A 54,980-nucleotide genomic window follows, 5' to 3' on the forward strand; every position below is an offset into this window, starting at 1 on the left:
CACTTCCGCATTGACGGGAGTGATCGTTTCCACACCCGCGCATTCCAGGCGCATTCCAAACACAACAGATCGACGATTATTTTCAATAAACTGGTTTCTTCAACACGGCCCGCCTGGAATGCGCGGGTGGGAAACGAGCGCCCCCGCCAATGCGGAAGTGAACTAACCCCACCCGCCACTGACGGTGCAGGCGAACAAAACAAGCGCCCCTCGCCACCGGCGCCACTGGATGACAGATTTCTCAGAAAGCCTTCCAACATCGGCAAGATGGCGGCGTCCGCACGAAAGACGTTCATAAATGTCAGTATTTTGTCAATTAATAAAGTTTAAAATGTAAGAAAAACATTCCTCTTCGGCAGATAATTGTCGCATTTGCCTACGTCATCGGCAGCGGCGACTAATGATGATGTACGCGATTGTCGGAGGGGTGTCCCAATTCGGAGGGGTTGACTTTCTCCCCTACCCCTTAGCACTCCGTTTCATAGGCGGAGGGCTAAGGGGTAGGGCCAAGGGGAAGGGCTAAGGGGTGAAATGGGATTCAGCCTAAGTCTCACTTCTTTCTGTTACTTTTCATTTCTTTAAAAAGAATGAAACAAATAAAATCAATCAATCAATCAATCAAAAATATATGCATGTGGCCTTTCTTTATGTTGCTTCAGAGGAGAAACAGTCATTCCCAAAATTGAAACAGTACAAAACTGTTGACAGTCTCGAAAGGTGGAATATAACGTAGTTTGAGAGAAAATAATTTACTCTGCATTTCACACATTCCTGTCTTCAAGACAGTTTGTGGAACAAGCTGATGAATAAAACTTCAGCCACTTTAACACCAGGCTGCCATTGTCAGCTATTTCATCATTCAGCTTATTAAAGCGACACTAAGGAACTTTTCAACCTTAACAAAACATTTTAATATCTTTGGTGATGATACATCGACCTAGTTGAATGACCCCTCTGTCACGGCCTGAGGGCGTCAGTATTGCTTTCACTTGGACTAAGCAGCTGTGAGGAGGGTGGTAGGAACCCTGCACACTGAAACACTCCAAACGTGCGGACTGCTTTACGGCATGCGTCACATCATGACAACATTGTTTAGCCACTATTTGATTCATTACCTCGTCGCTATCCGTCCTTCACACAGCCACGGGAAAGAAATGTAGGCGAGTTCAGTCCGACAGCATGCCCACCGGGAGCAGCATTTTACGACGCCACGCGCTAGTCCTCATGGGAACTGTAGTATTTGTTCAGGCAAAACACTACCGCTTTTGTCCACTGGCGCCGCCAAAATCAACAAAAACTGAAAGTTCCTTAGTGTTGCTTTAATGTGTTTTTTCTTTGAGGGGAAGTAGGAAAAGTTATTCTTTAATAATTCAATTTTGTTTTTTACGGTGAACATTCGATAGTTCAGCTCAGAATAAAAATGTAATGTTTGACTGTCCAACTCCATGCAGAAAGTGTAATTCGAAGCTGTGAATGGAAATAAGTGTGTGTTGATGGTCTCAGTGAAGAAACCCTGCTGTGATCAGAATCACTGGTTCACAGCAGCAGTTTGATGGTCTTCCGCGGCCTCGACGTGTGAAGGCTGGACCGGAAAGAGGACGTGACCATAAAAATTCCTTATTTTCGACGCCTGCTCGTCTGGAGAAGTGCTCCTTCTGATGCGACGGAATGAACTTCCTGTTGTGTTTCTTCGGTGTGCACACACAAAGCTGCTGCAAGCCGGCAAGGAGGGCGGAAGTCAAACCGCCAGCCTTCACAATAAGAGCATGACGCTCAACCAACAACGTTTGAGGAGGTCAGCCACGGCCAGGTACTTGACGATTTTGTATCCTGGTGCGATGATTTCTTTTTACAGATCAACGTTACTAAAACCAAGGAAGTCTGTATTGACTTCAGACGTATGACTCAGGTTCCTCATCGCAGTGTCGTTCACAATCAGGGAGTTGAACTGGTGAGCAGCTACAAATATTTGGGCACTATAATAGATAACTCGCTCAAATTTGATGAGAACTGTGACATGCTCTGTAAAAAGGGTCAGCAGCGCCTATTTTGTCTGAGGAAGCTCGCTAAATTCCAGGTAGACAGAGGCCTGATGAAAATGTTTTACTGTGCTTATATCGAGTCCGTTATTTCCTTTTGTATCCTTTGTTGGTACGGTAATCTTACTGTTAAGGACAAAAACTCCTTAGGGAGAATTGTGCGCGTTGCTTCCAAAGTAGCCGGGGTGAAGTTCAGCAGCCTGGAGGAAATTTATAATATTCAGCTGCTTAAGAAAGCCAAGAACATTTGCAGAGACGAAACCCACCCTCTGCATCAGGAGTATAAGCTCCTTCCCTCTGGCCTCCGCTTCACTGTCCCTCTAGCTACTAAAAACAGATATAAATTTTCCTTTGTGCCTCTCTCCATCCGCGCTTTAAATGCCGAGAAGAAGAGGAAGTAACAGCATGTCCACCAGTCTCCATGCTTTACTATGCAACTACTGCACATTTGCTGACAGTGGTTTGTCATTTCTTGTTTGCCGTCTGGAATGTTTCGCACAGCTTGGTTTTATGGGTCCACCTTGCTGATCTGCTTTTTATTTGTACTGGAGCTGATGATGCACCGAGGTTTGTTATGCTTTTATGTTGTCTTGCATATTTATGTTATGTATGAACGTGAACTTACTGCACACTGAATCGCCCTCCAAGGGACAAATGAATAAACTGAACTGAACTGAACTGAACTTGAGTAGAACCGTGACTGTTCACATCAAACATTAGTGGTAAAACTCAAACAAAACAAGGAGCCTCTTCAACTTAAAATGGGAAAACTGCCATTGTTCTGTGGGTTTTTGTTTCCATGCCATCAGTAAAAGGAGTCACTGCAAATTCGACAAAATTTTTTTTAAAAATGCTCTGACTCTACGTGTAAACAGAGAAAACACTACTTTTCTGAAACGTTGTTAGTGCTCATGAGCACTGCTCTGCAGAATCACTGTTTTGCACACACACAACTAGATACACAATAACGACAATGGAGGTCTCCACAGTGGCCGTGTTCGCTATTTTTAATGTTTCAGTGTTCTCCATTGTTAATGTTTAGAGTGTACTGTTCTACGTAGGGTGTGTGTGTGTGTGTGTGTGTGTGTGTGTGTGTGTGTGTGTGTGTGTGTGTGTGTGTGTGCGTGTGTGTGTGTGGTTTTCTGCCTGTTGTTTTCAGCAGACATTGTTTTGAAACGTTGCCTTGTCAATGCAACACTTTCCTGTAACAGAATGCAAACAGGATGTTTTCACTTGAACACCTCATTGAATGGTTCCTGAAGCGACATCTTGTGTTAGTGTGAAGGATAATAGCTAAAGTGAGAACTTGTATTTAATTTTTTCCATACATAAGAAAACATTTCAGTTGTACCTGTAAGAACCTAAAATAAGGTTTGAATAAAAGGACAGTAATGTAAAAATCCCTGGTTGTTGCTTTTATTTTGAAGGTTCAACCACCGGATGTAGCTTTAGTAGAAACAGCAGCTTGACTCGCTGGACGGGACGAATCAGATCTGACACATCTCAACTCTCATCACACACACACGCAGACACACCGAGCCGCGGCCTCTCCTCGGGCTTGTCCGCGCAGATCAGCATCTTACATCGGTTTAAAACAGCGCGAGCAGCCGCCGGTTCGAGCGGGACTGGAGCCGAGGAGCGCGTGCCGCCGCCCCGACCGCCGTGTGACGGTTCACCGCCTCCGGTACCGAGCGTTACCGCGCCGCCCCGCGCCGTGCGTGACCCCGGGGACAGCTGCCGAGATTAGCAGGAAGAGACGCGGAGCGGCGTCGCCATGGCCGGAGGACCGAGCCCCCCCGGGCTGCTCGTGCTGCTGTGTGTGCTCTGGCACCGCGGAGGAGCCTTCAACCTGGACGCGGACCAGCCGCTGGTCTACTCCGGGCCCCCGGGCAGCTACTTCGGCTTCTCCGTGGACTTCTTCAAGGCGCCCGACAACCGAAAGTAAGAGTTCCGGAGACTCGGTTGGGGGGGGAATGTGGTTCATGCGGGGTCAGAGCAGCGTCCTACGGTTCCAGGTAAGTCCTCAGCACCCGGGACCCTCCCGAAATATACAGGGAGGGTTCCGGGTTCCGGGCTGTGGAACTTCACAGCAGGGCGTGGATCATGTTCTCACTGACTCTTTAAAGGGTCTGGCAGTTCGCTGGATGGAGTGGATCAGGTTCTGACTCTGAAAGGTTCTAGCAGTTCACACATAGCTGCCGGTCGGAACACGGTGATGAGGCCCAGTTTCCTTCTCTGTGTTAACCAGATTGATTCGGTTCCATGTGGTCTTAAATGTTAAAAATTAGTTCTCAGTAAATCACATTAGTAGGGAATATACAGTGAGCCAGACTGGAGGAGAGAGAGACCCAGACTACATGAATGAGCACATCAGTCCAACCAAGAGTATCAGAGTCCAAGAAGCCAGCAGATGATGTAGCTCTCACATGTGGACATTCAGAAAACCGGGTAGGTTGAGTGCGTTGAAGAATATCTCCCAGCGTTCTGAACCTGGAGCGGCTTCAGTTAGGACACAGTGCAGTCAGCATGAGAGGAAATGTTAACCTGACCCTGACTGTAAGAGGAGCCTCATGTCTCTGATTCCTCTTATAGGTGCTCACCTTGTCAGTGGATTAAAGACTCTTTAAGATCTGGTGCATTGATACTTTAAAGGTGCGATAAACCCTAACATCACATACTGTAACCCCCCCCCCCCCCAGAGGATGTCACACAGGTTGCCAGTTTGGACGACTTTCAGTGAGTTTAGACAGTTCAGGCACGTCGCTCTAGTCGCGCATTTCGCTTGTTCAGCCAACGCGGGAAGTCACATGTGACCCTTGAATTTGACGGTCTATCCACTGAAGTATTTGCGGCCTGGAACTCTCATTTTGAAAGAAAACAAGTTGACCAGGACATTGTAGATGGAGACGACAGATTGTTTACAGGAATGTGTCTTCTATGTAAGATGAAAAATTACTGATTTGAATTGGCTTATAGTAAATGTTTTACTTAGTGCACCTTTAACAGTGTGATTGTGTTTGAATCTGAATGTTGCAGGATTTAAATCTTCACTTTAAACTTGTCAACCTTTGGTTAATCTTCTATCTCTCGCCTTTATTCATGTGACTAATCCATTGCTGTGTGTATTTCAGGTAGCGATAGGCTGATATGTTTTTTTCGGGGCCGATACCGGTCATCGATAGTCAAGGAGGTGAATAATTGATATTTACAGCCGATATTCATTTGCAGTCAAAATGAAAATGTTGGTATCAAAATTTTGAATAGTCCAATGCCTCTCGGGCTTCTGTAGCTACTTCCTGTTTGTGTTTTGGCTTACAGCAGAGTTTTCAGAGTTTTCATTATTGTTGGTCTTTTTCTGAATGAGGGAAATATATGTCTGTCAATATTGAAATAATTGGCTTTTGTGTTTTTTATTTAGTCAGTGAAATGTTGCTCAGTTTAATTTGTTTCAGAAAGTTCCACCACTATTGTGCTAACTGTTAGCACGTCAATGGGTTTTCCCATACAACTTAGCATAAAGCTAGCAGGACTTTTTTCATAGTGCTGGTCGTGATTTCCTATGTTTCACGGCGTCTCGTCCTTATGGAAAGCAGAAATCAGCCTCTACAGGATTAATCTGCCGGTCAGGAGATACATCTCTTCTCTCCAGAGCTTGTTGTACTGGCAGAGCTTCTTCGCTCCTCTCCTCTCCTCACATATTTCTATGGATCTATGCAGACACTGTGCTGATTGGCTGTTATCCCTGCCGGCTCCGAGTGTGACCAATCAGATGGCGCTGTGGGCGGGACGATGCTGGATGCAGAGCAAAATAGCAAAATAGTCCCGTTTCATATTGATCTCTTATCGAAATAATAAAGGCTGATACAGATGTGCGTCAGGATGCCAAATATCGGCGCCGATGATCGGTCGATCCCCAGTTTTAAGGCAGGGATCGGCGTCGCTCTCCAGCACTCATCCTGGGTGTTTGTGTTGAGTTTTTCGACTGCAGAGAGCTGTTTGGTTTCTGGCTGGAGTAGAGTAGACAGTTGCTTTATTAATCCCAAAGTGGGAAATTCCGATGTTGTTTAGGTTCCTTCATGAGTCAACTCCTTTTTTAGAAATGCAGCATTCCAGCAGTGTGGGTTAGAACATGAGTTTAGAGATAGTGTTCCAGCTGTAGCGGCCGAACGCCACATCTCAGAAACAAACTGCTGTTTCCATGCTTCAGCAGCACCTTCCTGGAGGAGACGGAGGGGACTCAGCTCTCGAATGCATCTTTCACGTGCTTTTAAAGTCGTCTCAAGCAAAGTTTTGAAATTCTCCTTTAAAATGTTAAGTTTTAGTTTTAAAGATGAAAGCGTAACAGTGATAAACAGACTGAAGGGTCATGAATTGAACTGAGCTGTGAATGAACCTCGGCTGCAGCGACAGGTTTCAGACGCCGCTCCAAGCAGCTTTTCTAAAAGTAACGCCACTGTTCTCTCCGTACGTTTTGTGTGAGTCGGGCTTTTCCTCACATCATGCACTAGATTTAGTGGAGGAATGTTTCTGTTTGCGAGTGTTCTGCTTTGAAACGGGAATGAATTGGTAATGCGAAGGCTTTCTTCAGTTCAGTGTCTTTAAAGTCTCCTAACCTCCAGTTTTCGTCCTCTGTGTTTATGTTGCACCGTCTTTCTGAGTGGCGTCCTCCAGCCTGGACTTCCTGTTTATTTGCGGAGCGTGGCCTGTCGGTGTCCCTGCCAGCGCAGAGCTCCTGCTGCAGTGTCATGCCAAATATTTCACCCAGCCCACAGAATTACAAAACGCAGCTATTTGTCAAGCTTCAGAACAAAACCTGCGGTCTGGTGGCGGTCTGTGACGTATGGGGAATAAAAAGAGATGGAGAGAAACAAAACCTCGCAGAAGAAGAAGAAAACATGCTTCAGTAAATAATACTCTCCCAGCAAAAGTTTTTCTTCATTAATTCGGCGTCAGTGCAGGACAGACTCGTGTTTCCAGAGCCTCCCGGCTCCAGACACACCTCCGCCTCGGGAGTGTGTCATTATGAAGCTCCAGCAGCGGTCAGACTGCGTCTGCGCTCCACCCTCCACTGTAATGTCTCTCCTGCTGGATGGAGGGTCAGCTGGTGTCCATATCTCTAGGTCAGCACTGCAGGAAGGAAGCTCCCGTCCCGATCGCAGCTGGCATCGGGCGGAGGACAGCATCCACCCTGCACAGAGAGTCACAGAGAACCCACCTCAGCAACCACAGCCTTCAGTCTCAGCGGTTCTGTTGGACTGTCTCGCCGGTGTCTCTGTCTGTCCTCACGTGACGTGGTCTCTTCTCCCTCCTCAGTTCGGACGTGCTGATCGGAGCTCCTCGAGCCAACACCAGCGCCGGCGCCGTGTTGGAGAGAGGCGCCGTCTACAGCTGCCCCTGGAGGAGCTCTGCCGCCTGCCGCCAGCTGCAGTTCGACCAGGAAGGTACCGGCCCAGGCTGCAGACTGACGCCGCTCACTCCGGCCCTCACAGTCGACCTTCACACCCTGTGTTCCAGGCCTCAAACTGGGTTCCTCCTTGTCTTTGCTGTGTGTAAAAAGCCCCGCTGCTCTATAATGTGGCGTTCGCTCTCAGCTAGCTGCAGAATGTCAGCTCAAAGCACAGACTGCAGCAGATCTCACGCTGCTCGCTCTCAGCTGTTTTCATCCTGGAGATTCAAACAGCGATGACAATCAGCTGCTATTCAAAGAGAATAATTCAGTGAAAGCTTGAGGGAGCCTTAAAATGTCTCCATTTTGGAGAATCTTCCTGCTTCTGCAGCGTGTTGGCGCTCTTACCAAAAGCTTTTGCTCAGCATCGTAGGATCAGACGAGATGGAAATCAGAGTGTCTGGTGTGAGAACGGTGAACTGCCTGGATTGGAGCTCAGTGTGATTCTCAGTGAGGCTGAAGGTGCTGAAAGACACTGGACGCCTGGGGTAATCACAGAGCAAGGCAGCTTTCTCGGGTTGCTGTAACGGCGTGTTGTTGATGGGATAATGAAGGCCGAGTTCAAGCTCTCGCTCTCAGGTACAGACTCATTCAGGAATGTGAGGCAAAGCAGGAGGTGTGTGGACTCGTCCAGGAACTCCCGTTCTCCCCAGAATACCGTCTCTTCTCTAAATGTTGCTCCTTCTCTAAATGTTGGACGGAAGCGAGGGTTCCCAACCCTTCAGGAGGTGCTGCTGTATTCAGAGCAGATTACGCTCATCCCATGTCAAGACGTTTCTCGGCTTCAGGACAGCAGAAAAGCTACAAAGCTCAGAACGGAACCGATCCAGATCCAGTCAGCAGAGAGGGGAGGAAACCTGAGAGCAGCAGACGAGCGGGGTGAACATGTCGGGAAAGTCAGTGGAGAAGAAGAGCCGTTTACACCCGTTTACACAGCGTTTCCACTGGAAACGGCGTTTTCGTTTGGTCTTCCAGAAAAGTTTCACGTTTATACAGAAACGGCAAAAACGCTGAAAACAGTCTAGTTTTAATGTCGGTGCTGTAGTTTGGAACATCACACTGAGAACATTAACACTGGAGAACACGGAGAACAATACACTGTATACATGAGTTGGATTATGTGGTGCAGCTGCGGTGTGTTGCAGTAGCTCTTAGCATTAGCTGTTAGCATTAGGTGTTAACTTTAGTCGTTAGCATTAGTGGTTAGCAATAGCTGTTAGCATTAGCCAATAGCATTAGCCCTCAGTGTAATGAACTGCATCCAGTGTATTTCCACTGGATGCAGTTTAACAGCAGAAAGACGACGGACAGCCAGGCTGTTTTCTCAGAACGCTCAGAACACACGAAGGACTGGAGGAAAGAAGACGGGATCTGGAGCCTCCAAAATAAAACTCCTCTTCCGGTCGTCTTCTCCTCTTCCAGTTGTTGCCGGTTGCCAGAGGTTTTTGTTTTCCTCTATTTTTCAACCATGGACAGTGAACTCTTTATTGGAGAAGTTAGGAAACACTGCATTTTGTGGGATTATGTTGTGATGTGGATGTATTTTGTGGAGAGCTTCCTCTTGGCTCGGGAAACATTGCTAGAGTTGCAGCTGATGGGTCTGGTGGGGAAACGCAAAGCTCTGCTGCTGAGAATGCCGTGCAGACGCTCCGCGTCCGGGGTACAATGAGGGTAAAACTACCAAGTCCAGGACAGTCTGGACCAGGAGCAGCCGGAGTTAGTCCGTCCTGTTGACGTAAAAGAGCGACTTGTGTTTCTGGACCCACGCCTGCTGCCCTTGCTTCCCCTCCGAGCGTTGCTCGTTCCTCTCTGGGTTGAGGAGGGCGAGGCTCCGCTGGAAAACAGATGATATCATGTCTGCAGAATCGCAGCTCGTCACCTCGCCGGCTCCCTGTGTTCAGCCTGCTCACCCGCTGCTTCATTCACACCTCCTGAAATCTGTAGATTTTGAAACGTGTCGTTCATTTCATCACAGCACAGACATTTATTGAACACCATCAGAAACCCTCCAGCCACAGAATGGGGGAAAACTCTCAAACCAGAACTGGAGAAACCCGAAATCAAAATGTTTCTTACTTCATCAGTTCATTTTAACGACCGGCAGCAAGATGTTTTATGTGAAAACAGCGTTTTTGTGTTTTCGTGTGAGAACAGCTCAGTGTTTCTACGGTACAGATGAGGATTAAACAAAGTCTTAAATTGGTACTTTAATCTCAGAATTGTGAATTAAAGTCAGATCTTAAGGTTTCTGATCCTCTCCCGCACCACGGCAACATTTTGAAACGACGTCTGTTCACTCCGTTACTGAGCTGTTTTCAGAAAGGTTCATTCTCGGTGCCCAAACGCACAGCGGAAATTCTCTGGAAAACGTTGTCGTGTAAACGACACCAAAGTCTTTGTGAAGCTGAAAAACTGGAGCAGAACCAGTGAAGGACTCTCAGACGCCACAGTCCGGACTGTCTGTTCACGTCAGAGCCCCTGGGTGGCTGTTCAGACCTGCTGGAGCTGCTGGTTCAACTCCTGCTTATCGGCGTCTGGCTGGGTGTGAGCGCCGGTTGGTGCTGAAGGCGGTGCTGTGCTCCAACAGGCGCGACCCCTGACCCCCCCAGCCCAGGCTGCTGTTTCTCCCCCTTTATGATCAGCTGTGTTGGAGTGTGGACTGAGACTTGAGTTGGAAACACCGCCGTCGGGTGAAAAACGGTTCTCTAACGTCACAGAGACCAGCAGATTTGGGAGATTAGAAATAATCCCCGGGTGAAGCAAGTGAAATGGTTCCTGTTGGAACACCCTGTTCAGACCCAGCTGTGGTTTCTATGGCAACAGCAGGTCTGACTCCGAGAGGAGCTGTCACGTTCAGTGGGTTCTCTTCAGAAAATTTCGTATTTACACTTGGACATTTTGAAGGCGGCGTAGTTGGCGTGTGGAAGTAGGGATAGACCGATATGGATTTTTTAGGGCCGATACCGATTTTTTTTTCCATCCTTCTTAGCCGATGGCCGATTATGGATTGCCGATTTTCTTGAGCCAATATTTGGGGCCGATACTGCTTCTCCTCCCTCAATTTACATCAAAAAAATGACGCAACGATAACTGGAGCTGGTCCGAAAAGCTGTTTTTGCCCTCTGAATATTCGGGCCCAAGTAATAACGATTATCTGAATATTTGGTGTGTGACCAGGGGGTGGGAGATCGCAAAATTATTCGCTGAATGTCATCATAGCGACCAAATATTCGGATATTCGGTTCCAGCCCTAATGATAACAAATATTACAGCCTCAAGCTTAAAAAGAGAAATATTTATTGAACAGTTAAAAAAAAAAAAAAAAAAAATGACAGCTTTGTTAAACTTTACGCAACATACTTTAGAATGAACAAAAAGTGTTTGATGCTTTTAATCATTCTAATAATGCTTATAAAATAAATTAAAACGTATTTAGACATCATTAAAACAACTGAAGTATTGCATGTACGTCTAGAGCTGCCCGTGGATGCCTGTCTGTAAATCATGCCAGGGAAAAATAAATCCGTGATTCCACGCGTGTATCGGCTCATGCCGATACAAGTAAAAAAAACTGAAATATGGGCCCGATATATCGGCCGGCCGATGTATCGGTCTATCCTTAGTGTGGAGCCACAGGGGCTGCTGGGGCGTGCGACTGGCCGAGGATCCGAGCGTTTTGATCATCTGGCGAAGCGGAGGGCGGTTCAGTGAAAAGTAGGAAGCAGCAAACAGACCACACTCTAAAATAGGACCAGACATTTCCAAGAACTTACCCACGCGCAGCGGTTTTCACCGTTAACTGACAGTCGAAACGTAGAAAGTTTTCTGTTCTCATTGGAAATCGTTACCATGTAAACAGAGTCTGCATGTTCTCCCTGAGTCTGCAAAGCTCAGGTCCCAGACACATGCTAGGTTTTCTTATGTTAATCTGACTGCACATTCAAAGTTTTCCATTTTGATGTGAACAATGTTGTGTGAACGGGGCCTAGATTTGATCCTGCAGATGAGTTTCAGCAGCATGAGGAGTTCAGTAGGTTCTGCTCCACATGACTCTGTTCCAAAAACCACTGGATGGGATCAGCTGGCAGACGGGTCTAAACTGATTTGTACATTTGTTCAATTACTTTGTTTTTCCTTTCTGATGTTTTTTTTTTTTTTATGTTGTCCTGAGCGAGCCTCAGGCGTACGGATCAGTCCGGCCCGAGCAGCTCAGCTGCCTCCATGCAGCGCAGCGTCCATAAAAGGGTGAATTAGTCTTCAGCTGCCTCAGCGAGGTACTCTGCACAGGATGTTTACTCCTCAGCTGCAGCGCCATGCGCCTGGCTGGAGGGCCTTTGAGCAAGGCACTGACAGTACTGAGAGCCGGCAAACCGTACAAGCTGTGACAGAAACCCAGCGAGCTCAGATGTTATTCCCCCCCCGGCTGCCAGTGAGTGGCCTAGATCTGCTGCCGTGTGTGTGTGTGTGTGTGTGTGTGTGTGTGTGTGTGTGTGTGTGTGTGTGTGTGTGTGTGTGTGTGTGTGTGTGTGTGTGTGTGTGTGTGTGTGTGTGTGTGTGTGTGTGTGTGTGTGTGTGTGTGTGTGTGTGTGTGTGTGTGTGTGTGTGTGTGTGTGTGTGTGTCCCCACAATAGGGGCCTTTGTTGTTAATTTGCCCTGCGTGATTATTGGTCAGAGCTTTACTGGACCAGAGGAAAGAATTAACTGGAATTTTTCTGTGTGTGTGTGTCCAGTGTGTGTTCTGTTGTGTGACCCTGACTCAGTGTTCCTGCCGTCTCATCCTGACGCACCGCATGCTCTTGTTCCTGAATGCCAGCCTTTTCGGGAGGGGGTGGGGGGGGCAGTGTGACTGGTCCAGTTAAAGGGATGTGTGTATATTGTGTGTATATTGAGTATTTGAAGGGGCAGTCCGCCTGCTGTCGACCTTTGAACTACGTGAACATTTATGAGGCTCATAAAGCCACTCCGGCGTGCCGGCGGGCCGTGAAGCCTGCAGCGCTGCGCCAAGAAAAGGTTTTTTAGAATAACAGTCCAGAGGGTCGTTGGGAGAGAAGTAACTCAGTAACATCATGTTCCCCACATTCCTGCTGGTCTTAGACCAACCCTAATCCCCCTCACAGCCCAGCGACTGTTGTTTGTGTGTGAGGTGGCGCTGGTGAGCGGCGGTTAGCAGGATCACACCTCTGATATGAGCACAGAGCGGCGGCGGCCGCCGCCGCCGTGGACTCTGTGGACTCTTACTCATGCTGCTGGGAGTGTTACTGCGATGAACCAACTCCTCGGTTAGGGACTGAAGCCTCCCATTGACAAACAACTAACAAAGACAGGTTGTTGCCACAGTGACAGCGCTGTTGAGATGGTAACTAGCTGGCAGTGGCCACTTGGCGTCCCGGTTGGCCGATTCACCAACATAATAACACACTGATGAAGCAGCTCCTTCTCTGCCAGAGTGGGAATCCGTCCCTCCACCATCGCCCCACATCTCTTCTCTGCTCTGAAAACCACTTCATGGAGTTTCTAATCCGCTGGCGGCGTTAGTCAGCAGGCTGGATCCTCCCCCGTGACGGGACCATCCCGCAGATGTCCTCACTGTCTGCCCAGAGCCGCCGGGCAGGGCTCAACATGTCCAGTCAGCCGCGCGGTGGTGTAGTCATCTGGGAGGGGGCAGGTGGGGGTGGGGCCGGGAGGAGGGTAGGCTGTGTGATGCAAACAATCTGAAATGCTGTGATGTACTGTTGGTCAACAGTAGAGACACTCTGGAGTTTCTGTTTCCATCCAGACTGCTCCACATGCCGATGTTTCCAGTTAACTGGTGTCCGTCTAGTGTGACCAATAGATGACTGAAAGCTGTAGTTGTTATACGAGCGTCGGTTATCTACCGTTACAGTGAATGTACACCACCGGTCAAAATTTTTAGAACACCCCAATTTTTCCAGTGTTTTTGCTGAAAATTATGCCGTTTAATGTCTCATTGCACTCAGACGTCAAAGCATAGTACAAATAAGCAATTGGAGTCAAAAAAGAAATTATGGAATCAATTTATAGACCAAAATGTATTCTAAACTGTTGACTCATCAGAGTAGCCACCTTTGGCAGATATAACAGCTGAACACACACGTGGCATTCTTTCTACAATAGAAATCAAATATTCAGAAGGTTCTTCCCATGTCTGTTGCAGAAGTTCCCATAAATGTGTGGCACTTGTGGGTTGCTTTGCTTTCACTCTTCTGTCCATTTCATCCCAAACCAGCTCAGTGGGGTTTAAGTCTGGAGACTGTGCTGGACACTCCATGTTTTCAAGTTTACCAGCTTGTTCTTTTTTCGCAAGATAGTTCTAGCATAGCTTGGACTTATGTTTTGGGTCGTTATCTTGCTGTAAGATGAACCCCTGACCAACTAGACGCATACCAGAGGGGACTGCATGGCGCTGCAGGATGCTGTGGGAGCCGTTTTGGTTCAGGGTGCCTCTCACTCTGAGCAAGTCACCAACCCTGGATCCAGCAAAACAACCCCAGACCATCACACTTCCTCCTCCATGTTTGACAGTTGAAGCCACACGCTGTGGAAGCATCCTTTAACCAACTCTACGCCATACAAAGATCCTGCGTGATGAACTGAAGATTTCAAATTTTGATTTATCAGTCCATAATACCTTTTTCCAGTCTTCAGTAGTCCAATGGCAGTGTTTCTTGGCCCAGGCAAGCCTCTTTGTCTTATTCTGACGTCTTAGCAATGGTTTTCTTGCTGCAACTCGTCCAGTCAAACCCGCACCTCCAAGTCTTCTCTTCACAGTTGAAACAGAGACTTGCTTACTACGACCACTATTAAGCTGTGCTTCAAGCTGTTGTCCTGTGAGCCGCCTATCACGCGAACTGTTGACTCTCAGAAACTTGTCCTCTGATTCAGTTGTGGCTTTGGGTCTGCCAGACCTCTTCCTGTCAAAGTTTGCCCCAGTTTCTGACTTCCTTTTGATGGTGAAGGAAACTGTCCTCACTGACACCTTGACTTTCTTTGCAATTTCTCTGTAGGAAAGACCTACATTTTTCAGTGTTATGATTGGTCTGTCTCTCTTCCACTGTTAATTGCCTTTTTCTTGCCATTTCTGTAGCAACACACTACTTTCTGCAGTATAACACTGTTCAACTGATGCTCACGAGGGTATGGTGCCGCATTGTGTTCAAACACTGCTTTTATGCTGACAGAGGGGCTTGTTAGTAATCAAGCAAACTTGGAACACCTGTGGGAATTAGTAGCACCACCTTTTTAAGGCTTGGTCACCCTCCATTGCTGCAGGACAGCTATCAATTGTTAACCCATTTTGTGTTATTGTTCTGAAATGTACTCTGTTTTTCAGTTTTGGGTAACCATACTTTTTATTTTACCCTCTGGTAGTTCACCACTTTCCGGTGTATCATTTCAAGCTACTGATTGGACTTGAGTGACTTAAATTGCAATAAATAATTGGAAAAATTGGGGTGTTATAAAACTTTTGACCGGTAGTGTATAAGTTTAAAGTCTTTTGTGAGTCTTACTTTAACAACTGCTGTTATCAGCTTGTGTTTACACAGAATGGGCTATATGCACAGGTCCATTACTTCCTGAAGTTCAGACAGCACCTTTATTTCCTGTGTTTCATGATAGAATGAGCTGATTAATCCAGGTGTGTCTGACCTCATTAAATGGCCAGACACACCTGGATTAATCAGTTCATCCTATCATGAAACACAGGAAATAAAGGTGCTGTCTGAACTTCAGGAAGTAATGGAGCTGTGCATATAGCCCATTCCGCCGTCATTAATTAACACGGGAACCAATTAATCCATAACACCAGCCGGGCGATCACTCCTATTCTGCTGTGGAGCTCTTTATACAATTCGCTGTTGCGCGATGTGCTTCTACCTCTCCTCTCCAGTGTTTGTTCTCTCTGGGTTTTTATTAAAAAAGTGTTTTTCAACCACCGTCGTGTTCTTCTGCTTGTTTTTGACTGTCCTGCTTCCCGTTTACGGCGCACGTCATCACGTCACTACGTACGGGGGAACGCATGCGCGGAACAAATAATCCCCCGTTTAATCCGCTCCGCTGTCAGGCGGCGTTTATATGAGACACGGAGCGGATTGTCGATCGGTGTACACCACCTCGTACAGTCGGCTCTGAAATACAATCCGCTCCGAGTGAAGCGGATCCACTCGGGCGTTTACATGACACGTTTACAATCCGCTCCGCCTACAAGCGGGTTATACGGGCCACATGTAAACGTGCCTAGTGTTTGCGGGTTCAAATCCAGGCTAACAAACGACCTGCAGGACTCACCTGTCAGTCACATGATCGACACAAGCGGTGGTCGGTCAGTCTGACACGCCTCGATGTCAGGATCAGGAAGTGAACGCTGAGGAGCTCACAGCCAGACAGACAGACTTCCTGTCTGTCCGTCTGCCGTCACACTGAGACACCGAGGCCTGTCCTCTCACCACACACTCATTCTCACCTCAGCTGAGTGTGTCGGGGTCAGACGGCTGCTGGAGTTCTAAAGTTATCCCACTGAACAGAAAGGAAAAGAAGAGCTGCAGTCCAGCTTCATGTCCAAGGAATAAATGAATACCAGTTCACTGCAGGGGTCTGTGTGTGTGTCTGTGTCTGTATCTGTGTGTGTGGAGTCTGCATGTTCTTACCCTGTGTGTTCCAGGGGTGAGGGGGGCCAGTCCTAACACTTCATTCACAGAGGCTGTCGTTCTGTGGTTGCGTCTCTTCCAGATGACAGGGTGAGCTCAGAAGGAGTCCAGATGGAGTTTAAATCCAAGCAGTGGTTCGGAGCATCGGTCCGATCTGACGGAGAACACATCCTGGTAAGAAAGAACACAGAACCCTTGAGTTCTCTTCATGTGGGAACTGAGCAGGAACCCACATCTTCTACCTTTCTCACTTCATTCCTGGAGGAAATGAACCACAAACCCAAAGCTTTAATGGAGGAACATGGTCTGAAAGTGTTTCTTTTCAGCAAAACATCCAGTAACCAGGCTGTGTTTAAACTGCAGATCATTTCAAACCCTGACTCCTTCAGCTGGACTCCAGAAATCAGGGAACCTTCGCCTCAGAAAATGAGACTTAGGGCTGGATTTGCTGGATCTTCTTTCCAATATGAACCATTGATAGCAGGGGTCTCGAACCCGGGACCCACAGCCTGATGCAGTTTGATTGAGTCACTGTTATTTTTTAAAATGTATGTGTCCAAAATGAAAGTGCTGACTTTTTATTTCTCCTATTTTGAAGAAGATATGATTGTTAGGAAACCTGATTTGTAGGTTTTTCACTACAGATGCATATTCGTCATATGCATTACTACCAAATCTCTGAGTCCCATGAAGCCCAGTTCATGTCCTTACGTCCACAGTACACAGGTGCATTGTGTTGTTGTGTTGGGGATCATTGTGTGCGTGCGCCCCTCATGCCGATCCTCCAGCAGCTGCCGTCTGACTGGTCTCTGGGTGTTTTCCAGGCCTGCGCTCCTCTGTACCAGTGGTCCACCTTCGGCGTCTCTGAGCGCGAGCCGGTGGGGACGTGCTACCTGAAGAAAGGAGACACCGTGGTGGAGTACTCGCCCTGCAGATCCAGTACGCTCCCCTCCTCTGGACTAGCGTCAGACATGAAGGCAGAGCAGCAGGGACCCGCCGTCCCGTCAGCAGCCAGATGTTTGAGGGCAGCTGGGTGGTTGATGGCTCTGGTTCACACATGCATGTGGTTTTAAACGAGCACGTGGTCGGTACTGCTGAACCGACCGCATCGTCAGGCTTTCTCACTGGATTCTGATGCTTTTTATTGATCTGACCTGATTTCTGTTTCCTGTTTAGACGCCAACTCCCCAGAGGGACAGGGCTTCTGCCAGGCTGGCTTCAGCGCCGGCTTTCTGAAGGTAAGAGGCCAGTCAGGCCCGATGTGTTTACAGTACAGCGGAGGAGAGACGTGTGTGTTCAGACGTAGCAGATAGGTCAGTATGTTAAAAAAATAACACTTAATTTTATCACTGAACTCATAATACCGTATTGGCCCGAATATAAGACAATATTTTTTTCCAGAAATTGTATTCTCAAAAATGGGGTCGTACTATAATCGAGGACTAGATTGTTGTTACACATCCGCACCGCTAGATGTAGCCAAAGTACTGCTGACCTGTACTGCCTCTGCTTGCATGTAGTGGTTCAGCCGCCCCGTTAGGGGGAGCTAGTGAGTTGGACAGAGTGTAAGCCTACAAAAGTGTGAGAAGAAGACTGAGCAAGTGTGGCTGGTGTTTGTTTTTCTAAAGTTCATTTCAAACAGCGCATCGAAAATATCTGCCTGTAAGTACTCGAATATACTTAGTTGATGTTCAGGATGGAGGTGAAATTGATACTTGTTGAGTTTGTCAGTTTGTTTGGAAGTTTCAACACAGATGCTAATTCCGTTAGCATGTCAATGGCGTTTCCATTAATAGTTAGCATTGAGCTAGCGACTTTGATTTAAAATACTGACTTTTTTTTTTTAGACAGTGATGTATGTTGTGATACAGCTTGTGTTTATGTTCACTTATATGTAGATCTGGTTTGTTTCAGTTTTACAGTCCCTTCAGGAGAAAGTGATGAAAGCTCAGGCCAGCTGAAATCTCCTGCTTTCTTTCTGAAGAACTGTTCTCTACATGTCAAACTAAATCCAACATTCACGGAGGGCTGAATTGTTCATGAAGTTGAATAGAACTAGAATTTGATGGTTATAAAGTTATTTAAATCATTAATGCAGTTATTGAACCTTTGAGGTACTTAATTGTTGCTTATTGTTGCTTATTTTGAGAAAGAGAAAATATTTTTTATTTAATACCGCAATAATATTTCTTGATCTTAAATCACATGAAATGTTTTCTCTGTTTTGAGTCTTTGAGTTTAGAATAATTGTACAATAAAAAGTTGTTTTATGAGTAACTTTGTCATCCTCAACATATTTTTATTTTCACAAAATGATCTTTGAAAAATAGGTGTCGTCTTATAATCAGAGTCATCTGATATTAGGGCCAATACGGTACATCAGGTTTGGTCACACTGCAGTGCTCGGTGCGGTGCTGCAGTGGTTAGCATGGGTTGGTTCTGCTCAGTGGGTCGCTGTGGAGCAGTGGACACTTAGAGGAGAGTCTCAGATACGTTTGAACCTGACCTGAACCTGTGGGTCCTCCTTCTCTGAAAGCTACTGTCTTATCTTCTTTCTTCTTCCAGAAGAACAACAGGGTGGTGGTGGGAGGACCTGGAAGCTTCTACTGGCAGGGTGAGTGGTATACACACACACACACACACACACACACACACACACACACACACACACACACACTCACACTCACACTCACACTCACACACACACACCTACCTACCTACCTACCTGTTGACCCCTGTGGGAGTGTTTTGAGTTGAGTCTGGTGTAATAACAATCCACCTTGGGTGTCTTTATAAATGTTCTCCCATTGTTAAAGTATAGAGTGTGTTGTTCTCTGGTCTGTCTGCCTATCTGTCTCTGTCTGACTGTCTCTGTCTTGTCCCTGTTTTCCCGGCCGTCTCACACTGCAGGGTGTGTTTGCTCCCTGCACGGCGGGGCTCTTCCTGGGTTGTGTTGGCCTAATTATTGTTTCCTGTTGAGTCAACACTCACAATTACACAACCAGCAACACACACACACACACACACACACACACACACACACACACACCCCGCCATGCGTCTCTGTTTGTGATTATCCAGCTGTTAACACTGTGGCTCCTTTAATCACCAGTCCTGGTTCTTAAAGACACAGAGCCACGGGCTGCACGCTTTTTAAGGCTTCTTTACTCTACTCTCTGGAGCTGTTTCTCCCATCATGCTCTCTGCTGTTTCTCCCATCATGCTCTCTGTTTCTCCCATCATGGTCCCTGCTGTTTCTCCCATCATGCTCTCTGTTTCTCCCATCATGCTCCCTGCTGTTTCTGCCATCATGCTCTCTGCAGGCATTCGTATGGAAAGAACACCGAGTTGGATTGTTGCTACGATAACTGTCAACAGGAACAGTGGTTACAAAGCTGCCCCCCCCCCCCCCCCCCCCCCCCCCCCGTTGCCATGGAGACCATGTCGGAGCGTTGTCTGAGTTGCAGTTTCTGTCACTGAGAGTCGTTCTCTCAGTTCCGTCCTGGTCTTCATCTGTTCATGTCTTCTTGACTGTTTTCTCACCTGTTTTTCTTCCATTTCTCTCATTTTGTCCTTGTTTGTTTGTTTGTTTGTTTGTTTGTTTGTTTGTTTGTTTTTTCAGGCCAGCTGATCTCTGACGACGTCTCTGAGATCCTTAACCGCTTCGATCAGAAATACATCACTCCCTACGGGAAAACGCTCACCACCAAGTCAGCTGCCGCTCAGTACGACGACAGCTACCTGGGTGAGCACACACACACACACACACACAGTCACACTCACACTCACACTGCAAAAAGGTCATTTAACGTACGCAGAAGACGGTGGACAGAAGACGCGTCCCCCTTGTTGATCTGTGGAGGAGACTCAGTCTTCTGCTCTGTGTTTCCCAGGATACTCCGTCACAGTTGGGGATTTCAACGACGACGGAAACGAAGGTAATCTGAGTATCGGGTGCTGGTGACCACGCACACTCACGAACACACACAAAGACGAGCTAAATTCAAGCAACTCACATCTGAGAATGTTTCTTTTGTATTGATCCCTCTTCCATGTAGATTCACTCTGTAGCAGCAGATCAGTGTGTGTTTGACTGACAGCAGAAAGGAGTGTGAACTCCGTGTGTGTGTGTGTGTGTGTGTGTGTGTGTGTGTGTGTGTGTGTGTGTGTGTGTGTGTGTGTTCTCTCCACTCTCAGACTATGTGACTGGAGTACCCCGAGGGGACAAGGCGCTGGGTTATGTAAGTGTTTCATCTAAAGTCTGCTCGTGCTCACGCTCCGTCCTGAACAAGTTGAACATGAGCTGAGCAGCTGGACGCTGAAGCGTCGCAGCATGATGGAGACGCTGAGCTTCACCTCACACACACAGCTGGAGCCGTTCCAGACCAACGAGATCCTCTGTGTTTTCTTCACCTCTGAAAACACCTGGAGCGTCTCTCTCTTCCTGGTTCCATCCGTGGACACGCCTACCGCCATGCTGCTGGCTTCCTTCCTGAGCCCATCAGTATTTGTTGTGGCTCGTCAGTAAAAGGGGCGTGTCCACACTGGCTGTCAGCGATTGGCTGTGAGGTTCTGAAGGCCTTTGAAAGATGGAAAACACAGACATGTGAAAAAACACACCTGGAACCCCGGTTTGTCTGTCAGTAGCCTGATCAGTCGGCACAGCTGAGGAGACTGGTCTAGTGGCTGTTTATGACCACATGAAGCTGTTAGCAGTCTGAGAAACCACCTGTCCTCTTTAGCCTTTAAAGGTTTGATCTGTTCTGAGCAGAGTTCATCCTGAAAAAGGACATTTTCACAAAAACAATTCAGCTTTATTTATAATCAGACAGTTACTTCCAAAAAACTCTCAACATAATCCAATTTTAAGCACGGCTCCGAGGCTAATGCTAGTTTGATGCTAATGCTAGCTTTCCATGGCAGCATCCCTGATGTCTCAGCTCAGGTCTCAGAGTTGTTCGCTGCTCTTGAGAATGTATTTATCTTTTTAAATCAATGTTTTCTTATTAAAGGAATTAGCCATGGTTAGTTGGGCCGGATTGGAGTGTCTTGCGGGCTGGTTTTGGCCCACTGACCTTATATTTGGCAGCTTTAATGTTGAAAGCAGTGGTGTGAAAGTGGTCTCTGTTGTTCCGACGTTTCAGGTGAACATCTTCAACGGCCTCAACATGGAGTCCATGGTCAACTTCACCGGCACTCAGGTGAGTCTGCTCTGACCGCTCAGGCCTCTGAGGCTGACGGCAGCTGGCTTAACGACAGAGCTCCTCCTCACTTTCCTGCCTGTGAATCCTATCACCCCCCTCTCACCCCCCTCTCACCCCCCTCTCACCCCCCTCTCCTGACCTTGCCCGTCACAAAAACGGGGCGTGTGTGTGTGAAGGTCTGTTTCACCCGTGGCCTCCTGTCTTGCAGATGGCGGCTTACTTTGGACACTCGGTGGCTGCTTCAGACGTCAACAACGACGGGTGAGTGTGTGAGTGTGTGAGTGTGTGAGTGTGTGTGTGTGTGTGGCCTCGCCTCCCAGCAGCTCCTGGAGGCTCGGTGGACTGTTAGGGCCTGTCCGGCGCCTCAGGAAGTGCAGCTTCACGCTGCTCTTCCATCGTTTAAGCTTTGAAGTCCCGCGACAGGCTTTCAGAGATAATCTATCAGTCGGCCTCGTGTCCTGGCGGTGTGAGGTAGCGGGCAGGTTCAGAGAAAACTCACAGGATGCTGCTGCTTTATGGGCTATAAACAAGAGGATGCTCTGCTGAGAAGAGAGAAAATAACATCATGAAAAGGCAGTGCAGTGTTTTAATCTGCCCAGCAACACACACACACACACACACACACACACACACACACACACACACACTAAACCAAGGCTTCAGGTTGACCTCAACCAAATTTAAACATGCTCAGTGGTTTTTTTGTTTTGTTTTTTATCTTGATCTACTGGAGCGGCAGAGGAAATAAAGACTTACTGGAATGTTTTATCACCAAAAACACTTTTATATGGCTTTTGACTCTAACAGTTGAATTCTCAAGATATCCTAGAGCTGGAGAGCCTTCCGCTTTAGTGTGAGAGAGGACAGGCATCAACAGACGAGCTCAGAGCAGACGGCGTTCAGCAGGAGAACCATCGCTGATGGAACGTTATGAAAAGAAAAGAGCGAGGTTTTAGTAGGTTTCTGTTTCTTACTGTTTCTGACTAATAGTCATACAGTTGGAAAGCGTTATTATCGTACATTTGTCCTCTTTAGGTTAGCAGCAGTGTCAAACATAAGGCCCGTGGTCCATAACCGGCCCATAAGAAGCCTCTGCAACACAGCAAAGAAACACTTTAGATTATTTTAAAACGATGTGTGTCTCCTTCACTTCTTCAAATCAAACTCAAACCACCTCTTCTCCTTGATCTTTAACGCCATGTGAGACTCTGACGTTAATCGATGTGCTGCACTGGATTTTTTTTTTTTTTTTTTGGGTAATTAAATGCATTTATTTTGTCTAGTCAGATGTTATTCTCTTCAGTTCTCTATAAATCAGCGTGGACTGGGTTTTCTTTCAGCCTGATGGATTTGTTGGTGGGAGCTCCTCTCTTCATGGACCGAGGCTCAGACGGGAAACTGAGGGAGGTTGGACAGGTAGGACACACACACACAGACACACACACTGGGGCTGAACGATTTGGGAAAATAATCTAATTGCGATTTTTTTCCCTAATATTGCGATTGCGATTTAAAATGCGATTTTATTATTTTATCTTCTTTTCCCCCCAAAAAAGCCATAAATATTTGTTTTAAATATGACCAACACAACATGAAATCTGTTTAGTTCTTTCCATTTGTATGAATAAAATAAGATTTACAATTTTAAATAAATTGGATTTTTTATTTAAATGCTCCAAGAAATATAAGAACAAGCACTTTGTAAAAACTGTACAAAATCCACCATCTTGACAAAAAAATATATAAAATAATAGGTATCTATCTCACTGCTCCCAAAGCAGTAGTAACATTTTATAGAACTTAAGCATAGAATTTGACTCTATTTGAAAATATTTTGTAGAATCTGAATAAAGTTATAAATAAAAAAAACAAATGCACTTTTAGATTAGGCAAAAAAATAAACCAAACCAGTGCATAACGGTACTGGAGCTCGGCATTTTCGCTTTGCAGGCGTCATATAAGAGGCACAGTAAATTTTTTCAAGTGTTGGAACAAATTTGTTGTGTTACCTCTGGTTGTGGCACGACACGCTCTGCTCAGTACTTGACGTTGCGCTGCATTGTTTTTTTGAAATCCGAAATAATCCCACACAACTGATGTGCTGTTCCTCCTCGGGACGAATGTCTCAGTAGTTTCTGAGGAGCCAGAGGCCACTGCGCAAAGCAAAGGGCAGTGGATGTTGGTGAATCCATCACGGCGCTTCTCTCGCTTCTGTTTCTTCTTCTTCTTTGGAGCAATGGCGGGTGGCGACCAACAACTTAGGTGCATACCGCCACCTACTGTGTCTCTTGGTGACTGCGCTTCAGGTTACCGCTTCCATTTGTGTCACGTGATTACATTTTAATCGCGCATGTTGCGATTGGCAAATCGCGTTTTATCATATCGCAACATTATTGCAAATGCAATTAATCGTTCAGCCCTATCACACACACACACACACACACACACACACACACACACACACACACACACACGGCGTGGCGTTTTGTGTGAAAGTGGCCGAAGCCGATGTGCTTGAGTGTGGAAGGACTCCAGCGCCCGTCCCAGTGTGGCCGTGTCTCCTGGTTTCTGAGTCCGGCTCTGTGTGGTCCAGGTGTCTGTGTATCTGAGCCGAGGAGGATTCTCCTTCCACTCACCCCAGCTGCTGACTGGAACCGAGGTCTACGCCCGGTACGGCTCTTCCATCGCGGCTCTGGGAGACGTGGACATGGACGGCTTCAACGGTAATCACCCAGATACCCTGATGACTGGCACCGCCGCCAAACCCCTGACCATCCTAACTCTGTCTGACCCCTGACCTCTGCTCCTCCCTAAAGACGTGGCTATCTCTGCCCCGTACGGCGGTCCTGACCACCACGGGTTGATCTACATACACAACGGCCGCCCCCAGGGGCCCGACTCCACGCCGTCCCAGGTAAACGCTGTGATGAGTTCACGTTGGTGAATCTTCAGCCACACAGCCTCCTGCAGTCCTGCAGAACCTCACGTCTTCATGATTCACCACCGTCGATTTCACATTTCCGTTCAGAGGTTTCAGGTTTGCACGGAATGGTTTTGAAGAGGATGTTCGTTTAAATGGAAAAGGCAGAAATACTGAAAACAATGCAGTTGGCATGTTTGGCCACTAGTGGGTGCTGTTGTTTGTTGTAGGAAGGAAACCACACACTCATGCTGCAGAGAGCAACTGTCAACAATAACACTAGCAGGTCCAGGACAATATGGACTGGGACTAGAACCAGGAGAATATAGACTGAACTCAGGACCAGGACCAGGAGAATCTGGACCGGGAGTCACGACCCTCTGGAGGAGAACGTTGTTCTGATCGTCTCTACTGAGCGTGTGCAGGAGCAGGTCTTTCAAATAGTCGAGGTTTCTCCCATTTCAATGTAGACAGCGTTTTCAAGAGTTGTGTTTTCAGTGACTTCAGGCACGATTGTCGTGGAAACAATCCCCAAAATGTAACGAAGGATTTCCATTTTCACTTTAAAACATGGTGTAAATGAGACTCCAGTTTAATTGATGGTAATTGATCTTCTGCTGGAAAGAGATTCCGCCCAGGAAGGGCCAGAACACAGTGGCGTTCCCTTTAACTTACCTGTGTTTTAATCTGGCCTCAACACTTTAAGGGTCACTCCCTGAAGCTAACACTTGTTTTAGCGTGTTTATTTTCAGCCGGACTGGCAGACCAGCTGATATTTCTGGCTAGAATGAAGTTGCGATTTTGTCACGTTAGAACCGAAAATCCCGACTTCCTGATTACTTCCTGTTATTTCACTTCTTCTCCTGGTTTCAGGTTCTGCAGGGGAAGTGGGCGTCCAGCTATATGCCCGCAAGCTTCGGATACTCGATGACTGGAGACACTGACATTGATCAGAATGGATATCCTGGTATACACACACACACATACACACAAAGAATGGTACACACAGACCCGCTTATCATTATCGACTCATTATCAGAGTTTAGAGGTGAGTCGGATTCTAAAGGTGTCAGAAACCCCTGAGTGGATCAGACTGATCATGGTCCATATCCATTTCCCCTGAAGCTCCCATTAAATAAACCGTCTCCGTGCGAGTCGAAACCGCCGGCCGCCATCTTGGAATATTGAGTCATGGTGACGGACGAGCAACGACGGGAATAAAGTCATGTCTAGTTTACATACCATCCTGCTGCTGAAGGAGAATAAACCGGCCGGTTTATTGGGACATAAACCGAATTCTGAGCCAAGTTCTCAGGCGTTTACATGGTCCTCTCAGAGCAGAATTAGGCTTTGTTAGGATTTAAAGAGGAATAAAAAAGTCCAGTGTAAACACACTGACTCTGTGGAGTTGCACAAACACACACTAACACACTACACTAAGCTACTCACACACATATACACACACGGCAGGAGTCAGATCAAGCCTGCAGTGTAGCTGTGAAAACAGCTGAGCTGTGTTTTTTTGTTTTTTTTTTTTTTTGTCTTCCAGATTTAATAGTGGGAGTGTTTGGAGCAGACAAAGCAGTTTTATACAGGTAATCACTGTGTGTGTGTGTGTGTGTGTGTGTGTGTGTGCGTGTGTGTGTGCGTGTGTGCGTGCGTGTGCGTGCGTGCGTGTGTGTGTGTGCATGCGCTTGTGCGCGTGTGTGTGTGTTTAACGATCTAGGCCACCCCTGATATCAAAGAGCTTGTGTTTCCCTCCTGCCGGGTCCTGCTGGTTCTACACGCTGTCAGAACGCTGCAGCCCAGATCGTCATACGTGTCAGAAGGAATCTCAAAACCTCTGATGAAATCTGTCTTTCCAGAAAGTGGGATGGTTTTATCCTTGAAGATAAATGGATTGGTTTACCAGACCGCCTCCTTTTAATGGATGGTGGGACTGAGTCGATCAGTGTGTGATGGAGGAACTAGTGTCCATCACAGGACTGACAGAAATGTCCATCAATATGAGGAATGTGTTTTTTTTTTGGTTTTTTTTTTTCACCTGTTGGTTGAGCTCTCCTCTCATGGATCAGTGTTCCGATACGAGACCGTCTTTCAAAGCTCCCCCACAGGAAACCCAGGTCCCCCTTGATTTGGCCCGTTTCACACCAGATGAACCCCTGTGGGATGAGTTGGTGCTGAGCAGAGTGTTCCCTCTGTTTACTACATTCCTTTGTTTTATTTATTTCTAAAAACACTGACGTCCTCGGCAAATTACATCAGTTTTAGACTGTTAGAAACGTCACAGAGGATGAGGCCTGTGGGACCCAGGACTGACCCCTGGGGAACGCCACAAGCAGCGTGCAGCAGCGTAATGTCTCGGTCTATAAAGCTTCTCCTGGTTCTGTTCTGCTCACGTTCAGTCGCTGATAAGCTGTCAGTGTGTCTGAAACCTCAGTCATTACTTCTGTGGGTTTTTTACGGTTCAGGCTTGACTAAACTGCTTCAATGTGGTTTCTGTTTCTCCCCCCACCCCACCCCACCCAGAGCCCGTCCAGTCATCACGGTCAACGCCACGCTGGACATCACGCCACAGATCATCAACCCGGACGAGAAGACCTGCAAGCTGCAGGACAGCAATACAGACGTGTCATGGTGACTACTTCCTCATCATTATCTTCCTCCCCCTCCCCCTCCTCCTCCTCTGGGTTCTTCCGCATCCTCCTCCTCCTCTTCCTCCTCCTCCCCCTGGTTTGAATGCAGTCATCTCTGTACCCACAATCCCACCTGAGGCTGGCTGTGGCTCAGGTGGGACAGTGGGATGCCCTTTAAAGCTGCTGTTGGTGGTTTGATTCCCATGTCCAGTGTGTGCAGTGGTGTGTTGTGGTCCAGTGTCCCCCCCCAGAGGAGGGACAGTCTCCACACTGCATGCTGGGACAGGAGCTGTGTTTTAAGGAGGATGTTGTGTGTTCCCCAGCTTTAAGGTGAAGTACTGTCTGAAAGCCAGCGGCCGCGGAGCTCCATCCACCCTCAGTGAGTCCAGAACCCCAGAGTCTCCTGCAGCTTCTGCCTTCAAACGGACAGAGCCAAACGGCGGTCTGAATCGGTCCCACAGGTTTCCAGGTGGACCTCACGCTGGACCGGCTGAAGCAGAAGGAGTCCACCAAGCGCGTCCTCTTCCTGTTCGGCCGGACCTTCCAGTACACCAAGAACATGATGGTGACCAATGGCGGGAGGCCCACCTGCGAGGAGCAGACGGTCTTCCTGAGGGTGAGGGACCTCGGCTGCTCCATGGACATTTTAAACCTGTCTTGTGTCTGTCCTCTTCTGAGACAGTCTGAGCCACACTTCGGACTGAGTGTGTTTCCTCGCTCCGTGACTCGTTTAAAGTTCAGTTCCTGTGCTTCTCAGGACGATCGCGAGTTCCGGGACAAAATCACTCCCATCTCGGTGGCCATGGAGTACTCGCTGGACCTGCAGCTGGCGGCCGACCAGACGGGCCTGCAGCCCATCGTGGACATGTCGACGCCGTCCAACGTCACCAAGCAGGTGAGCCGCCCGCCCGCCTTCACCAACAGGAGGCGACCTGAGGGCCGTTCACACTGCTGGCACTGCGGATCCAGAACGGTTGCATTATTTGGGAATATTCGTTTTGACAGCATCGTCTATCAGTCAACAGAAGAGTCCAGAACATGTGGCAGCAGTTACCTGACTGTTTTCTACCAAACACTCCAGGTTCTGAGCTGTTTCTAATGGGTAACATCCTGCTCCTCCTCTTCATGCTCTCCTCCTGCCAGGCTCATATCTTGCTGGACTGTGGAGACGATAACATCTGTAAACCCGACCTCCGGCTGTCGGTGAAGAGGTGCGGACCTGTTCTCTCCGCCGATGATCCTCTGATCGTGTGATGTTCTGGAGAGACGCTGAATGTGAGAGTCAGAGGGTTTGAGGCTGACAGTGATAAAGACAAGCCGTCCTGTGCCGCAGCGATCGGGAGCAGATCTACATCGGAGACGATAACGCCCTCACTCTGGAGGTCAGCGCCGAGAACCAGGGCGAGGGGGCGTACGAGGCCGAGCTGCACGTCTACCCCCCGCAGCAGGCCGACTTCACCGGGGTGGTGCGCAGTCAGGTGAGGCTCTCGGCCCGCTACAGCAGCAGCACCGAGGCGCAGAAACACAACCCGCATGTCTCCCTGCTCAACAGGCCCTCAGCAGGCTGTCCTGTGCCTACAAGAAGGAGAACGGCACCAAGATGGTGGTGTGTGACCTGGGGAACCCCATGAAAGGAGGAACCAAGGTCAGTGTGATCGGCAGCAGCGTATTACCTCAGAACTCATTTAGAGGAAGTTTCAGTGAAAAGACTTTTTCTGTTCATACGGAATCAACAGAAACCATGTAGTCGGCATGTTGCTCCACTAGATGGTGCTGTTTGGTTTAGCAATGAAACCCGAGAACTAAACCTTCACAATGGAGAACAGAAGCTCCGTTTTCCCCTGAGAACGCTGGCGAGCGAGCGAGCGGATGCCGCCCCGTCTGTCCCGGCTCGTCTCGTCTCTCCTCGTCCGTCCTGCCGCTCTGTAACGTCTCCCGTCCCGTGTCTCGGCCAGGTGCTGGCTGAGCTGCGGTTCAGCGTCCACCAGCTGTCCGAGGAAGACACGTCCGTCAGCTTCGACCTGCAGATCGTCAGGTATGGCATGTCGACACACGGACGGCGTGCTCACCGTGTTCCGGTCACACCTGACTGAGACCGACGCTCACTGTGGGCTAATGCCACAGCTCAACGGCACCGCCTTGTGGTACAGTGTGGTTTTACAAGGAATGGATTTAATTTCCACCATTACACTCAGACTCAGTGGAAGCAGCACTTCAGGGGTCAGGGCCTTGTTCAAGGACACTTACACACGAGGACAGATGGGGAATTGAACCTGCAACCTTCCCATTGAGAGTCGACTACTGGTTAGCCAGTCTGCCGCCACATTCTGGTTATTATTACATCCATCCTCAGTGCTTTGAGCGTTTTTGACTGAACACTCAGGCTTTTCAGATTAAGTGTGTGTGTGTGTCTGTGTGTGTGTGTGTGTGTGTGTGTGTGTGTGTGTGTGTGTGTGTGTGTGTGTGTGTGTGTGTGTGTCACATTCCTCGGTGGGAGAGGAAAGTGGAGGGAGGTATGTTAATGACGGGTTTCAGCTGAGACACATTCACTCCTCACTCAGATTTTTAGTTTTCTTTGTCATCGACGTCATTGTTGGTAAAAAGAAAAGACAAAGTTCCACAAATCTGAAGCTGCTCTTTTCTTTGCTTCTTTTTCCCTCCAATGAAAATAGAATGTCTCATCACTTTATATCTGTCTTCATGAATACGTGGTTTACTGCTTTTCGCCATCGTTATCTTAGCTTGGCGGCGTCTCCTGGTATTTGAGTCAGATGTCCCTCAGTGTTCAACAGCTCAGCAGCTTTTCTCTGTAGAAAAACATGTGATTACGTTCCATTGGCGAGTTCACCTCCTGCTGATCAACTGAGAGAAAGAGGGCAGCAGCTCCTCCTAGTGGCCGTCTGCAGTCCCACAGCCCGCCTCCCTCTGAATCTCTCTGACTCTAAACGTGAAAATGTTTGTTTTCCAGCTCCAACCAGTTCGACAACACCAGTCCTCGAGTGTCCAGCGTCACCAAGCTGGCCGTGCTCGCTAAAGTCTCCATCCGAGGGTACGACACACTTTTCGTCTGGGAATTTCTGAGAGTGTGTGTTCAGATGAAGTGATGAGTCGTCACTCTTTATGTCAGTGAGAAGGGCATGAGTCCCTGGAGGAGCAGAAAGATAGCTGGTTCAACACCAGCAGCTTAACCAGCAACCTAACTAGCAGCTTAACTAGCTGCTTAACCAGCAGCTTTATCATCAGAGACATATGGAGCAGTGGTGTTAGAACAATATCAGTAGTTTAACTGCTCTGAGCTGTGCTACATGCTAAAGAGTTCCAGGTCACTCACCAGTGATGCTACGTGCTACGTGCTACATGCGGTGAGCACTCTGAGCTCTGCTGTGGATTGTCGGGTTCTTGTCGACGGTCCTTCCAGAGTTCCGACACAGTTTGTGTTTTGCTGGTTCAGCCTGACCGTCCTCCGATGGCGTGTCTCCGCAGGTCTTCGTCTCCTGGCCAGGTGCTGCTCCCCATCGCCAACTGGAAACCCAGAGAGCCTCCGGTGGTGGGGGACGACATCGGACCGCAGATCGTCCACGTCTACGAGGTTGTCCAGCGCCCTCAGACGCGCGGCGTGCGGCCCGGGCGGGCGGGGTCTTGCTGTGGCTGATCGGTGTGCGCCTGTGTCCTCAGCTCCTGAACAACGGGCCCAGCACGTTCAGCAAGGCGGCGCTGGAGGTGGAGTGGCCGTACCAGTACCGCAACGGCTCGCTGCTCTACATCACCAGCTACGAGACGGAGGGGCCCATCAACTGCACCACCGACGTGGAGATCAACGCCCTCAACGTGTCGGTACGCCCGCCGCCGCCCGCCGCGCCCCAGGCAGCCGGCTGAACGCGCCGTCTTCACCCGGAGCCTTGGTAACGGTGTGTGGTGTGTGGCAGACCCCGCTCACCTCCCAGAAGAACAACGGTTCGATTCCACCCCGGGAGCGAGAGACGGAGGGACGCAACCGGAACCACGTCCGAAAGAGAGACCTGGAGACCAGAGACTCGCTGGGGGACCTGTACACACTGGTACACACACACACACAGCTCACCTCAAAACATGAAATACACACAGGAAGTCATGCAGTTTCATTCATCTTTCATAACTGCGTGTGTGTGTGTGTGTAGGATTGCACGACAGCGGAGTGTCTGCGGCTGAAGTGTCAGGTGGGACGGCTGGAAAGGAGGAAGAATGCCATCCTCTTCATCTACTCCAGACTGGCTGTCAACAACTTCCTCCGGGTGAAAACACACACACACACACACACACACACACACACACACACAATTCTGAATTCTGCAGGATTTCAAACCTCAAGTCTGTAAACAAGGTCCTGTGAAGTGTGGGTTGCACCGTCCAGGACGGCTTCTGCAGACAGACGGCAGGAGAAGCATCTCCATGGTAACGACTGACCCGTCACGTGTTCTTCACAGGCCGAGAACCAGAACCGTTCCTACGTGGTTCGGTCCACCGCCTCCTTCAGCGTCATCGAGATGCCGTACAAAAACATGGCGTCGGAGCTGCCGTCCAACAGCACGACCGTAAGTCGTCCAGTCGGGCTGCTCAACGGCACTCGGGCCACTGGGACCGCTCACGGGGACGGCCAGGTGTTCTGCCGAGGAGCTGGCTCTGATCTCCCTGGCTGTGTGTGTGTGTGTGTGTGCGTGCTTCCAGGTGAGCGTGTCGGTGATCTGGGTGGTGGACTCTGCCCAGCCGGTCCCGGGCTGGGTGGTGGCTCTGGCCGTCCTGGCAGGACTGCTGCTGCTGGCGCTGCTCATCTTCATCATGTACAAGGTGAGGAAGAACGGCCCTGGTTAAGCTTTAAGGCCCATTTACACAACAACACTGGAGACGATGGAGCCAACAGCTACAGCTGTCGGTCAGTTCTAGAATCATGGTTACGTCTGTGGATTTGGAACAGGCTTTATGTTGACAACAGGTCTAGAGTCGGTCCAGAGCCTCAGAGGTCTCCGTCCCTCAGCTCGGTTCTGATTGGCTCTCCAGCTCGTCTGCTGACGGGAACACTTCCTGTTAGTCGCTGCTTCTCACTCTGCCTCTTCTTCCTCAGCTGGGCTTCTTCAAGCGAGTGCGCCCCCCGCAGGAGGACTGCACCGAGAAGGAGCAGCTGCAGCCGGAGGAGAACGGCAACACCGACGCCTAGAGGTCAAAGTGCAAATAACTGAAACCAGGGTAAAAAAAAAAAAGAAAAGCAAAGAAAAAAAAAAAGCCTGAGAGAGATTTTCACTGTATTGATGGGAGATGAGATGAGAGAACTGCTTCACCACAAACACTGGCCACACATCCCACCCGGCCCTCGCTGTTCAGTCGCTTCTCCACGCCTCCTCCTCCTCCGTCCAGCACAACTGGACCTGTCTCCTCGTCTTTAATCTGCACTTTCTGTGTTTTTCTGAAACCCTGTCAGTACGGGGGGGGGGGGGGCGGGGGGGTGTTCAAAATAAATGAATTAAGAACAATTTAAAATAGAAACGGGGAGAAACGAATGAAGAGGAGCCTGGCAGCAGAGCCGCTGGCTCCAGCCCTCCTGGGAGCTTTACGGAGGACGGAGCGTTGCAGTAATGTATTCACCTGTGTTCGTGTGTCCTTCCTGCTTGGTGTCGGGGTTGCTGGTTTGATTTCTGCGCTTCGGGTGCCGGGCCGTCTTTCCTCAGTGTTTGAGTCCTCTTCATTTCAATCACAGCGACAGTAATCAGTCGACCGGACGGAGCAGAGCGACCTGTCGTAGCAACAGTAACTAAGGGGGGGGGGGGGGGGCGGGGCTTGGTGACATCACTCAATGATTTCCCGCCTTTTCCTGCACTGAGGCCGTCTTGGTTTTTGGTTTTGAACACGGTTCCCTCACATTTCAGTGGCGGCTGGAAGTTCTGCTGAGAAAACGCAGGTTGCTATTTAACAAGTGTGTGTGTGTGTGTGTGTTGGTGTTTGTGTGTGTGAGAAAAAAAGCCTTTGCTATTCACCCATATTGGGTCTGCGTCTTGAATTAACGTGTACATTGATGATAGTTTCAACGTGTTGCTAATCACCATGAAATGACTCCAGAACCAGCGCAGTGAGCACGAGTTAGCTCGGCTAGCTAACACACTCCCCCGTGACCTTTCACCTCAGAGCTGGACATGCACTGATTCTCCGGCTGGCAGGAAGTCACGGTGTCTTAGTTTCCTTCAGACTGACGCTACAGGCGAACCGTCTTCCATGAAAGGCGGAAATGTGATGATTCAGTAACGTCGAAGCACAAAGGCTAAAGGAACCGCGAGAGGAACAGGAAGAGGGCCGTACAACACCAGCAGCACGTTCCTCTGGGCCGTGCTACATGCTACATGCTAATGCTAATGACTTCCAGGGCTGCAGCAGTGAGCTGACTGTGCGGTTCTGTTGGTTGTGCGGACTGTACGGCGGTCTGCATGTGCAGAATAACCGGGCTGGACGTGTATCGGCAGGTGGCTTCGCTGCAGCTTTCAGTCATTAGCGGATCTGAAATCAAGTGTTTTAATTCCAGAACCTTCATTTGGTGGTTTAATAAATCTCGGATGTCACAATTTGCTACATTTTGCCAAAATTGCTTCTTCTTGCAAAATTTTTACACGATCTTCATTGATTGAAATCATTTTCTTTTCTAACTTTGGAAATTTGTACCTAATATTTCTACAATTGTTTTTAAAGATGTTTAGTTGCCAAAACTTGAGAAGATGGGGTTTGGTGGTGTTTTCTAAGAAGCTGATTGGCTCCGAGGCCTGGATGTCTGTCGAGGGTCTACTGCACTGCTAAACTTTTGATAGTCTTTTTTAAGGCGGTCTGTGTGTGAACCAGTCCAGTCGGCCTTCGAGCCGCCGCCACGGTTCCACCAGTCCTGCAGCTGTTTCTGTATTTAATGCCGCTCCTCTCCTCTTTTGGATGTATGTATTCTTTCACCTCCAGAATGAAATTAACGATCTCCTATAAACCTGATTTCACTTTTGACATGAAATAAACTGATTTGTTCACATCTTGCGGCGTGTCCGCGTTTGATTTGGTGGCACTGCACTCATTCAGAGACGAACTGAACGTTTGTGTGAAGAGTTTATTCAGTCTGCAGCGGAGCGTCCTCCTGGTCAGGCAGCGTCTGTGAGCAGGAAGCTCAGGTCGCTGCCCGGGCTGAACTCCGCCGCCGGCTCCCCCCTGAAACACAGCGTCCTTCACTGGAGGCCCGGACCAACGCAGCGCAGCGCCGCTCCCGGCCTTACCTGGTGAACAGCCGGGCGCCGGTGGTCCCCAGCAGCGTGGCTCTGTCTCCCTCCACCAGCAGCATGGACCCCTCCCTCAGACCCTGAGACACGGGAATCAGACCGTGAACCCCGCGTGGCGTGTGGTGGGTGTGGCGGTGCTGAGGCTCACCAGGACGCGGGGCGTGCCGGGCTCCTCGTGGTACTGCCGGATCCTCTCCTCTCTGGTCTCCTGCAGTCACAGGTCGCAGCTCGTCAGCTGACGCCGCTCTGGAAGCCCTCAGCCGGCTGCACTTCCTGCTGTGGAGGTTTTGGTGAATCGGAGCCGAAGACGAGTCAAGTCGTTGACGCTGCACAAGAATGCTTTAGCGTCAACTTGACTCGTCATCTTTGGCTCTGATTCACCAAAAACTCCACAACAGTAACTGTCTGAATGACCGGGGCTCGATGGCTGTATCTGTACCTGCTCTAATGCCCCCCCACCCCACCCCACCCCCGGTGACTCACCCCCATGTGGCGGCTGCTGGGGTCCGGGTCCTGGTAGTGGGGGTTGATGTTGAACGGCACCAGGCCGATGGCGGCGAAGGACGGGGGGAAGACGATGGGCATGTCGTTGGTGGTGCTGATGCTGACCGTGGCCACGTTGGTTCCGGCGCTGGAGCCCATGTAGGGGAGGCCGTCCTGGGGGGGGGGGGGGGGGGGGGGGGCAGAAATCAGCTGCTCTGAGAATTTGCTGTATTCTGGGTCAGAGAGGTCTGATCTCTAAATCTGATCTAAAAGGAGGACGGCTGAGTGCCCGCCTCACCTCCAGAACCCTCCTGCGGATCTCGGTCAGGACCTCCTGCTGGTACAGAGTCCGCAGCAGCCGGAAGGTGTTTCCTCCTCCTGAAACACAGCGTCCGGTCAGCACCGCAACACGCTGACGGTGAGGAAGACGAGAAGGGGGTGAAAGAGCAAAGCGGAATAGAGAAGAGGAAGGAGAGGCGACGGTCTTCAGAGGAATGAAGAAGTGAAACGGTCTCATCACCGATGAAAATGGCTTCAGCCTGTCGTACGGCGGCCACCGGGTCCGAGGCCTCGTGAATGCTGTCCACCTCATACCCTGCAGAGCGCGCACAAACACACACAAGCGCACACACAGACAAGTTAACATTAAAAACAAAAGCAAGTGGAAATACGCGTGCAATAAAACTGAATGAAAACATTTAAAAAATGAAGATAGAAGTAAAAACTGTAAAAATATTACAGGCGCTAGATGTTTATCAGGCCAGGTCCAGGAGAATAAGGAGGTGTGTGTATAAAGCAGCTGAACAGTGTTTTAACAGACTTCATTATATAAAAGAAAAAAAGCTTTCAGAATGTTTAACACACACCTAGAGGGCGGAGCTTGTCCCGGGCTTTCCTGGTGTATGCATCTCTGTCGTGAAGAGCATAGGGAACAAACAGCACCCTCTTCACATCTCTGACACACACACACACACACACACACACACACAGAGAGAGAGAACAAAATTACAGGGTTTTCTTGGTTTGTCACTGAAAGTGCATTCAAACGTCAGATTTATTGACTGACCCAGACAGCCCTCCTCCGTGATGTGATCAGACTCAGTGATCAATTAAAATAACTTTTTGTGATGGACATGCACTTTCAGTTTCTGTGTGAAACATTTTCTCTGATGTGTTACTTTTGATTTTTTTTTTTAACTGTCAAATATTACAAATAAAGCCCAGATGTGTCAGTGAAGCAACATTTGTTGGTTATTTCCAATAAAACATGTGACATATGATCAATTTAGACCAATAAATCCACCCACCAAACTTTATAGCTCCTCTAACATGAGGCAGCTCTGCATTAAACAGTAATAAACATGTTTTAAAAAGAAAATCCAGATTTTCCTATGAGCCAGAATTTTCATCCAACTATTATCTCTCGTTAAATCACCAAAAACTTCACAAAGACGCGTTTCTTAGTTGATATATTGAAAAAAATAATACTTAAATTGATTTTATCAACTTTAAGCGTAGAAAGGTTTCAGCCGTCCTTCCAAACCACACTCCACTGGGAACAGCGGCGTTTTAGTCACGGCCGGTCACTCACGCGTCGCGCACAGCATGATTTAACTCGACTGGTTAAATGGCGTTTAATGAAAACTATGAATTAATGTGCATGAGCCGGACTTAAACACACGTTTAGAACTACTGCAAAAAGTTATCAGACGAGTAAATATTCTCATATGTTTCTTCAACGCCGCAGGAATGTAAAAACCCGGGGTTTTCCCACGGAGTCCGGCACTGCAGGATCGCTCCTGTTTCCCAGCAGCGCTGCATCAGAATAACCTCAATAAAAAACAACAACAACCCAGAACCGAGCTTACTTTCCGAAGAAACCGAGGATCTGCTGCTGGCAGTGGTCCAGGAACCCGCTGCCGTACAGGGTGGAGTTGGACACCAGCAGGAGTCTCCGCTTCATGGCAGCCCGGATCAGACGGACTCAGCCCGGCAGAGACGGAGGCAGCGCCGCGGGAGGAGTCCGGGGGGTCCGGGGTCAGAGTCTGGAGGTCCGGGGTCAGAGTCCGCCTCTTTCCGCTGACTGCAGCTGTTTCCGTCTCCAGTGGCTCCCTGAGTCCCCTGCTGGAGCCGAGCGCCACCTCCGCTGGTAAAACATGAAGAAAGTGCAGAAGAAGCTGTTATACCGGGAAACTCCAGCAGGGGGCGATGATGCTGGTTTCAAAAAGAGCCCGGATCTCAGTGGAACCCATTCAGAAATGCTGATTTTCAGAGAGCCAATAAACATAAAGCTCCCGTTTCAGAACATGTTCTGGTCTCTGTCTCTGCTTTCTACAACCGGGTCGTCTTGACCACCTGATTTTCACTGATTTTCTTCTGCTGCTTTATGTGAAATGTTCCCTCAGCCATGCTCTGGGATGCATGGCCGATCTGGGGTGTTTCTCCGTCATGGTCCTGGATCAGCAGCTCCATGCTGAGCCTGGAGATGTGCATGGCTCTGGAGGCTCCTCAGGAGGCTGTGAGACGCTCCGGGACCCCCTGTCGTCCTGGACTGACCCGGGATGGCCGTCCCGAACATGAGGTGCTCCCCGGCTGTGGACATCAGCGCTGCGGACCGGCCCCACCTCGTCCTGTCTTCAGCCCCACTTCGCTCACTGTTGGCATCAGCATTGTTGGGACCAGGGCCGGCGCGGGCTTCTCAGGCACCCTGGGCAAGCCTGACGCCCCGTGGTAGTGTCGCGGAGAGTTGTTGAGCGGGGGGGTAGAAGGAGACCGCCGAGTATCGCCGAAATTTGTCGAGCGGGGGGGGGGGGGTTTGAGTCGGAAATATCTGTCGAGGGGCGCGAGCAAGCGAACCAAGCAGTGCGCTGCTCAAACAGCCGTCACAGCAGCGCAACTTGGGCGGTGCGCCTCACGGCCACATTAAGCGCCCCCCTATGGCTCGGCGCCCTGGGCAAGTGCCCCGGATGCCCAGCCTAATCGCCGGCCCTGGTTGGGACAGTCCATTTCTTTAAGGAGTTCTCCTGGTGCGACTGTCCCCACAATCCTGGACCAACTCCCGGAGCTCCTGCAGTCCGTCCCCTCCCACAAGGGCTCTGAGAGGGTAAAGGTCACAGACCCTGATTCCCCCAGGTGCCATCAGGAGGTAAAGTTGCTCCCTTTCAACTGAGAAATCTGAAATGTTAGTATGTTGTTCTGTCTTCCCTCAGGATCACATCTGTGGTGGTTTGACTCCACTCAGTCCTTCCTGCTGCCCGTAGGGGGCGCCGCAATGTCCAGTTCAGACAATCCATTAATTAAGCATCATTTGGTCAAATTTACCTGAAGCTACTTCCTGTCTGAGAGGAGCTTATGGAAGAGTTCCACCAGATTCCGATTCTATAGTTTCCAGAGGCCTCAAAGTTCAAGTCTCAGGTCTGTATCTGCTGTAGAGGTCCAATGAGAAAATGAGAGCAAAAGACCAGCAGAGGTCAGAGGTCACAGCAGGCTTCATGTCTGAGCGAGGCCTCAGATGGTTAACTGACCTTTTGGAGGTCATCTCCAGGACTGTGTGGCTCGAGTCTTCTTCCAAGCCTCAGAGCTGAAGAAGAAAAAAGAGGCTTTGTGTTCTGGAATATTTTATCAAGACGATGCAGGAGGATTATATCACACACATGAACACATGTGCATGCAGGTACACAACAAGTACACACACACACAAACACAAGGTATTCAACCCAAATTGTATTAATTGAAAACATGTGTGAGGGCTGCTGATTGTTTCTCTATTTTAAATAACTAATTCATCATCCTTTGTTGTTGTTGTTGTTGTTGTTGTTGCTGTTACAGTGATGTTTCATAGTCTTTAGAAATACAATGAAAACATTTGAAGGTTGATCTTAATTTGTGATATAATATGTAAATGCAGACAGACAGATTGATTGGTTTATAAATAGACTGACAACAGAAGAAGAACAAAACTGTTCCAACAGTTTGAATGCACTGCTGAATCAAAAACAAATAATAAATAAACATTATTTGGAAAATAAAAAAAAAAAGTTGTTATTTAATGCACAGAAGAGTATTTGTGGACAGTTATTATGAGTTAAAGAGCAAAACTCCGTCCTGAAAGAATTAAAATCCAGTCCGTGACACACATCAACTTCAGTCCTGAGCAACCCGCCCAGCGGTCATCATCTAATTAGCATAGCTGCTCATTTGCATATCTAGGTCATATTAGATGATGACATCATTCAAAACTGATACATTGTTGCAGCTGTCAGGAAAGTTCTAAATGATGTCATCATACAGAAAGAAGGAACGTCTTGGAGCAACATGGTGGAACTACAGCTACAGAGCCCGATCATTAGATAGAGATACAGCCATAGAGCGCACTGATCATTCAAAGTCTGCTTTTGATTGAAAGTATCGAATCTATTGACATCCATCTATTGTGTTTTATTGTTCTTTTCCAAATGCAGAAGTCTTATAGTTAAATGGGTTTTGTTAAAGTAATGCAATAGCTCTTTTACCGATAGTAATTAGTTACTTTTAAATATGTTATCTCAGATGCTATTTTTAAGAAGTTCTCGTAACTATGAGAAACTTAACAAAAATAACTTGCCCAACACTGGTTATTTGGACAACAGCAGGAGCGATACTAATACTAATACCAATACTATATACTAATACTAATGCTAATACCAATACCAATACCAATACCAATACCAATACCAATACCAATACTAATACTAATCAAAGTTACCTAAATGAGACTAATTACACTGAAAACCAGTCAACCATTAAAAACACTGAATCAAAAACAAGATAAAACCTGAACATTCAAAATAAAAGTTTGTATTTTTGCCACTAGTACTGCTTTTCCCTCCTGTTTTTGACTGATCGTGTCCGTTTTCTCCGCTGTTAATGGACAGACGTCAGACTTACATTTTACATTTCCAGGTTTTTGAAACTCTTTTAAACAATGATAACAGAAACAACGGTTTCTGTTATCTGGTTGTTTCAGTCACAGACATCATTCATGTAGACGCCTCAAGGCGTGTGGAGGGACGTGCCTGTGTGGTCGCCATCCTGGAGAGGGGTTCAGAGACGCAGCAGTGCATGATGGATGGAGGTCAGGGCTTCTCCTTCATCTTAAAGTAGATTTATTCACTGCATTTTCCACAGATTTCCAAACGGTTTGATGTATATAAAACATCACACGTGTAGCTCTGACACAGGCTGCTTGGATGATTAAAAACCAAAATCCAACACAACTGGAAAAGATGTTTTCTAACAAACTATGAAAGTTATTGATCTCAAAGCTGACATGAAATCATCACATTATTTATTCTGATATCATTTGAGCTTTCAGATATTTTATTTAGTTTTCTTTTTGTCGGGTTAAAATTGTAAAAATTGAAGCTTTTATTTTCCCCAGAGGAGGCTGACTGCAGTGGATGTTAAACCTGACCAAAAGAAGATGCTGGAAGAAGACTGGAGGAAGATCAGACGGAACACTGCTGCTGGACGCTATGGCCAGAACTAAACATCACCAATAAACCAGGATTTTATAGTTCTAGTAGTTTATAGTAGTTTGTATATATGCAGAGGCCTCTGCATCTCTGATGGCTGTGGTTTCAGTGACTCTGGTGCCCTTTGACCTTTGCCAGAGCTGTGTGCTGTTGGTCCTGGTTTGACCAGCAGGGGGCAGGATTCTCCTGGATGGTGTGAGTTTAAATGCAGCTGAAGGAGTCTCTCTGGAGGAGGCCCAGTCAAACATATTTCTAAAAAAAAAAAATCACAGAATCTTTTGACACGTTTCACGTTTGGAATAAAAAGTGTTGAGTTTTGTTTTCTTTTTTTTTGTTTGTTTGTTTGTTTGTTTTTTTTCAATGAGAGCAACCAAGGAGGTTTTCGGATCGTAATACTCATTTTATTGGCTTTTTCTACATGTTCCGCCTCTTTCAGGCTGTTTTCTGTTGTAGATTTTTGTGTCATTCTGTGTTGTTTTATTATTTCTTTACCTTTTGGCGTTTATTCTGTAGGTTAAGATAATAATTTTGGTCTTATTGTCTCTTTCTGCTTTAGAGCACTTTTTGTCTTGATTTGTCTTTTAGTAGTTCTTTTGTTTGTCTTTCTTTAGAAATAATTCTTTTTTTGATGAATTTGATTTTCATACTGTTTTTTCTTTTACCCTTTTTCACCTTTATAAAAACTTGTTTACAGCTTTATATAATTGTGTGCATATTGTGCATCTTTTTGTGTTGATTGTAAGTCATTTTCAGTCAGAGTGTGTCTCTTTAGGATCTCTTCGTTTGACTTTGTTTCCATTTTTCTTCCTTTCAGGTGGATTTTTCATGCAGTTGTGTTCTGTTGTTGTTGTGTTGTTGTGTTTCAGGCGTCACTGTCATTTACAAGGACTTTTTGTCCCTGATTTTGTGATCGGAAAACAACTTTTTGTGGTTGTTTTCCATCTTTCTGGATATATCTGTGTTTGTTTCAAATTGTGTCTTTTCTCTGATTGTTGTGTTTCCTGATCTGTTGCCTGTTTGTGTGTTTTTCGTGGCCATGTTTCAGGAGTTTCCGTTGTTTTGTGTCACTCTGTGGTTGTTTTGGCTCCTTTTCTTGACATTCAGATTTTCCATATCTGCCATTCTGAGTGTGTCTGAATACTTTGTGGCTGTATTTGGTGCTTTTTGACTCTTCTTGATTTGCAGCATTTTTCTTTTAGTATTTTTGTCATTTCACGGTATTTCTGTGTAAAGAATTGGGGGGGGGGGGGTTGCGTCTGTTTGTTTTGCGTCTTGTTGTGATTTCCTGGTGGATTGTCATGTGTCTCTTTGTGGTCAAACTGTGTCGGTCATTGTGTTTTTCTGTTCAGTTTCTGCATGTGTTTGGTCGTTTTGTGTCTTTCGGATTAATTCGTTCGCAGTTTGTAGTTTTGTGGTGTTGTTTTGCAGGAAGTGGTTGCGTTTGGCCACCATCACAGACTCACTGGACCTCAAGTGTTCACTGTTCTGCCATCCAGTAATGTTCCAGCAGGAGAGAACATGAATGGAGAGAACAGGATGAATGGAGAGAATACGGAGGAATGCCTCTGCTGAGTGACGGCGACAGCAGCAGGCTTTTATTTTGGTAATCCTGGACGATGAAGGACTTGTTTCCCGTTTTGTGACTCCTTCATGTGGCAACTCAGTTGGTTTGAGTCGTTTTGCTTCACTTCCTGTCAGAGATGGAGACTTGAGTCATGTGACTCAGACTCCAGCCGACTCTACTGACGACTTCAGACTCGAAGAAAAATGGAAGACTTGAGACTCGACGTGGAAGTGAAACACCAGGGACTCGACATGAGACAGGACGACTTGAATGAGCTTAACTGTTGATTTTGTTTTCATTTTTGATAGAAATATAAAATGAATACCAAACATTACTGATGTGAGCGTAGGGGGGAGACTCTAGCAGTTGTAGTTACTGATTTGTGCTTGTATTTTAAATAAACACTTGTATTTTCTTGAGAAATCCATTTTGTGCAAAAGTTTACATCCAGATTTGCCCAATTTCTAACTCTGTCCACAACCTCACTGCGTCTCTTTCAGGAGCACAGATATGATTTTCACCAAATTTACGGCAACAACAGCAGAAAGAAATGTTCTTTAAAGGGCAACTCCGGTTTTTTGACACCTGGACCTTATTTATAGGTGTGTGCATGCTCATATACTCACTCAGACAAACATCGTGCAGCTCGGAGTCCTTCAGAAGTTATTTAGATCCAAACGATGTAGCTGCGCTTAGCGGGGGTGCCACAGCAATGGAGCGTTAGCGCGGGACATAATCTCTGCAAAGTCGCTCATTTCGGCTGTATTTTTCCTCCATCGGCGCTGGGTTGCCTTTCAGTCGGAAGGGGGGCCTCCGGCGGTGTCCCGCGGCCTGGGGTGGAGCGCGCATCCGCCGGGCGGCGGAGATCTGGATTCTCCCGGCGAGGAGAGCGCTCCGGCCGTCGCGCGTCCCGCGGCCGGTGTGGAGCGTGCATCCGCCGGAGAGCAGAGATACGCTTCCTCCCGGCGAGGAGAGCGCTCCGGCCGTCGCGCGTCCCGCGGCCGGCGTGGAGCGCGCATCTGCCGGGGAGCAGAGATACGCTTCCTCCCGGCGAGGAGAGAGCACCGGCCTCGGCGCGGCAGGCCGTCGTGCGTCCCGCGGCCGGCCCGGAGCGTGCATCTGCCGGGGAGCGGAGATACGCTTCCTCCCGGCGAGGAGAGACGTCCAGCGGCCCAGCGGCCGCGTGTGAGCCGTGCGTCTTCGCGGGTGTCCGGAGCCTCCGTGGAGCAGCTGAGGGCCGTTTTCCAACTCGGCCCCTGGAAGTCAGACGCCGGGGCACCGTGACAGCCGAGGCCGACTCAAAGTGCCTCTCTGCTGGGGAGAGGAGCTCCGCAACGTTCCCATCCGAGCTAATTGTGGCTAAGTTAGCGAAAACTGTCAGCTCTTCAGCTGACCCACCTGAAGACGGTAGACGAGCTGACTTTATGATAACACTGGCGATGGATGAAGAAATACAGTCGAAATGAGCGACTTTGCAGAGATTATGTCCCGCGCTAACGCTCCAATGCTGTGGCACCCCCGCTAGCGCAGCTACATCGTTTGGATCTAAATAACTTCTGAAGGACTCCAAGCTGCACGATGTTTGTCTGAGTGAGTATATGAGCATGCACACACCTATAAATAAGGTCCAGGTGTCAAAAAACCGGAGTTGCCCTTTAAGGTGTGACTTGCAGATTATGATTTGTACACCTGTGATTTAGAATTAGTGAATGTGTGAGTGTTGTGTTGTTTTGTGGGAGGAAAAAAATGTACAAGTAAGCAACACACAGAGAAATCGCTGGACACAACTAACAGTTCAGTGTTACAGGAGCTGAAAGCCTGTTCACTAATAACACCTTCATACCGAACCCGGCACACACCTGATCAGACCTGATGGAGAAACCCTGACCACTCCAGTCTGGAGGTTCACACAATGTCAAGTAAACTCTGCAGGCCGTAAAGATACAACTTCATTTCACATGCAGTGAAAATCAAATCAAAGGCTGAAAAAGTGAAGTTTGAAACGATGAATTAACTAAAAATGTGGTTAAACCTGAGTAAGTTCAGTCAATAAGGTTGTAAAGTTGATTAATCCTGTTTGAAATGGACTAAATGAAGTAGAGGATTAAAAATGGAGCAGTTACTCGATAAAATGAAAGTTACAAATATAATTACGGTTCTATGAATCAGGGATGACCGCCAGCGGTGCAGAAAGCACCGACTGTTCTGTTTCACACACTCGCAGTTCGAGTATGCATACCAACAGCATCGCATGTGACCCCTGGGTGACCCCGGAAAGGTAATAAATTCCGTTGTGACTCCAGGTTCGGTTCCTACAGAATCTTTTCACGTGATCATGAGGATTCTGAGAGACAGAACGCTCTGGCAGTCATCTGGGACTCATGATGATCCGGTGGGAGAAGCGCTGCTTGGAGAGAGCAGAGCCTCCATCACGGCCTCCCTAACAGGCCGAGGCTCTTCGGAGGTACGAATTCCCGTAGAAGAGCCAATCTAGCATCCCGGGGCCCTGGCTGGGCACAAGAGCTCCCCCCAGCTCACTGGAGAGTCATATCATGTGAGCCTTATGGGCTGAATAGCCTGTTGACCAGACAGCACCTGCGGGACAGGACAGCGTTCGGCCCCCCCTAACCTCCGGATGCCTCCTCAGGCTGAATGGGCGGATGGGTGAATGGGTGAATGGGCACACACACAGCTCACGCCACCTGTCCGGCCAACAGCCACGGTCAGCCTCAACAAGCCGGGGGAAGAGCACAAGTGTGGTCTTCACCGGCAGCAGCTATGAATCAACACTAGCAGACAGGATCAGCTCGTCCCTGCCCGCTAGGAGAGGTCGAGATCGCCTCCTGCCACCATGCTGGGCCAAGAGAGACGCCACATCGGCCACAACCAGCCCCAGAACCAAGATGAAGGAAGCGCCTGCCGTCGCTGCCTTCGCAGAGGGAAACTTCGCTGCTCCGACCAACGTGGTCACAAGGCGGCCGGCGACTCAGTACGAGGCTCGTCCCGTAGCTTAGGGTCACTCAGGGGTCACGAATTTAGTCCTTTCAGCGGGCAGAAGGGATGAAACAGAACACTGGACCTGCTTAAACCTGGCTTTAAAACGGAGCGAAGTAAATAGATGTGATATAAAATACAATAAATACATGTTGAAACAGGACATGAAAGTAAGATGACTTGATTTAAGACTTTCACATGTGGGGCTTTTCCTTTTCCATTCTGTGTCTTCCTTGAACGGTTTGTGGTCTTTCAATTTATCCTTCATTTTGATTTGGGATCAGAATCGACTGAGCAGACATGATGCTGGACGACTGGGACACACACACACACACACACACACACACACACACACACACACACACACACACACACACGCACACACGCACAGTCTCGTATTTCTATCCTTGTGGGGACCTTCCATTGACTCCCATTCATGTCTAGCCCCTAACCCTGACCCTTACCCTAACCCTAACCCACACCACAACAAAGCCTAACCCTAAAGAAATGTTTTTGCACTTTTACTTTTTTCAGTAACAACAACATGGTCAAGAAAACACTGTTTCTCCTACTTAGGACCGGAAAAAGGTCCCCACAAGGCACGTCGTTCCACGTTTTGCTATCCTTGTGGGGACATTTGGCCCCAACAAGGATAGAAATACGAGAACGCGCACACACACACACACACACGCACAGTCTCGTATTTCTATCCTTGTGGGGACCTTCCATTGACTCCCATTCATGTCTAGCCCCTAACCCTAACCCTAACCCTAACCCTAACCCACACCACAACAAAGCCTAACCCTAAAGAAATGTTTTTGCACTTTTACTTTTTTCAGTAACAACAACATGGTCAAGAAAACACTGTTTCTCCTACTTAGGACCAGAAAAAGGTCCCCACAATGCACATCGTTCCACGTTTTGCTATCCTTGTGGGGACATTTGGCCCCGACAAGGATAGAAATACGAGAACGCGCACACGCGCGCGCGCACACACACACACACACACACACACACACACACACACACACACACTCTTCTCTACAGCTACAGACTTGTTGCATTGGGACCTGAATTCTTGAGGTTTGACAGTCAGTCAGCAGTCTGTGAGTCACCACCTGTTTCCTGTGCAGGACAGGAAACCACCAACGTAAACCCACCTCACACACACACACACACACACACACACACACACACACACACACACACACACACACACACACACACACGGCTTCATGTTTCTGAGTGTTTCCAATCCTACAGCAAACACTAAGGTCCATCCAGATGCAGACATATTCAATGTTTGACAGCTAAAGGGAAATAAAGGGAAGGTTGGATATTGGTCTGTAACAGCTGGATGAAGGGCGGGCTTTTTGAGGAGAGGTTTAATAACAGAACCTGAGTGGGGCTGACACTCCTGTCCACTGGGCCAACAGATGGGAGTGAAGTTAATATTGGTGGGATCATTTCCTTGAATTTGGTCACATTATCCTCTGACAGACATCTTCTAAGTTTATTTATTTGTTTCCCAGGTGCTTCAAAGCCAGTTAACGTAAACCCAAATGATAACAGGAAGTGATCAGACGGGACAGGGTTGTGTCACAGTGTCACTGCCACAGGTGAGAGGAAGATGGAGGGTGAGATTGAAGTAATAATGAGAAGGTTTATTCACCTTCTGTGGAAAGCGTCGGCTCAGGGTCTGAGGTGAAACTTTTCTTTGTCACTTGGTAATTGCTAAAAACAAAGGAGTGCAGTCAGAATTGGGAGCTCCACGTCGACAGGCGCAGTGAGGAAGAGGTGGAGCAGTTTAGCCACATTTCTCCTGGTTTTACTGCGTGTCTTGATTTTGTCTTTGCTTCCAGGGAAGCTTTAACAGTGCCAGCAGGGAGGAGGCTGGCCTGCATCATTTACCGAGAACACAACTTAACAACATGGCAGCCAAAACGGTCCTGGACTCTGCACTGGCCATCAGCCACAACATTATGACCAGCTCCAGACAGGTGAGGTGAAGACCTGTCCTCCTAACAGCAGCAGACTGCAGGTGTTCAAGTCTTCCGGCATGTCAGACATGCTTCTTCAGTGTAGCTTTACTCTCTGGCTGCTCTGGGAGAAACTGTTCCTTCACAGTAAAACACCGATCAAACCCACAAATGACTTCTAACTAGGCTGGAGAGCTGAATGTGGTTTTGATGTGCTGATAGTTTTTTGAGTTAATGCATCAGTTTCAGCGGTGTATTAGATATTATCAGTTTTTCTTTCTCTGTAACATCACACTGTTATAAACCGACCACACTGTCACATCCGTGTTTCCCTGCCTCTCCGCCGCCGTTTGCTTTGTGTTTGACCTTCTCGTCTTCTCCTTTGCGTTATTTGAAGCGGTGGAAGCTCCCTGGCACTGAAGAGCGGCGTTATCGCAGCCCCTCCATCGCCTCCTGCTGGCTGCTTCCAGTTAAATCATCTTCCTCCTCATTGCGATCGTCTGTAAAATAATAAAAGCTCACCTAAAAAACATTTTCACTCGCTCAGAAGGGCCTCCTCTGCTGCTGTTTGGGATCTGAGATGTTGAAAATAAAGAGTGGGATGTTTCTCGGAGTGACTAAACACTCGCCTGGGAAAAATCAACAGACTGAAGGTGGGCCGTGTTTGAACAGTGGAACATTCGTTCTGTCTGAAACTTCATCTGCTAATAAATGTGTCGCTCTCAAACAAACAATGCATAAAAGTGTCACTTGGTGTTTGTTTTGTGGCCAGTTTCCCTGCAGGAGCCCAGACGCCTCCTCTGCCTCCACCTCCAGGAGCTTCAGCCGTTCACTGCTCAGTCTGTCTCTCATTTAGCACTTAGCATTTAGCATTTAGCACTGAGAAGTTAGCAGTTAGCATTTAACAGTTAGCAACTCACTTCCTCCACGGCCTCTGAAAATAAAACCTACTAGCTCTCATTCATTTCTGATTTTTTTCATTTGTAAAACACCTTGTAGTGAAGACACATGATTTAATAGTTTTCTGGAGAACAGCAGGGAAGCTGTGACGATGGTGCAGACAACGCAAAACCTTTATCGTCTTTTAATTGCACGTCAAACATCTTTATGACCTTTCACCCTTGGATCGACTCTACCGTGACGCTCTTCTCTGGAGTTCTCTTCTGGAGCTGCTTCCTCAGAACCACAGACACTCTGTGGAGGACGGTCATGAACAAACCGAGGCTCCCAGCAGCCCCGGCTGCTGCCGCCTCCTCCTCCAGTGGAAAACTCAGCCTTCGCCCGTCACGGCTCATTCCGGGCCGGAAGCCTCTGCCATTGGTTCTCGTTCTCGTTCCGAGAGCTCTATTTCAGGCGGGAGGCGGGACGTGGTTAAAATTAGGCGATGCCTGGGCTGTCGGGCTGGGGCTCCCTCTCATCATCCCCAGCATCGGCCCAGATCTGGTCTGGATGTCAGATCAGGTCTGCAGTGATCCGGGCTGTCCTGACGGCCGGACGTGTGCTGGCGGTCTGCGCCATACCCAGAGCCTCACTGCTGCCTCCAACCAAACACACAGCGGCTGCCGCACCTCACTAACAAGACGACGGCGGCGCTGCGACCACATAGACAGGAGGAGCGGCGACGGCGGCGGCAGCCAGGCCGCTGCTGCTTTAACGGGCTGCGGTGGAGGCTGGAGCTGAGCTCAGTCACATCTCACTCTGTTAAAACTGCCCTCTGTTCCATCTGTTCCCATCATCCATCCATCCATTCTGCCATCCATCCTGCCATCCGTCCATCCTCCCAGAGAAATACAGAGAGACAGGCAACACACTCATATTTAGACCTACAGGTAGCTCAGGCCCCGTTTCCACGATGTTCTCAAGAGAAAACACAAACCTTTATTTTGGATTTGGGTGTCTGCTCACGGGACCGCGGTGCTCAGAGTTACTGGAAACCCTGACTCTGTTTCCATGTAGACGGACGAAAACACAACTTTCCTGAAACGCTGGGGCTGGTCCTGTGGCCCCAGTAAACAGTTGTTCTGAACATACTCAGTAGACGGACAGTCAGAACAGTGTTTTCCTCCAGAGTGTCAGGAATTACAGTCCAGATCCTCCTGGTCCTGGTTCCAGTCCAGATCCTCCTGGTTCTGGTAGTTTTATAGTTGACAGCCACTGTAACAACAATCTAACTTGGTGTTCTTTCCATGTGAATGTCAGTGTTCTCCATTGTTGATGTTTACAGTGTGTTGTTCTCTGTGTTCTGGCATGTTACTACATTGTTTTCAGCATTTCTGACAGGAAAATGGTAAAACGACCCGTTTTCTCTTGGAAGGTCACTCAGGCCTGAAGCGACCATTATGAGTTTATTACTGTTACTATGTGGAGTTTGCATCTTCTTTCTCCTCTCCAGTAAGTATGAAATGAATCCCAAATCCATGTTGCTTTTCAATTGCTTCAGGATTACACCAACACAACACCGCTGAAGAAATGTGCGGTAATCAGTTGGAGGGAAGCTGAGCAGTGGGTGGAGGCCAATAAAACGCGGTGAGGTAGACGTCCTGTTCCCACCATGAAACCACCGCAGGGCTCGAATAAAACACCGCTTGAAAATGAGTGCGGAGCAAACCGAGCGAGCTGGCCGCTGATGGCCGTGCACAGAGGAAGGAACAGCCGGTGCTGACTGGAGCCATGAGGCTGCGCTGTCCAGGGAGGGACGTCACTCTGGAGGACGCCGTTTCTTCGAGAAACGTTGAGTCTCCTGTCCTCAGTCTTGACAGGGTTGAGCTGTAAAAACGTCTGACACTTTCATCCATTCACTGACGCTGATATATGAAGCTGTGTGTCGTCTTCAGACAACGATACAAGAGGCTGTAATATTTCTCTACCCGATCCAGTGAGAGCTTTAAATAACAGAGGCCCAAGGACGGAGCCCTGAGGAACCCCTCCACTGATTTTCATTCACTCAGATTCATGGTTACCAAGACAGAATAGTCTCTATTCAAATCAGAAATTCTCATCTACAAACAGGTTGAAGCAGCTATAACTGTGGCTCCAGAGAGATTACTGTGTGCCGTCTTTATTCCCTCAATGCTGATTTTTATCCAGCAGAAATGATCTCTCCACTGTTTCCTCTATTTCATACTCAAAATTTGCTCTTCTCATCTGACGTCACTGATTTCAGAGGTTGAAAAAATAGACTGGATTTCAAGGGGTTAATGTTTTTATGCAAGTCTTGATGTTATAAATATGGATCCAGCTGATGCCAGAAGCTGCAGCGAGACAGCAGCAGCAGCCAGGAAATCCTTCTCCTCACATACAAAGCCTTTAATGACCGCCTCCTATCATGTCTGACAGACTCGTTTCATCCTCCTGAAATGTGACGTGTGGTCCAGACAGTCTCTGGAAGAAACGCAGGACGGTTTCCAAGTTTCACTTCAGGAAGGAAACATTTTCATGTCACCATCACAAACCTTCTCCTTTCAGCTTTTGACTGGAGACTGACCTTTTGAACCCTGTCAAGAGGCCAGCATCACAGAGCGCAATGGATGATTAGTATATTTTCTGTACATAATTCTAATTTTCTTATTAAGTACGATGCTGTTTGGCTGTGTTTTTCACACCGAACCCTCATGTGGGCCATGTGACAGCAGGAGTGAGACCACTGGTCAGATCAGAAATCGCCGCTGCAGCAGTGACTCCACAGTCTTCACCCAGTTATTAACGCGGCGCTGTGTCGATGGATGAATGGGTGAAGGACTGCAGTGTGTGTCTCTCACCCATCAGCGTACAAACAGCCGTCCTCACAACAAGCCTCTGCTGGCTGTTACTCTGCCCTCCATTCGGCCTTTGGGCCAGTGAGGAAGATGATCTACCAGGTTACTGTCTTGATGAAGGTGGAGAATTGGCAGTGCTTCAGATCAGAGACGATTTAGGAGAGGTTTGTATTGATGGAGTCATGTTCAAGCTGTGAAGTGATTTTTCACTGTGTGTGAAGTGGTGGTGCAAACTGAGTCAGCCTTGAGCAGAGAGAATGCTTTTATTGTGAAGGGAGACTCTAGTTCTGTATTCAGACTTCAGCAGATTTTCTTTCTGTGTTCTGCCTTAAAGTTCTGGCCCATTTATTTGCCATGAAACTCCTCCACCAGCACATTCAGCAGAGAATCAGTGCTGTCCCTCTGCGTAAGGCAGGCAGAACCCTGGTCAGGTAAAGCTCAGAGCGCCGTGCATCGGCTCAGCGCTCCTCCTGCTGGACTCCAGGGACTCAGCCACTCGAACTCCAGTTATTGATGAAACTGCGTCTGCACACACTCGGTGTTGACCCAGAGCTCTCCATCCATCTTCCCTGTTCAGACATAAAGAGTGTGTTTACGGCGTGTTCGGGCTCTTCGTGCAGCGCTCCGGGACCGTTCGCCACGTCGCTGAGAAAGAGCAGAGCGTCGCTGTGACTGACAGACGAGGCAGCATGTCAGCACGGCGGATCGCTGCTATGAGGAAGGAGAAGTGCTCCCAAGATAAACACAGGGCCGTTTACAGAGCAGCGCCCGGCCTCCGACTGTCAGGAACACGAGAGAGCCGACAGAATGCCTGAGTTCACAGTGTGTTCAGAAGATTCTGGCTCTTCCTGGATTTGCAGGCGGTAATCGCTGCTTGGCAGCTTCCTCAACGGCGGGTTTTCTGCAGCCTGCAGCTGTGAGCAGCTCTGCCTCTTCCGTTGTGTTCGCTGTGGACGGTAGTGTCCATCAGCACTGCATATCAAGCAGTGTGAGCGTGCACACTGTGCACACTGTGCACCCTGACTCGGCCCGGCGCTGGGCTGCTGGGCCGCCTGCAGTCCTGTTGGAGACAACGCGGATGTTGGTGCAGACCTCTACGTGTGCTTCTCGGTGTTTGTTGCGGGGAAAGGCCCGTTCCTGTTTCAACACGGCGATCCCCCTGTGAACAGAGCGGGCTCATAAAGAACCGCTTCCCAGGATCGATGTGGAAAAGAGTCAAAGCTATAAATCTTTTTCACATGTTGCAGCCTCTTTCACACTCCTGCACGCCATGAGACACTTCGGCGAAGCCTTGAGCAACTCCTGCTGTGTTCTGATGTCTCCTTTAAAAAAACAAAACAGAAGACAGGGGCAGAAGCAGGCTGGAAAATAATTAGCATGAATAAAAAAGAACCAGAAGGGGATTTTACAACCATCGCATTAACTGGCAACGGCTCAGTAACATGACTCACTGTTAAAGGAGGCGAAGCCTGTCAGACTTCACCGACTGAACACAAAAGGCAGAAATGCAAAGATTTTGAACATCTCACCATCAGCGGAGCAGAATATTAACAAGTACTGATGAAGACTGGCAGTAATCTCTGTGAACAAGGGTCAGAGGTCAGATCTGAATGCTTCTTATCTACAGGCCTGCAATAAACACACACATGGTTCCTGCCACGTTTGTTTCAAAGTTCCAAATGAATGAAATATTGTTTAGAAGGACACGCCTGGCACTGAGCGATCCACAAGACCCTGTTCTGCAGCGGAACTGAAAACTCTGCTGATGGGAAAAGTCCTCATGTGAGCTAAAATGTCTTCATACTGAGCATAAATGAATGTTTGCAGATCATTTTGTAGTTCCTGTTTGTAAATAAAGTTTGTAAATGTACAGAAAAGGATTTGCATGGTTGTAAAAAGAAAAAAAAAGATTTGCATTCACACACACGAGGCCGGGTTTTCCAGCAGAGCAAGCTTCAGATGATGAAATATGGTCGTGTTTTATTTCCTGACTTGTGTTGAATAAACACTTAAAACAAGATGAAGGCTTGTTTCAGTGATTTCCGGTTCTCAAACTGCTTTCAGTTTTCCAAAATCAAGCTTCGCTCCATGTTGAAACTCTCCTCCCATTCAAGAGTCTGCAGCCAGGCGGCAGGACAGAAAGCCACTCCCTGATTGGACGGCTCTATCCAATCAGATAGAGGCGCAGAGACAGGGACAAAACCTGCACTTTTGCTCAGTTGGAGGCTGAGGGTGTCTTCTGGAGACCAAAGAGCAGAGAAACCGTCCATCATGTGACGACCCAGAGCGGGCCAGCTTCCCGGCTGAACCCGGCCTCTCAGTAGACCGGCACCATCCAGTCCAGCAGGGGGGCTGAGCTGGTTTTCCTCCGAGCTGCAGTCAGTCTGGGAGGAACTGACCTGCAGGCTGGACTTTTCAAGAAAGACATGAGATTTGATGCATCGCAAAAGGAAACCCGTGAAGAAGAAAACCTCTGTTTGAATGCTTGAATTTCACTTCAGATAAAAATGGGACACACACTGAAAGCAGTTGGTTTAAAAAAATAACCCAATTTTAACCCAAAAGTTGGTATGGAAAAGGATGAAGCATTGCTTTGAGTTTGTTTTAACCCAATAGGTTGGGTCATTTAAAAAAAAAGGGTTCAATTACTGTATTTTAACTCAAAAGTTGGGTTATGCTGACTATTATTTGGGTTATTCCTAACGCAACTGTGGGGTTGCACAGTTTAGCGCTAAATATAATAAGTTATCATTAGCTTCCCCGGCCGCTTGTCATTTTCAGGGATGCAGGAGTCAATCCATCCTTCCTGTGAGTGAAGGCAGGCCTAACCAGGAACAGTTCACAGCTTCTCGAACCCGGGCCCCTTTTGCTGTGAGGCAAGATCACTAACCACTGCACCAGCTGTGGTCTGAACAAGAGCAGCAAATATGTTGCACTCCTGGTTCATCCTATTCTTTCTTGAATTTTTGGCAGAACTATTTTCATTCCATTAAAAACACACTTAAAATCAATATAAGCAAAAAAATGAGAATGACAATTTCAACTAGAATATGTAAATATAGTAACTCCGCCCACTGCACTGTTTCGAAGCTTTGCCTATCATTTGCAGAGAATTTATTTTAAATGGCAGACAACCATTATTTTTATTATCATTACCACCAAGGTTGTCATGTCGCCACATGCAGCATGCTTCAGTATTTAGAACCACTTTAAAGGTAAAGGATGCATTTCATGGACATAAGATGTGTGGTTATAAATAATGTAAATGAGATTACACCATAATTTCAAAAAATAAACCCAAAATGGGTTGCTCTCTGAAGATGGTGGATGACATTGAAAACCCATAAATTGGGTAAAATAGTAGCCCTATAACTCAGCAAATGGGTTACTCTTTACAAAAATAACCCAAACACTTAACTCAACACTGGCAACTCATAAATAGGCTTAGCACCCAAAATAACCCAAAATAACCAAAAAATAACCTAAAAACAACCCAGCATTTCAGTGTGAGGATATTAGATAGATCTGAAATACACCGGGACTGGTCTTTCACTGAAAACTTCTAATAAAAAATACAGAACAGAAAGTACATCGAAGTTCCACTGAAATAACTGGAAGCTTGACCTCTGAAATGTTCTGGAACTTCCTGTCTTTTTATATATAAAAAAGGGAATTTCCACTGTGTCTCAGTCAGGAGCAAGCAGCCTCCAAATAAGCGTAAAAAACAAGAACCAGGAAGACTAGAACCAGGACCTGGAAGGACTGGAGTGACTTCCACTGCAGAAAGGCATTTCTGTTTCCCCCGGGCAACGGACAGGGTTCTCCGTGTTCCAGGCAGGGTGAACGAGCACCAGGTGACGAGAGAACATCCTGACACTTCTCTCTTGAATCAAACCCAGGGCCTCATGTCAGCAGACCGTCAGGTTGGTCTGAGATATTTTACCACGGTTAATTTCAAAACTCCATAGTTTGTCTTTTTTTCAACCTGAAATGTGTGTTTTTAAACGAGGTGGGAGCCAGAACAGACCCCAGGCTGACACAGGGACAACATGCAAACTCCAGCAAGGAGCGTCATCACTGCCAGACCAGATTCTCCTGGTCCTGGTCCTGGTCCTGGTCCGGGTCCTGGTCCCAGTCCAGACTCTCCTGGACCTGGTTAGAGTTGACAGTCACTGTAAGAACCGTCCAGCTGCTCCTTCCATTCCAGAGAGATTTATTTACCATGAATGTTTATTACATGTGATTTAATTCCTAAAACAACCCACAGCGCCAGCTCCAGGCCCGGCAGCTGTGAAGATGTGTTTTCACCTGGAGTGTGTGCACACGAGGCCACACACCCACACCAGGGGTAACTCTGGGTCACATGTGGACCAGGGAACCCAGAGGGAACTCATGCATGCTGGGGGAGAACATGCAGCTTCACCCAGACAGGCCTGGCTGACCCTGCTGTTCCCCCCCAGAGGAGACTTCGGTCTGTGTTTAAAACGATCCGTGTCCCTCAGAACCAGAC

At 48.1% G+C, this 54,980-nt stretch overlaps 2 protein-coding genes across 2 annotated transcripts; one reads left to right on the plus strand and one right to left on the minus strand.

The window, feature by feature from the left end:
• Positions 1–3,525: 3,525 nt before the first annotated feature.
• Positions 3,526–32,214, plus strand: itgav (integrin, alpha V). Its single transcript, XM_030111842.1, has 32 exons — positions 3,526–3,980; positions 7,353–7,480; positions 16,234–16,325; positions 16,976–17,090; positions 17,328–17,389; positions 18,717–18,765; positions 19,774–19,896; positions 20,045–20,089; positions 20,349–20,392; positions 21,296–21,352; positions 21,564–21,616; positions 22,696–22,771; positions 23,949–24,078; positions 24,172–24,269; positions 25,149–25,242; positions 25,825–25,870; positions 26,805–26,912; positions 27,235–27,290; positions 27,373–27,527; positions 27,669–27,806; positions 28,055–28,122; positions 28,245–28,389; positions 28,464–28,556; positions 28,867–28,946; positions 29,880–29,960; positions 30,395–30,500; positions 30,587–30,745; positions 30,838–30,969; positions 31,069–31,182; positions 31,375–31,482; positions 31,616–31,735; positions 32,010–32,214. Exons 1-32 carry the CDS (start codon positions 3,814–3,816, stop codon positions 32,100–32,102), a joined length of 3,135 nt encoding a protein of 1,044 aa, XP_029967702.1. The 5' UTR covers positions 3,526–3,813; the 3' UTR covers positions 32,103–32,214.
• Positions 32,215–33,844: 1,630 nt separating this feature from the next.
• LOC115403058 (alpha-aspartyl dipeptidase) lies at positions 33,845–36,815 on the minus strand. Its single transcript, XM_030111843.1, has 8 exons — positions 36,534–36,815; positions 35,532–35,620; positions 35,186–35,260; positions 34,964–35,043; positions 34,666–34,839; positions 34,331–34,390; positions 34,180–34,262; positions 33,845–34,114 (listed from the first exon to the last, which is right to left on the minus strand). Exons 1-8 carry the CDS (start codon positions 36,626–36,628, stop codon positions 34,048–34,050), a joined length of 723 nt encoding a protein of 240 aa, XP_029967703.1. The 5' UTR covers positions 36,629–36,815; the 3' UTR covers positions 33,845–34,047.
• Between the last annotated feature and the right edge of the window lie 18,165 nt (positions 36,816–54,980).

The sequence above is a fragment of the Salarias fasciatus genome, chromosome 16 (genome assembly GCF_902148845.1).
Source record: "Salarias fasciatus chromosome 16, fSalaFa1.1, whole genome shotgun sequence".
NCBI classification, from domain to species: Eukaryota; Metazoa; Chordata; class Actinopteri; order Blenniiformes; family Blenniidae; genus Salarias; species Salarias fasciatus.

What these genes read in the sequence shown, in the direction of transcription:
- itgav (XM_030111842.1), top strand. Translation starts at nt 3,814, where the DNA reads ATGGCCGGAGGACCGAGCCCCCCCGGGCTGCTCGTGCTGCTGTGTGTG. An exon ending in CCGGGGTGGTGCGCAGTCAG is followed by an intron (nt 28,390 to 28,463) that starts GTGAGGCTCTCG and finishes CCTGCTCAACAG; the next exon opens with GCCCTCAGCAGGCTGTCCTG. An exon ending in CCATGAAAGGAGGAACCAAG is followed by an intron (nt 28,557 to 28,866) that starts GTCAGTGTGATC and finishes TGTCTCGGCCAG; the next exon opens with GTGCTGGCTGAGCTGCGGTT.
- LOC115403058 (XM_030111843.1), bottom strand. Translation starts at nt 36,628, where the DNA reads ATGAAGCGGAGACTCCTGCTGGTGTCCAACTCCACCCTGTACGGCAGC. An exon ending in GGCTGAAGCCATTTTCATCG is followed by an intron (nt 35,044 to 35,185) that starts GTGATGAGACCG and finishes GCTGTGTTTCAG; the next exon opens with GAGGAGGAAACACCTTCCGG. An exon ending in GGCGCCCGGCTGTTCACCAG is followed by an intron (nt 34,115 to 34,179) that starts GTAAGGCCGGGA and finishes GCTGTGTTTCAG; the next exon opens with GGGGGAGCCGGCGGCGGAGT.